Genomic DNA, 72,089 nt, shown 5'->3' on the forward strand with positions numbered 1-72,089 from the left:
TACTTATTTCTTTTAGTCCTGAGTATGGACAATGTGCTTCTCTAGATTGTACAGCATGGGAGAGAGGTCATATAATAGAGCAGTTAAGAACATAGAGGAGAGTCAGATTGCCAAGTTTAAAGCCTAGCTATGGGAGTTCCTGTCGTGGCGCAGTGGTTAACGAATCCGACTAGGAACCATGAGGTTGTGGGTTCGGTCCCTGGCCTTACTCAGTGGGTTAACGATCTGGCGTTGCCGTGAGCTGTGGTGTAGGTTGCAGACGCGGCTCGGATCCCGCGTTGCTGTGGCTCTGGCATAGGCCGGTGGCTGCAGCTCTGATTAGACCCCTAGCCTGGGAACATGCCATGGGAACGGCCCAAAGAAATAGCAAAAAGAAAAAAAAAAAAAAAAGCCTAGCTATGTCACATACTGATTGCACAAATCTGGACAAGTTACTTAACCTTTCTGTATTTCAGTCTCCCCATTTGCTAAATAGAGATAATAACTGTACCTAATTAATAAGATTGTGGTCAGGGTTACATGAATAATCATTTGTATATTCCTGGTGCATAGTAAGCATTGCATAGGCATTTTCTGTTGATACTATTAAACTTTCAGTTTTTGGGAAGAAGGATCCTGTAATTCCTCCTTTTGTCCCTATGAGAAGTTCTGGCTGCTGGCAGTTCTTTTTCCTCTCTACCTGATTTTATTCCCCCATAGAAGAGTCACAGATTAGGGATTAACATAGTGGAATGCAAGTAGCAATAAAAAGAACAACTCATTAAGATAGGTACAACTTGGATGGATCTGAAGGTTACTTTGCTGAGCGAAAACAGGTCATTCTCACAATGTTACATACTATATAAGCCCAATTATATAACCATCTGTATAACTGTTTTCATTTCAAGATTGAAAACAAATTAATAGTTGTCAGGGAGTTCCTGTGGTGGCGCAGTGGTTAACGAATCCGACTAGGAACCATGAGGTTGCGGGTTCGGTCCCTGCCCTTGCTCAGTGGGTTGGTGATCCGGCGTTGCCGTGAGCTGTGGTGTGGGTTGCGGACGCGGCTCAGATCCCGCGTTGCTCTGGCTCTGGCGTAGGCCAGGGGCTACAGCTCCGATTCGACCCCTAGCCTGGGAACCTCCATATGCTGCGGGAGCGGCCCAAAGAAATAGCAAAAAGACAAAAAAAAAAAATAGTTGTCAGAATTTAGGGACCCGAGAGGAAGTTAGAATGAGGGGGTTTCATTGTGGTAATGAAATAGTTTTGAATTGATTTTAGGGTAGTTTCATGAATCTATGCATGTGATAAAATGACATAGAACTACATACACACTCACACACACACATAGGAATGCATGGGAAATCTAGTAAAATCTGAATGAGATCTGTTGATTGTACCAATGTCAGCTTCTTGGTTTGGGTATTATACTATGGTCATATGTGTTACCATTAGAGGTGGCTGGGTAAAGGGTGCACAGTACTTTTCTGTACTATTTTTGCAGCTTTCTGTGAGTCTTTAATTTTCTCAAAATAAAATTGTTTAATGTTGATTAATGATCCTTTTACAAATCTGGGCAAGTTTACCTATTTGGTCAAGGCCAAAGTCACCAAACTGGTATTTCAGGAACACTAAAAGTTAAGGAGAATTGTTAATAGCTGTGCTGCAGAAAAATTTTCTGAAGTCAATGCATCCAGAGAACACGACACACTCTCTCCTCTTTTGGAGATTCCCCTCCCCAGTGCTCTGTGGTTTTCAATTCTGCCTGTGCATCAGAATTCCTTGAATAAAGATTAAAGGCAGAGATGACCTTCAAATCAAAGAAAGAGCCACAATCCCAAGCCACACACTGGAAAGGGCATCTTCCACTTAGAATGAAATTTGAACCAAAAAAGAAAAACGCAGGTCTCTGAGCTAATGCTTATTTTCCCTTAAGTGTACAAGCCGTTAATAGTTGATTTTAGGCCTGTAGCAGACACCAAAAGCAGCAGGAAATGACCCCTTCAAGAAACAGCCCCATAACACAGAACAAAAGGGGAGCTGAAGTTAAAGAGTAACTACCAGCATATCATCTCCATTTCCTGAGAGCCTCTAGAGACTGCTTCAACATGAGGAGAGGGATATGCCAAGGAGTAATTCCACAGATGATAGCCAGTCTGTTGAGCAGAAATTAAGTACAAGGATTGCCACAGAACACCTCTAACTCAAGACATTTCACTGAGTCATGCTAACCTGCTCATTCCAAAGCGGGCTCTGGTGAGGGCTGAGAAAGGAGAGAATATCATAAACTGAAGAGAAAAATGGCCTCTGGCAGATATATATAGCAATTTGGAGAGAGAATGATATGAGATAAACCTGAATTGAAGCTTCTGAGATGCTCAAGTTCATTTCCTCCCATCTCATCACACATCTCACTTCAGCAAAGAGTTGCTCCCATTCAAAGCTGAAAAAAGGGACAATGCCTAGCACAAATGATTTAAAAATAAGTAGAGGAGTTCCCTTGTTGCACAGTGGGTTAAGAATCCAGTGTTGTCACTTCTGTGGCTTGGATCACTGCTGGAGTGCAGGTTCATTCCCTGGCCTGGGAACTTCCCCTTGGCCTAGGAGTCGCCAAGAAATTTTTAAAAGAAAAAAAAAAAAAGAAGAAGAAGCAGAGAAGCATAAGCAAAAGGCGAAGGAAGAAGAAAGTGAAGAACTGGTTCTGAATATTTTTTAAAAGCATATTTCAACAGGTAAACTTTAAAAGTCTAAGGAAGGATATAAAAACATACTTGATTAAATGGAAAGACACTGCTTGTCCTTGGATAAAAAACTGAATAATAGGAAATTCTGATTCTCTATAAATGAATCTATAAATTGAAACAAACTTTAATCAAAATACCCATGGGCTTTAGGGAGGGAGCCGGAAAAAAAGGGATACTGCAGTTCATCTGGGAAAATGAACTGGTGAAAATACTTGACCCCCCCATCTTAAAAACAAAGTTTTGTGTTTTGTTTTTTTTCTTTTTTTCTTTTTAGGGCCACACGTTTGGCATATGGAAGTTCCCAGGCTAGGAGTCGAATCTGAGCCGGCCTACACCACAGGCAATGCAGGATCCAAACCACATCTTCAAACTACACCACAGCTGAGGCCAGGGATCGAACCCGGTCCTCCTGGATACCAGTCAGGTTCATTACTGCTGAGCCACGATGGGAACTCCCCAAAACAAAGTTTTATAAGTAACTATTTTTACCAGATAGTAAAATGTTTATGAGAAGTTTGTTTTAGAAGATTTCTGGCACAAGAAATAAAACTTCTGAACAAAACAGTTCAGAAATAGACACATAAGGGAATGGATTATATAATAAAGGCAGCAATTAATTATGTTAGATATTCAATATTCAATAAATGGTGTCCAAACAACTGATTCGTTGTGTTGAGAGAAAAAAGAGTATAGCTACCTCAGTCCTTATATAAAAATTATTCCAGAAAGACCAAAACTTTAAATGAAACAATAAGAGTATTCAAGGCGGAAAACATAAAGCAATCAAAAAAAAGAAATCTTGGTGTGGAAAGGTCTAAGCCAAATGCTCAAGATCCATAAGGGGGTTAAAAGATAAATATGACTTTATTAACATTAAAATGCTTCTGCAGAAAAAAAAATGAACAAAATCAAAAGGGAAAATATTTCATTATAAGCAACATTTTTAATTCAAAGGCAGTGCTTACAATTACCAATCCATTAGAAAAAGATGCTCCTGACTTAAATGTCCATAAGAAACTGATGAAATAAATTATGGTATATCCATGTAATGTTTGTTAAAAAAAATGAAGTTTACATGAACTGAGATAGAAAGGATTCCAAAATATATTAAATGCAAAGTGAAAGGGATGGAATAGTAGTTAATTAAGATAGATTTAGGTATTTCCTTTTCAGGTAAAATGTGGTCACGGAATTGTTTAAAAATACCTTTTATACTTTTCAGTATGTTTTCCACATTTTCTGTAAAGAACATTTTTATAATCAGATGTTGTAAAAATTATAATAAAGTGACAACTTTCAGTGAATCATACTACAAAGAAAACATTTACTTTAGTTTACATAACTCGAGTAAAAGTTGACAAAACCACTTGCAAACATTAACTTCTTCTAGCAACATAGTAGGAGATAAGAGCTTATGTTTATTTTCATATAAATCACTGTGTCATATAAAATTCAAAATCAATCTAGGAAACTTGTTACCCATGTGTCATTAAAAATTCTTTATGCTACTTTATCCAAGTGACAACATTTTGTAATGCACCATAGAATGATAAATAATACACAATTTATAGAACAGTAATGAAGGTACACCTGGTCCAAGTTAAAATTTAAGCCCTCCCTACTTCGGAGGTGGAGGCAAAACACACGCGAACGGGCTCTTCAAAGCACGTTTTTTCCCCCAAGTAACTATTAGCTTTATTGAAAAGTTCTGATAGTTTTTCCAGTTACTCTCTAAAGGTTATATGACAAAAATATCATAAGGACTAAACTACAAAGATGCTTTAGAGAATTTTTGTGTTTCCATCTTTTGAAAACTATACTTCTAAACGCTGTTTTGATACTTATATATTTCGTTTTTTAAATTTAAAAAATATACTCCACAAAAAATACAAAACATAATTTGAAGTAATGCACACGTTTGTTGAAGTTATTATACAGCAGGTTGTCCTAATCCTTGGGCTGGTGGGCACAAACACCTAAACAAGAGGATTTATCCTTTTTGCAAAAACCTGCAGTACCTTTTCAAATTCAGCATCTACCTTATCACTTGACCCCCTGAAGCTTTCGGAGGGCAAGGACGCCCTTCTCTTTAGGCCCTCAGAATGGGGGCATTTGCATCATCTGATTCATCCCGTTACCCTTTCTTCACTTTGCTCGACAAATCTCTTCCACGACCTCTATTGCAGCCACTGCTGCTGCTCAGGAAAAGCCCCTCCTTATTTGAGTCTGCCAGGTTAAAGGAAAACAACAACAGCAACAAAAAAAAGTTTACGAATAAAGGCCCCGGAGGCTCTGAGCCCAATTCAGGATGCGAAAAACTCACAAATGAGAAGGCGGGGATGCCCGCGGCGGCGGCGGAGGAGACGACCTCTTTGGTCCGGCTGGGGACTGGAGAAGGGATCCGCTGGCCTCAGCCCTGACTCAGCAAAAGTGCCTTCTAACACTGGTTAGAAGGCACGCGGGAAAGACCCCCTTAAAAGTCTTCTCACGCCCTCTCCCCCTGCCCCGGAGTTTGGTTCCAAGTCGGCTCTTCTTTCTGGCATCATTCATTGGCTGAGCGGGTGGGATGAACAAACCTGCAGCCCAACCAACGCGCAAGCCCATCGGTTTCCCGGCTCTATTCACCTTTGACTTAGCCTAGATGGTTGAAGCACCCACCACCCACAGCTTGCATTTCCGGAATCCTAGCTTACCTGATTCAAAAATCCTTGAAACTTGCCCGCTCCCCACCCCCTACCCACGACATAACCTGAAAAGGTAAAAATACCAATAAACTGCTTACCAATTAGCTTCTTACACCCGCCCAACCTGATTAGAGCCAAGAACTTGTGATAAAACCTAATCAAGTGAAGGACTGGGAGAAAATACACCAATCTATATACAAGACATATCTTCCGGTAGTGTGCTTCTGAATGACTGTTATTATCTGCATTTCTCTTCTATTTTGCAAAGATTCTATAATGACAAGAGTTCCTTTAGCAGTGGAAAATACAGAGCGCGAAGGGGCTAAATACTTCCTTAAGTGTTCTAGGATGCAATAAGGATGCTTAATTCCATGTAGAAATTTTAAGGGCTCTACTATTTGTGATGTCTGGTAAGCACAGTATATATCCAATTTGAGAACTTATGCAGCAGGTAGGTACATGCTATGTATGATAGTCTTCATTTTTATGTTGGCGTATGAGTAAATCTGCTGCCACACCCCTTCTAGATGGATGCAAAAATCTCAGAACTAAAAACAAAGACACTCTCAGAATTGAATGCTTTTGCTAAAAGCAGTAATTTGCTTCCTGGTTTTGTATAAATCCAAACCTAAATATCCAAACATGCATGATTAGTTAGATATATATTTCATGGGTTGGAATATTTTTATAATTATAGACATGGGGGTTTATTAAGCAGGGATAAATGAAAGATACTGTATACCATATATATGTATATATAGAGAGAGAATGAGAGAGAGAGAGATCTGGGAAGACTAGCAAGTAATTTTATTCCTAGAGACCCAGAAATCCCAAATCCTGTCTTCCTCCTACCACAGCCCTTTCATGTAAGGTCTTGAAGGGATATATATGCAGCTGGGGAAATGACCAATGTGAAATAAGCTATTTGTTGTGCTTTGTGACTTTGGGCCCAGTGCAAAACTTTCTGGTAAACTGAGTTTAAGCGGCCTCCTCCTCACACTAATCTCATACCAAAATCTCAGGTTGAAATTACCCTGTAAGCAGCTGCATGGTGCAGAAGGGATGAAAGCATAATGTCACCTACAAGGAAAAATAAACGACACTTGGGAGTGAGACATCCTCCCAAGTCATGGGGGAAGGTGGGCCTGGGTCATTTACCCATCCTACTCTTGGAAGTTAAAGCAACAGCTTATATAGATGTCCTTTCAGGGTGAGGCACACCTGCCTTACCCCCTTTCCTCATTCCAACTTCTTCTCTTCCTTTGCACATCCCATCCTCCTCCCTTTCCCCTCCTGCCCTCTCCCTCCCTTCCCTCCACCCTGCTCCCTTCCCTGTCTCTTCTCCTTTCCCATCATCCTCCCTCCCACCCTCTTATTTCACCTCCCTTTCACCCTCTTCGCCTCCCTCCCTCTTCTCCCTCCCCAACTTCCCTACTTCTACCCCCTCTCCATTCCTACTTCCCCTTCTCTTCCTCATTCCCTCATTTTAACCTCCTCCCTTGTCCCATTTCTCTCTGATCACTTGAATGTGTATCCTCCAAAAAAGAGCTAAGATCTGAGAAATGCATCAGAATGTTAATTATAGTTATATACTTCTAAATGTCCCTTTTCCTCAGGATTCTCTACTTTTTCTATAATAAGTATATTTTTATAATGAGGAGATAATGGTAGATTTTTATAGCATGATACACTTTATTTGATGTTTATTTATGTTATTTTATGTCGGAACAGAAGAACATGGAAAAAAATACCAAATGATGTAAGGTGATTCTTTCCAGCGGAAGGCAAAGTAGAACATATTACAAAGAAAATGTGGTTAGTACCTTCAGTTTACAGTTACACAGGATAAGATGAGCAAACTTTGTTTTAAATACTGTCATATTAACACCTCAGTGGTAAACAATAACTTCATTATGCTTAAATTTATAAAGCACTATGTCACATTAACAAGGTCAGTCATATCATATATGGTTTTGATGGACATTATTAAATGTATGCTATTTTTTTCAAGCAGTCAAATTTCACAATGCATTGTTCTAGTTAGTTTAATACTGTATTTCTATAGCAGAGTAATGAAGGCATAGCTAGTACAAACAGATTTAAACCCTTAGCCATCTGGGCTGAAAAAAAAAAAAAAAACTTGCATTGATACGCCAGGAATTTGTTTTTTTCAAGCAAGTATTTGTCTCAGTTAACAATTCTGACAGTTTTCACAGCCACATTCTAAGAGGAACATAACAAAAGTACTTCACAGAAATCAAAACTCTGTAGCACCAAACTAACATGCTTTAGATAATTGACAGCAGTTTACATATTTTGAAGAATATTATACTACAACAGACTAGATAGAATAAACTGATACTTAGACACTTTAGGACAATATTTTAGGCTACCAAGAAAATATGACAACACAAGACTGTGAGGAATTCTAGTGTTGAGGTTATATGGCAGTTTTTTTTTTCAAGGCTATATAAACCTGCTTCACTTTTGCTTGAAATTTGAGACTCTCGAAAATTCTTTCAGGCAGCCTCTTTTTTATTTTCGATATTTCCTGTTTCCATAATCTTTACCAACATCATAGGTATCTTTGACTTCTCCTGTGTAGTAATAGATAGATTTCAGGATGACATTATCATGTAAAATTTGACCAATTTCAAAGTCCTCATCAAGGATGGCATCTTCTCTGGGTTCAAGCTTCCCTATGGTAGGAATCTCAGGAGGGCTAAAGAAATTGAAGAATGATGCATTAGGAACCACTCTTGGCTGGGTTGCAACTTCACCAGTGGCAGTTGTGCGACTCCGGGTGGTTGTGACTGTAACATCCTTTCCTCTTCTCCAATCTATCTTACAGCCTTTGCAATCTTGGATTTCCCAGCCCCAGGAGAAGAAGGGATCATTGTGATCTGGCTTTGACTTTATTATATATGTCTTGGTCAGCACCTCATTTTTGAAGTATGGATTGGGTAGGAAGCAAAACTCAAATGTGTAACTTATAGGCCGGCCAGGTTTTGAGAACTTCAGGCTAACATCTGACAGGAACTTCAGAATGGGCTCATCATACTTTTGAATCATGGGTCCCAGCTTGTCAACATTCTTTAAGACAGTCAGCCAATAGTCGGGAATGCCTTTAGGATCTTCTCTTTTAGGCTTTCCTTTGCGAGCTCTTTTCAGAGCCCTTTCTTTAGGCCTGACCTCAGGAATTCTTTTAGGAGCTTCTTTTACAGCAACCCTGGCCTTAGTCGCCTCTGTTGCTTTAGGCTGCTCTCTATCTTCTGCCTTTGCTTGGGGGGCTTCTTTTGGATCTTCCTTTACTTCAGGCTTGGCCTCCAGAGCATCTTTAGACTCTGCTCTTTCTTCAGCCTTTGCCTCGGGATTTTCTTTAGGGGCTGCATTTTCTTCAGCCTTGACCTCAGGTTTTGGTTTTGGGTCCTCTTCTTCCTCACCCTCTAAGGCAGGCATTTCACTAGGGCCCTCTTCCTGCACTTCCTCATCACTGCTAAACACCTCATCCTCCGAATTCCATTCACATTCTTCCTCCGTGGGCTCATATTCTGCATTGATGATTTGGAATCGCCGATCATACAGAGGCCTATTGAGTTCGGCATATTTTCTTTCGAGCTCGTGAATTGCCTTTAAGAACAGGGCGTCTACCTTGTCACATTCATCTTGAATATTTCTGAGCGCCTGCACACGATTTCTAACTGCCCGAGGCAGCTGATCCACGAAACTCCTACCTGACGGAGCCCGCCGCGCCCTTCTGGAAGGCCCAGGTACCCTCTTCTTTCTATAGAAACGGCTGCGGCTATTGCTGCTGCTGCTGCTACTGCTGCTGCTGCAACTAGTGCTGCTGCTAGAGCTGCTGCTGCTGCTGCTGCTGCTGTCAGATTCTTCCCCAGAATCGCTAGACGAGCTAGCCACCATCTCTTCATCCACCCCCTGGGCCGCAGCTCCCGAGACCCTGTTAGGATCCGCTTCTGCCATTCTGCAAGCCTGCAAACGGCTTAGGGTGGTGACTACCGCGCGCACAGAGATGGGCCGAAAATGACTCACGGATGCTTGGGTGGCGGCGGTGGAGGTCGGGGCAGCGGCGAAGGCAGCAGGAGTGCAGGGCGGGGTGGGGCTGGGCTGAAGCCGCGGAGGCGGCAGCGACACTGGAGGCCTGAGCAAGAGCGGCAGAGGTAAGGCCTCTCCCGGCTGCAGCTGCTGCGTACCGAGGCGTGCCTCAGCCGAATGGCGCAGTGCGAGACCCCGAGATCTCTTCACTGCTAAGATATTGAACCCCCCCTCCCCTAGCAGTCAGACCTCCCGTCAATTTCGTTCCCAGTGTGCCCTTTAGCTCGCACCTCATTTGCTAGGAATGCTTGATTGACAAACCCTCAGGCCAATGAGTAGCCAAAAGCACCGCCCCCTCCAGACTCCGCCCACCTTCCCAGGCGCTCCTAGGTAGCTAAGGCTCATACCCCTGGAAGACGTTTTTTCCCTTCAAAATTTTATCCTTATAGTTTTATAATTCAAAAAAAAAAAAAAAAAAAAAGCTTAGCTATGAGGTAAAAATACTAGTCATGGTTTCTAACAAGGGAAGAGGAGTATCCTTCTCCCATCTGCCCTTCATTAATTCCCGTTTGGTTTGTCAGGGGCCTCGTGACAAAAATCTGTTTTTTAAAAATTGGATGAAAATACTCCAAATGGCATCTTTGGGTAGTGTGCTTGTGGATGATTTTTTAATTCTCTTTCTTCTATCTAGATGTTCTATGAGCATGTATTTTTACACTGGGGGGAAAAGAGGGAGTCGTTTATTGGCAAAGCGGGGAGGGGCTAGAAAGCAGGCATATTGCCTTCCACGTAACAGTTTTAATAAGTGCTGTCTGTGGTGTTTGGCAAGCCTGGTTTATATCCATCTACAAGGTTTGCGAACCCATGTTGCCGTGAGTCAGTTACACCATTTTTTACTATATTTCTCCTTTTAATTTGGCGTATAATAAACCCCAACCTTGCTGCTGATTTGCCACGTAGTCCTTCTCAATGCTTGTAACAACCTTGTAGATAAAATAAGAGGGCATTCAAATGTTAGGTAGTATTTTTTAAAAGCAGACGCTTTGTTCTATACTTTCGTGCAGCACTTTTCCATTCCAGGAATAGCAGGATGGGAGGGGGAGTCTGTGCTGATGAAACTGCATCCTCTGTCAGGGTATACTTTACAATGTCATCTGCCACCAGTTTCCTTCTAACATTGTAAAATGCTAGCCATACTAAAGTATGATTTACAAATCCAGTAATATGTGAATAAACTTGCAAAATGAAGTTTAAAAACAGCTGCTATTTTTATTTGCAGGATTCTTTTCTGCCACAGAACAACTCCCTTGGTACAACCAAAAAGACCCGTGTTTACTTTTCATTAAAAGGTAAGGAACATATTTAGCCCATTTTTATGAATGACAAGAATTACCTATATGTATTTGAATAAAAATTCACGACAGAGTCTTTTAAAGACTTAATTGGAAGATAGTTCTATGTAAGCAGAAAAATCCACAGAGGTGATTTAGAATATTAATGAGGAAAATAACCTAATTAATGACATTCACTTTCTAAACCTGCTCATAGAAAGCAAGTAGCAAATTAAAATATAACATCTGATGAATTATTCATTTCAAATGAGGAAAAATATTAAAGTAAGATTAATCTTTATGTTGCCTCTTTATTATAGGATTTGTGCTTAGTCATTTAGTCATGTATTTATAAGTTAGGAAACACTTTTATTTTCTATTTTGTAAATGAATTTAGTTGTATTGTTTATTCCTGATTGTCAAAGTATGTAAGCATTGTAAGGGAAAATACAATATAGAAAATTAAAATAATAATAGAAATACACAATCTTAATCAAATGATAACTATTGTTAGCATTTTGATGCATTTCCTTCTGGAATTTTCTTTGTACATGTACATGCCTGCCTATTTATATATACTGTTTCATCTTGTGAACTTATGTTTTGTAACCTGTGCATTTATCAGTTAATTGTGGCTATACTTTCATAGAAACCGATCAATATTTTATTTTAAAATAGATGCATATTCCATGGAAATATTTGCCATAATTTACTTAACCAGATTCCTCTTGTAGGGCAGCTACTCCCTGCACCATCTTTCCACTAACGTACATTTTCCTGTTATTAAAAAAGTTAACCCTGGATACCTGCTATATGAACTTGTAAAAATTAGTCATCTGATGAATTCCTAGAAATGGAAGTGCTAGAATGAGTCGTATTCTCATTTTACTCTTTGACACATATTGCCAAGCTTCTCTCCAGAAAAAATGATCACAATTTAAAATCCCAACAATAATGCATGAGTTTATTTAGCCTTTCAACTAACATATTTTGGTGCCTGCCACGTGCCAGGCACATGTGGTAGAGGATAATGATATAATGCTGAATATATCATTATCCTCTCATTCTATAATGGGTGCATATCCTCTCATTCTATAATTTTCATTAAAACATATACTATGGAAGGTATGATTTAAATCAATGAAATTATGCTATAAATATTGTTCTGCAAATTATTATTTTTTAAATGATGGACATATTTTGTTAATGCTTTATATTTTTATAGTACTTTAGTGATTTCATATATATGTTAAATTTTATACCATCAAGAATCAGCATTTTGGGGAGTTCCCTGGTGGCCTAGCAGTTAAGGATTCAGCCTTGCCACCACTGCTGTGGCTTGGGTTCAGTCTCAGGCTGGGGAACTTCCACATGCTGTGGGTATGGCCAGAAAAAAAAATAGCATTTGGGAATAAGCAATGAGTTAGAGGTCTGGACTTTTTTAGTGTATTTTTATTAGCTAATTTTCTTAGTACCGCTTATTTGATAATCTTTCTGTCTTACACTTATTTGAAATTCAACCTTTATTAGCTAAATTACTTGGAGAATTCTGTTTTATGATCCATTGTCCATAACTTTTCTGTACATCACTAATGAGGCAATTTTTTAAAAACTTTATATTTGGTGAAAATAATAGAGATTGAAAAATGTCAGTACGTTGAAACCCAAGTAAGAAATTTAAAATAACTCAAAATATGCTGGGATAATCAATATTCACATTTTAATGACCATCTCTAAATTAATTTCTTATTAATGTGTATTTGTATTTCTTAGCTTAGTGGTAAGATTGTCTTTTCATATGTTTATTGTCCATTTGGGAATTGCTTATTCATATTCTTTCTTGTTTTTCTGCTGAATTGAGGAAGAAACTAATCAGTGCTGAAATCCTAAGGGTAAAAAATTTTGGCCTTGGTTTAAGACAACCGTGACATTTTAGAGAATATCTCTCTTCTGAAGTTATGATATTGGACAAATGTGACTCAACTACAGTTTTCATTCTAAAATGATCTACTTAGAGAGTTGTTTAGATGCTTTTCAAGGATTAGTACTTAATCATTCACACTGATACAGAAAAGTCTGGGATGGAACATGGAGAATAGAAAGAGAATAAAAGCTTGTAAAAAACCTCATACAAAAATAATATATTAATGAGCTTTCTGATTTTTGATTGGAAATATTTTTCCCAAGCCACATATTTTAGGTGACTTCTCTTAACAACATTCTAATTTTGAAGTGTATGTGCTACCTTAGGTACCTCGTAGCACACTTTTATTTTTGTAGGTTTTTTTTGATCTATTAGTTAATTTTATAATGACAGGTCCCTAAAAAAAGTATTTTATTCATGTAATGAATTTAATTTATGTGTAATACTAATATTTTTTATGAATATTAGTACAAGCATATAATATGCTATTTTTCTTCATAAGGCTATCTATAAGTCTCTTGCATAGTATTCTCTAATCCATTATTTTATGATATTCTTTTGGGGGATCAAATGTTCATAGATAATTTTATGTGAGATGATGCTTAACCCAGAATCTATTGGTATATTTCAGACTGAACATGGCTCTTGGACATCTGTTTATACCTTCACTGTTATCAACATGTATGCAATCCCACCCACCACCCCTGCCACACAAACATATATAATACACAATGATAACTGCTATAGCAATATCTTTTGTTGTAGGTATTTAAGAAGGCAAGCATTGAAAATTCATTTTTTCGGATTTAATTTTGGTGTTTTTTTTTTTTTTAGTTCATCTAGATAGATTTTATATTTTCTTGTCTCTTTTTTTTGTTTTTTTTTTGGAGGGGGGTCATCCCTGCTACATGTAGAAGTTCAAGGCCAGGGATAGAACCTGTGCTGTAGTTGGAGACAGCACTGCAGCTGAGGCAATGCAGAATCCTTAACCTGCTGCACTACAATGGAACTTCCTAGACAGGTTTTGTCTTAATAAACAAGTTAATTCTTTTTTAAAACACTTTCATTGAAGTACAGTTGACCTTTGAACAATACAGGTTTGAGCTTCATGGATCTACTTATACAGAATTTTTTTCAATAAATGCTGTAGTACTACTACACAAGCCAGAGCTAGTCAAATCCCTGGATGTAAAATCATGGATACAGAGATTATAAAGTTATACAAGTATTTTCAACTATGCAGAGGATTGGCACCCTTAACCCCTGAGCTGTTTAAGGGTCAACTGTATAATAGATACAGTTGTACATAAAGTGTACAATCTGTTAAATTTTGATAAATCTATACACCTATGAAGTCATCACCACAGTCAAGATAATGAACATTTTCATCACTACCAAAAGTTTCATCATATCTCCCCCATCCCTAGGCAACCACTGATTAACTCTTTTGATTTTCATTTTCTAGTATATCATATAAATGGAATCATACAATATATCCCTCTTTTTTGCTTGTCTTCTTTCACTTAGCATAATTATGTTTAGATTTTTTCCATGTTGTTATGTGCATAAAGAGTAATTTTTCTATTTTGTTACTGAGTAGTTACCCATTGCTTGGATATATCACAGTTTGTTGATGAGCATTTGTGTTTTGAGTTTTGGGCTATTACAAATAAAAGCTACCATGTTTATTTGTGTATAAGTTTTTGTGTGGACTTATAGTTTCATTTCCTTTAGAAAAATACCTAGGCATGGAATGACTGGATCACATGGTATGTGTATGTTTAACTTTTAAGAAATTAGCTATTTTCCAAAGTGGTTGTACCATTTTGCATTCCCAATAGGAGTGCCAACACTTGGTATAGTTAGTCTTTTACAATTTAGGTATTCAAATAGGTATGTAAGAGTATCCCATGTGATTTTATTTTGTATTTCCCTAATGACTAATGATGCTGAACATCTTTTTGTGTACTGATTGACCATCTACTTAGCTTCTGTGTTGAAGTGTCTATTCATATTTTACCCATTTTTCTATTAAGTTGTTGTTTTACTATTAAGTTTTGAGAATTCTTTGTCTACTCTGGATACAAATCCTTTATCAAATGTAAGCTCTGCAGATATTTTCTCCCAATCCATGAATTTTTTTTCATCTTAACAATGCCTTTCACATTTTTTTAAAGAACGAAGTTTGTAATTTTGACGAAGTCCGACTTATCCTCTTTTTTTTTCCTTGTATGAGACATGCTTTTCTTTTCCTTTTATTTATTTATTTATTTATTTATTTATTTATTTATTTATTTATTGTCTTTTCTAAGGCCGCACCTGCGGCATATGGAGATTCCCAGGCTAGGGGCCTAATCAGACCTACAGCTGCCAGCCTATGCCACAGCCACAGCAACGCCGCCAGATCTGAGCCACATTTCCTTGGCCTTTCATTTCTGCTCTCTAATACCTGAGATAAAGGGGCAATTAAGAACAGTAATAACCTAGAAAACCAATCAAAACAAAAAACAACAAATGCTCTTCTATTTTGTGGAATTGCCAGTGTGTGGCTGTGTACAGCCTAGCCACAGAATGATAGATAGCATTATTCAGGAGCACAAATAATGCCTTTTTCTCATCTTTGTTAAGAGAGACCTGTTTGGTAAAATTAAATAATTTTTTTTTTTTTGTCTTTTTGCTATTTCTTTGGGCCGCTCCCGAGGCATATGGAGGTTCCCAGGCTAGGGGTCGAATCGAACCTGTAGCCACTGGCCTACGCCAGAGCCAGAGCAACGCGGGATCTGAGCCACGTCTGCAACCTACACCACAGCTCATGGCAACGCCGGATCGTTAACCCACTGAGCAAGGGCAGGGACCGAACCCGCAACCTCATGGTTCCTAGTTGGATTCTTAACCACTGCGCCACGACGGGAACTCCAATAAAAAGTATTTTTAAGCTGTTAATAAATTCTGGCTTTAAAGGAATAGTAATAAAAATTGGATATTATTTCACATTATGGCTTTCAGAGCAAAATTATATCATTCCATACTCATTCCTAAAATAAGAATACATACAAATAAATAGAATGTGGTATGTAGCTATAACATTTGATTTTTAAAAGGAAATATCTGTTAAATTTCTGGCATTAAAGCCTTAACTGCATGGAATTTAAAAGTACAATTAAAATTAATGCAATGGCAGAGAAGGAAAATTAGTTACTAATTTGGTTATTCTAATACTAGTTTTTTACTTTAAAATAGCGCGCATTATTCAAAAAATGTAAATCCATATCACAGATGAACAAGGGTACTCAAGAATCTTCTTTAGTATGAAGAGTTTTCATACTAAAACACAAATAATGTAAACTTTTTTAGCTGCAAGTTTGGAAGCATTTATCTCATTCTACTAAAATGGGAGGAAAAATTATTTGAATGGTGAGCAATGTCCATGCATGTATATATGACTGTAATAACTATTTCTAGATTTTGCATTAAATTTGGATGATGTAGAACAAGCCCAAATGTTACTTTCTCATTTTCATCCAGAATACCCAAATATATTTAATTAATTTGTTTAAGTACATCCTCTGAGGAAAAAAAAATGTCTTATGGAATTGCATATATTCCTGCTGGTGGGAACAAATACCTATTCCACAGCTCTACAGAGGTGATGGTCATTTTTGTATCAAATAAAATACATACATTAAAAAAAACTTTCTTAAAGTTTAAAAGAGTAGAATCTCAATAATAATCAGATTTCAGCATTTGATCTCCTTGGCGAGATACTATGACCTAAGTGATTTTAGTACAGGTTCTGGAGTCAGAATTGCTGAACTTGAATCCTGATTTTTCCTCTTACTAGTTGTATTAAATATTGAGCAGGCTACCTCACTTTTATTATCTCTATTCTTTCTCTCTCTAAAATAGGCTAATTATGGCACATAGAACTCAAACTCAAAATTGTTTCCTATTTTTTATAATATTATTGTTCATCAAGATTGTGTGTAAAGGAAGTTCCCTTCATGGCTCAGTGGATAATGAACCCAACTAGGAACCATGAGTTCGAACCCTGGCCTTGCTTAGTGGGTTAAGGATCCGGCATTGCCATGAGCTGTGGTGTAGGTCGCAGACGCGGATCAGGTCCCGCATTGCTGTGGCTGTAGTGTAGGCCGGCAGCTATACCTCTGACTTGATCCCTAGCCTGTTCCATATGTTGCAGGTGTGGCCCTAAAAAGCAAAAAAAGAAAAAAATTGTGTGTAAAGAAGCCTTTCTTATTATATAGTCTCATAGATTTCTTTTTGACTATGCTGTGACTTTTATTTTAGAAATAGCATAGAACTCTACAAATGGAGATTTTCCAAATCAATATGCATGAGGGTGGAAATTTCTTAGATTCTGGAAACTCCTTGATATTAATATTAGGTCTTGATAGTTCTAAAGACAGATAGCCACTCATCCTGCTCAGCATTATCTGCCCACAAAATGTCTCTGGTTATTTCAAAGTAGAAAAAAATCAACACAATTTTAAATAAAATTCAAACCAAGTGTTGTTTTAATAATTTACAGCACGCACAGCCCCCATTCTTTCATGTGAGATTTCAAACTTCCTGATAGTCTTAAATTATACATCTTTATTATTTAAACCTCAAACTCATATCTATTATTTATTTTTGATACCTTTTATTTTTTATTCCGTTAAGAAGGTTGAATATAAAAATTGCATACAATTAATTACAGATAATTTAAAATATAATAAAATAACTCCTAATATGTTAAATGACTTGTGTTATTGATAGTAATAACATTTTTAATGACTTTATTTATTTATTTATTTATTTATTTTTGGCTGCACCAAGAATCCAAACTGAGCCACAGCTGCGGTTGTAGGTTACAGCTGTGGTGTATGTGTTGGTTGATTTTTGAGTACTATGCACTGTTACCTACCTTTAAATATTCTGGTTGATTTTTGAGTACTATGCACTGTTACCTACCTTTAAATATTCTGGTTGATTTTTGAGTACTATGCACTGTTACCTACCTTTAAATATTCACATCATGCCTTAGATTTTCCTCTCTCATTTCCATTGCTTAGAATATTGGGGTCGAGCCTACCAATTGGGTGAAAATATTACCTTTGTTGGAGGCAGAAGGGATTTTAGAGATAATCTCATCTAGTCTCCTTATACAGACTGAGGAAAATGAAGCCTTTCTTTGTTGGATGGACATTCTAAGACTTTCCATATATTTGTCACTACAAACAATTCTGCAGTTAGCATACTTTTACATATATTATGTACTCAAAAAGTCATTTTCACAAATGTCAATGAACTTGGTTTAGGGGCAGATTAAGGAATAAATAAGGACTGTTCAGGTCCTCTAATAATGGATAATTACCCTAAGCATAAACCTTATGTAGTTAGTATACATCACTGTCACTAACAAATAATAACTAATTTTATTTATCACTTCCAACGTATCAGATGCTGGACCAAGTGCTCTACTTTTACTATTTAATTTTGATGAACCCATTGAAATGTTCATTATCATCCTAGTACTATCCTTATATGATATTATCCTCATATCATCCTTAGTATTGTATCCTCAGTGAGAATACTGAGACTAAGGGAATAACTTGTCCAAGGTCATATAGTTTATAATCAAAAGAGCCCAGATGTGAAACCAGATAGTTTAATTCCAGAGGTTGAGTTCTTAGCTACTCTATTATACCACCTTTAATGAACAAAAGTGAATGAACTCTGCCCAGAGGTGCTAGAACTAGGATTAAGTGACTGCCCTGGCCATTCTTCCATTTCTCTGTTAATTGCTATGTCCTCATGGTATTAACACCTTTAGGGGCATCAGTACTTATGTTCCTCTGACTTACACAGTCTTAGCTTAACCTGACAATGTATACTAGAACAAACTAATTTAATGAAAAAGATGATTTTCATTAAATTTATCATGCCTAATGACTTTATTTGGTTAACAGCCAAACACTAAGATGCCAGAGCTTAAAGTAAATGCCAATGTATTCAATTCACTGTTAAATGAAAAATATCCTAGTAATTTTTCCATTTAATATCCCCAGCAGCAGAGGAACCTGTACTTTGAGGAGGCTGAAGATATGACCTGAAGCTACTCATCAAAAGCAGGAAATCCTTGAAATCTATACATTTTATCTATACATTTCTTTTCAAATTATGACTTGTATTCCATAATTTTTTTGTTCCATAATTTACTCACATAGTTTTTATATAAGATTTTCTGTCCCTAAGTAAAACTGCCACCCAGGAAGATGGGCTGTGATAACCCAAACCATTTTCCTGTGAGTTTCAGGCAACAGAGCAAGCTCTGGGGTCAGACTGCCTGGATTTCAATCCTTCTCCTTAGAATTCCCATTGTGGCTCAATGGTAACAAACCCAACTAGTATCCATGAGGATCTGGGTTTGATCCCTGGCCCCACTCAGTGGGTTAAGGATCCAGGGTTGCCGTGAGCTGTAGAGTAGGTTGCAGGTGCAGCTTGGATCCCGTGGTGCTGTGGCTGTGGTGTAGGCCTGCAGCTGTAACTTCGATTTGACCCCTAGCCTGGGAACTTCCATATGCCACACTTGCAGCCCTAAAAAGCAAAAAATAATAAATAAATACATACATGCATGCATACATACATACATAAATAAATCTTTCTCCTTACTGTTTGTATGACCCTGGACAAGTCACACATTTCCAACCCTCAGTTTTTCTTATCTATAAAAAGAAGATGATGATAAGAAAAACCCAAATGGAGTTGTTATATGAGAATTAAGGGGCTAATCTGTGTAAATTACTTATCAGATGCATAAAAGTCAGGAACTGTTGTATATTATCATTATGCCACTCACAGGGCCACCTAGGAAGTCCTATCCCAGTTAAATAGGTATGATAAAGGACCAAAGCTACAAGTTTAATCAGTTTGAGTTGCTGTGCTTTATATGTGTACCATATCTTTCACCTTAGAAAATAAGTTGAATTTGCCTTGTGACCCAAAGTCACATTTTGTTGTTAAGGGAAGAACTAATATCCTTGGTTTAGTTATTCTCCACTGTGGCCGGCTTTTCAGTTAAATTACATGCTTAGCATGTAGTAAAGACTAATGCTCTTGCTGTATAGCACTGGAAACTATATATAGTCACTTATGATGGAGCATGATAATGCGAGAAAAAGGAATGTTTATGTGTATGTGTGACTGGGTCACCTTGCTGTACAGTAGAAAATTGTCAGAACACTGTAAACTAGCTATAATGGGAAAAAATAAAAATAAGTAAATAAAAATTAAAAAAAGTCTAATGCTTCAGCAAATCTAGTTAGTATTAATATTTTCAAAATGAAAATACCTAACACTTTACTCTTCTCTAATTCATCAGTGAAAGAGAAGAAGCAAGGAAATTGCATCATGACTAAATACAAGTGAATAAATGAACAGGATAGCTAATGAAGTCACTATTGTTTTAGTTATTGAAAATATATTTAATACACAGAAAAAAGTAAGAAATGGAGTCATAAACTCTCAAGATTCATCACTTTGTTTCAGTGACTCTTTTAAAACAGATGTAACCAAAATTTCAAAATTATATTGAGCAGTATTATCTGTCTTGTTTTATAACCAACATTTGTTTATCTAAAAGACTAAGCTTTTTTTGTTTAGATATAACCAAATGCTGTGAGCTGTGGTGTAGGTTGCATATGCGGTGTTGCTGTGGCTCTGGCGTAGGCTGGCAGCAACAGCTCCGATTAGACACCTATCCTGGGAACCTCCACATTCCACAGGTGCAGCTTAAAAAAATAAATAAATAAAAATGAAATAAAATTCACTTTTGTGTGTAATTCAATAATTTTAGTAAATTAATAGAGTTGTTCAACCATCACTATAATTCAGTTTTAAGATATTTTCATCATCCAAAAAGTTCTCTGGGGCCCATTAGCTGTTAATCTCTTCTCCCATGCCCAGGCTTAAACAAATACTCTTCTGTTTTCTTCCTCTATAAATTTGCCTTTTCTGTACATTTCATACAAATGGAATCTTGTAATATGTCATCCATTGTGTCTAGCCTAATGTTTGTAAGCCTATATGTTGTATGTAGTATGTATCAATAACTTGTTCCTTTTAATCAATAATAGTATTCCATTGTGTAAATATGTCATATTTTGTTCATCCATTTACTAGGTGATGGACATTTGGATTTTTTCTACTTTTTTCTTATTATGAGTAATGCTACTATGAATAGTTGCACACATGTCTCTGTGTGGACATATATTTTTATTTCTTATGGTTAGATTCCTAGGAGTAAAATTACAATTATATGATAAATTTGTGTTTAACTTGTCAAGAAACTGCCAAAATACTTTCCAAAGTGCCTGTACCATGTTATATTCCCACCAACAGTACACAAGTGGTCTGCTTTCTCTTCATCCTCCACACTTTGTAACATTTGTCTTTTTTATTATAGCCATTCTAGTGGATGTGTAGTAGTTTCAGAGTTTTTGATTGATTTCTCCCTAATGACAAATGATGTTGCATATCTTTTCATACCTTTTTTTTTTGGTCTTTTTACTATTTCCCTGGGTCGCTCCCGTGGCACATGGAGATTCCCAGGCTAGGGGTCGAATCAGAGCTGTAGCCACCAGACTACGCCAGAGCCACAGCAACGCTGGATCCGAGCCACATCTGCAACCTACACCACAGCTCACGGCAAGGCCAGATGGTTAACCCACTGAGCAAAGGCAGGGATCGAACCCACAACCTCATGGTTCCTAGTCGGATTCGTTAACCACTGTGCCACGATGGGAACTCCTTTTCATACCGTTTTTAGCCATTCATATCTTCTTTGATGAAATGTCTATTCAAATCACTTGCCTGTTTTTTAATTGGATTTTAGTCTTCCTAATCATCGAGTTGTAAGAATTATTCAGATATTCTGTATATAAGCTTTTTTATCAGATCTATGACTTGCAAATGCTTTCTGCTAGTCTGGCTTGCACTATTGTTTTATTTTTTTTCTTTTCTTTTTTATTTTTATTTTGTGTGTGTTTTTCTATGGCCACACCCGCGGCACATAGAGGTTCCCAGGCTAGGGGTCTGATTGGAGCTGTAGCTATGGCCTAGGCCAGAGCCACAGCAACGCAGGATCCAAGCTGCATCTGTGGCCTACACCACAGCTCACAGCAATGCCAGATCCTTAACCCACTGAGTGAACCCAGGGATCGAACCCACAACCTCATGGTTCCTAGTCAGATTCGTTAACCACTGAGCCATGATGGGAACACCTTTTTTTTTCCTTTTTTAAATTAAAGTATAGTTGATTTACAATGTTGCACCAGTTTCTGAGGTACAACAAAGTGACACAATCATATACATATACATTCTTTTTCTCATAATATCTTCCATTGTGTTCTAGCCCAAGAGATTGGATATAGTTCCCTGTGCTGTACAGTAGCTTCTCATTGCTTATCCATTCTAAATGTAGCACTATTATTTTCTTATTGGTGACTTTTGAGGAGAAAAAGTTTATAAATTCGAATTGATCAATTTTTCTTCTATGGATCATTGTATCTAAGAACTACCTGCCCTACTCAAGGTCATGAAATATTTCTCCTATATTTCTTCTATATTTCTCCTATATTTTCTTCTAGAAGCTAAATATTTTTGCTCTTATATTTCGGTCTGGATTGTATTTTGAATTAATTTTTTATATATGGTATGAAGTAAGGATCTAATTTCTTTCTCTGTTTTTTTTTTTTTTTTAATGTGGATATGCAGTTGTCCCAGATCCTTTGTTGAAAAAACAGACCTTTCCCTCATTGAATTGTCTTTTTACCTTTGTGGGAAATCAGTTGACCATAAATGCTAGAAATTATTTTTGAACTTTGAATTCTGTTCCACGTATCTATATGCCTATCTTTGGGCCAATACCACATTATCTGATTAACTGTGGCTTTATCTTAAGTTTTGGAATTGGTCAATGTGAGTCCTTCAATTCTGTTTCACATTTTCAAGTTTGTTTTGTCTAGTCTGGTCCCTAGTATTTCCGTATGAATTTTAAGATCATCTTGTCAATGTCAATGTCTGCAAAGCAGCCAGCTGGGTCTTTGATAGAGGTTGCATTTAGTCTCTCCACCAAATTGGGGAGAATTACTATCTTGCTAATATTGAGTTTTCCAATCTAAGAGCATGAAATATCTCATGAATTATTTAGATATGCTTATAATTTTTCTCAGCAATGTTTTGTGGTTTTCAGTGTATATGTCCTGACAGAACCTCTGTTTCAAATGAACTAGGGGGTTGGGGGGTATGGGAGCAACTCATTTTCCTGATTCCAACTATTTGTACCCCAGGGTCAGTGATGTTTTAAGAATAAGCACCCCTTGGATGAATGTACAGTTTTGGTCAATTTCCAGAGTGCTGAAATACTTACTGTTGTTAATTTTGTCCAGGTTTATAGTGCTTTGAGGAAAGATTTCTTGATCTCTCCTGTAGTCATAGCCAGAAGTTGTACCCTCTCTGTATTTTTATGAGAATTTCTGTTCCAAGCACTTCAAATTCCAAAATCCCAATGGTAAAATATCTATTGAGTATGCCAATTCATTCAAAAACCATGTTAAACTACCACTTATGTTATAAAGATGAAACATTTGGTTACTGAATACCTTTTTGTATAGCATTAATTATGTTTTTAGAGTTATGATGAAATAGTGACTCAAATAGACAAAATTTAATTCAAATAAACAGATAAATTGAGTACTTATGTATTTGATATCACAGGAAATAATATATGAATTATTGCTGCCATAAAAAAATTCTCCGTGTAGTGTCAGAGTCTACAAGTGTACTTCCACCAGTTTCTGCTGTACAACAAAGTAACCCAGTCATATACATTCTTTTTCTCATATTATCTTCCATTGTGTTCTTCAGAGTCTGAACTAGGCCAGGTGTGCATGCCTTTGTAGCCCCAGACTCTTAAAATCAACTGCCTATTCAAAATCTCTATTGGATGTCTAGCAGGAATCTCAAAATTAACATGTACAAAAACAAATTTACTCACTCATCCTTTACCGCTAAACTTTCTTTTTTTTTTTTCCAGTATAGTTTGTGGGTTGTTTGTTTGTTTGCCACACATGTGGCATGTGAAAGTTACAAGGCCAGGGATTGAAACTTTGCCTGAGCTATAACCAGAGCCACAGCAGTGACAACACTGGATCCTTGACCCATTGATCCAGAAAGGAACTCCACTAGTCTTCTTCAGTGACCCCATCTCAATAAATGGTACCTTTGTCTGCCAAGCTCTAGATACTTGGTAATTACCCTTGATTTTTTTTGTTGTCGCTTTTTTGTTTTTGTTTCTCATCTTTAAAATTTTTTGAAGTATAGTCGATTCACAATGTTGTGATAATTTCTGCTGTACAGAAAAGTGATTCAGTTATATATGTACACACATCTATTCTTTTTCAGATTCATCTTCTACATAGATTATCACTGAACATTGGTAGAGTTCCCTGTGCTATAGAGCAGGTCCCTGTTGGCTAATCATTCCATATATCACAGTGTGCATATGCCAATTCCAAGCCCCTCTAAGTTTGTTTTCAAAGTCTAGAGTTCCCTTGTGGTGCAGCAGGTTAAGGATCCTTCCATCGTTGCCACTGCTCTGGTGGAAGTTCAATCCCTGGCCTGGGAACTTCTATGTGCTGCAGTTGTGGCTAAAAATATACACTCACATCCTAGGTGTATTTTTCTCCCTTACCTTATATCTGATAAGAAACCAATTCCTCTTGGCTCTACCTTCAAAACAATATCTCATATCTGCTCATTTGCCTTCTACTCTAGTGCCGACACCCTAGTCCAGATGACCTTCATCTGCTGCCACCAGCCCATCTAAAATATCATACGATGGCTACCTTCTAATTCATCACCCTGTATTCCTTCTTAGACCACTAATATTATTTTTCCATATACGGGGTAAAGTGATCTTTAAAAAAATGAAAATACAATTATATCACTTCCCTGCTTAAACTTTTCAGTGATTCCACACTTGATGTACAGTATGGTAAGCAGTTATGGGTGTTATTCAAGTTCTGTGGCATTCTAGCCCCAATTTAGTCCAACTAACCATCATTTCTCACCTAGATTAACATTCCTTCTGTATCTAATCTTACTTATCTCCTATCTATTTTCCGCATAATAGGATGATTTTTCTAAAATACAAATATGAGCATGTCTTTCTCCTCTATTTAAAACTCTTCCTATGAGTTTTTGGGAAAAATTCAAAATCTTTATGATTGCCTATAAGGTCCTTCAATAATCATGTTCTTGTCCATTTCCTCAGCATAATCTCATGCCACCATCACCATTATTCATTGGCCTCCAGTCATGTTGGCCTATTGTTTCTTGAAGGACCTAAGCTCATTCCTGCCTCTGTACCTTCAAATGTGTTTTTCCTTCTGCTTTGATTTGGCCCTCATCTTCTTTACCTATTTAATGATTATTCATCTTTCAGGTCCTATTTTAAATCCCACTTTCAAAGAGAGGTCTTCCCTGATTCCATTGACTAAGTACTAGTTATGTGCTATCATCAAACCCTGTGCATTTTCTTTATAACACTGTCACAGTTTTAAATATAAAGTTATTTGTAGGTTATTTGTCTAACATGAGTATTCCTAAAATCCACGAGTTTAAGGACCATGATTGTACTGTAATGTCAACAACATTTTTTAGCACAGTTATGGGCACATAGTAAGCGGTCAGTAAATATTGGCTGAATGTATTAGAAAACATGCCATGGGAATCTAAGGGAGAAAGAAATTGTTTCCTGCTAAGGAGGAGCTGGAACATTGGTGATTAAAGGAAAGGTATTATAGGCAAAGGAAACAACATGTTTATACAAAGTCAAGGAGTTAGGAAGGATACTAGAATATTTGAGGAGTAGTAAGGTATTTTCTGTGGTTGAACCATAGGGATTTCAGGATATATGAAGGAAGAAGAGAGAATAAGATGAAGAGAGTTAAGGAGAGATGAGTTTGTAGAAGCAGGTCAAGACCAGGGTCATTCTACAAAACTAAGGAATCCAAATTTAACTAAATAAACATTAGGGAGTGACTGAATCAGATTTTTTAAAAGAAAGGTGACAAGAGTTGGCAGTATGGAAGATGGATGGGACAGAAAAAGGAATAAAGAATAATATGTGTGCAAGTAGGGCATACCTGATGTACAACATTTGCAAAGCAATCTATATTATTTATAGCACCTTCCTAAAACCTTATCATTTTCTTTATTTTTATTTTTTATTTTTTTAAATTTATTTTTTATTGTTATTTGCCACAACACACTTTTTTTCCCACTGTACAGCATGGGGACCAAGTTACACTTGAACGTATACATAATATTTTCTCCCATTGTACTGCTGCGTTGTACGTATCTAGACATAGTTCTCAGTGCTACACAGCAGGATATCATTGTTAGTCCATTTCAAAAGCAATAGTTTGCATCTGTTAACCCCAAGCTCCCAATCCATCCCACTCCCTCCCCCTCCCCCCTGGCAACCACAAGTCTATTCTCCAAGTCCATGATTTTCTTTTCTGTGAAAAGTTTCTTTTGTGCTATATATTAGGTACCAGATATGAGTGATATCCTATGTTATTTGTCTTTCTCTTTCTGACTTACTTCACTCAGGATGAGAGTCTCTAGTTCCATCCATGTGGCTGCAAATGGCATTATTTTGTTCTTTTTTTATGGCTGAGTAGTATTCCATTGTGTATATATACCACGTTTTCCTAATCCAATCGTCTGTCGATGGACATTTGGGTTGTTTCCATGTCTTGGCTATTGTGAATAGGGCTGCAATGAACATGTGGGTACAAGTGTCTTTTTTAAGGAAAGTTTTGTCCGGATATATGCCCAAGAGTGGGATTGCTAGATCATATGGTAGTTCTATGTGTACTTTTCTAAGGTACCTACCTACTGTTCTCCATAGTGGCTGTACCAGTTTACATACCCACCAACAGTGCAGGAGGGTTCCCTTTTTTCACACCCCCTCCAGCACTTGCTATTTGTGGACTTATTAATGATGGCCATTCTGACTTGTGTGAGGTGGTATCTCATGGTAATTTTGATTTGAATTTCTCTAATAATCAGGGATGTTGAGCATTTTTTCATGTATTTATTGGCCATCTGTACATCTTCCTTGGAGAAATGTCTTTTCAGGTCTTTTGCCCATTTTTCCATTGCGTTGTTGGCTTTTTTGCTGTTGAGTTGTATAAGTTGCTCATATATCCTAAAGATTAAGCCTTTGTCAGTTGCATCATTTGAAACTATTTTCTCCTATTCTGTAAGTTGTCATTTTGTTCTCTTTTTGGTTTCCTTTGCTGTGCTAAAGCTTGTCAGTTTGATTAGGTCCCATTGGTTTATTTTTGCTTTTATTTCTGTTGCTTTGGGAGACTGACCTGAGAAAATATTCATGAGGTTGATGTCAGAGAATGTTCTGCTTATGTTCTCTTCTAGGAGTTTGATGGTGTCTTGTTTTATATTTAAGTCTTTCAGCCATTTTGAGTTTATTTTTGTGCATGGTGTGAGGGTGTGTTCTAATTTCATTGCTTTGCATGCAGCTGTCCAGGTTTCCCAGCAGTGCTTGCTGAATAGACTTTCTTTTTCCCATTTGATGTTCTTGCCTCCTTTGTCAAAGATTAATTGACCATAGGTGTCTGGGTTTATTTCCGGGTTCTCTATTCTGTTCCATTGGTCTGTCTGTCTGTTTTGATACCAGTACCACACTGTTTTGATGACTGTGATTTTGTAATATTGCTTGAGGTCTGGGAGAGTTATGCTTCCTGCTTGGTTTTTCTTCCTCAGAATTGCTTTGGCAATTCTGGGTGTTTTGTTGTTCCATATAAATGTTTGGATTGCTTGTTCTAGTTCTGTGAAAAATGTTGTGGATAATTTGATAGGGATTGCTTTGAATATGTAGATTGCTTTGGGTAGTATGGCCATTTTTACAGTATTAGTTTTTCCAACCCATGAGCATGGAATATGTTTCCATTTCTTTACATCTTCTTTAATTTCCTAGATAATGTTTTATAGTGCTCGGCATATAGGTCCTTTGCCTCCTTGGTCAGGTGTATTCCCAGGTATTTGATTTTTTGGGGTGATATTTTAAAAGGTATTGCATTTTCCTATTTATTTTCTAATACTTCGCTTTTAGTATACAGAAATGCTACTGATTTCTGAATATTAATTTTATATCCTGCTAGTTTGCTGAATTTGTTGATCAGTTCAAGTAGTTTTTGTGTTGAGTCCTTAGGGTTTTCTATGTATAGTATCATGTCGTCTGCATATAGTGAAGGTTTTTTCTCTTCTCTTCCAATTTGAATGCCTTTCATTTCTTTTGTTTGTCTAATTGCTGTGGCTAAGACTTCCAAAACTATGTTTAATAGCAGTGGTGAGAGTGGGCATCCTTGTCTTTTTCCAGATTTTAGTGGGAAGTCTTTCAGTTTTTCTGCATTGAGTATTATATTTGCTGTGGGTTTGTCATAAATGGCTTTGATAATGTTAAGGAATGTTCCCTCCATATACACTTTGGTGAGAGTTTTTATCATGAATGGATGTTGGACTTTGTCAAATGCTTTTTCTGTATCTATTGAGATGCTCATATGGTTTTTGACTTTTCTTTCATTAATGTGGTGTATGACTTTGATTGATTTGCATATGTTGAACCATCCTTGTGAACCTGGGATGAATCCCACCTGGTCGTGTATGATCTTTTTTATATGTTGTTCAATTCGTTTGGCTAAAATTTTGTTGAGAATTTTTGTGTCTATATTCATCAAAGATATTGGCCTACAGTTTTCTTTTTTGGTGGTATCTTTGTCTGGTTTTGGAATGAGGGTGATGGTAGCGTCATAGAATGTCTTTGGGAGTGTTCCTTCTCCTTTAACCTTTTGAAAAATTTTAAGGAGGATGGGTATAAGTTCTTCTTTGTATGTTTGGTAGAATTTGCATGTGAAGCCATCTGGTCCTGGACTTTTATTTGTAGGGAGTGTTTTTATGACATAGTGAGTTTCATTTCTATTGATCGTTCTGTTCAGTTGGTCTATTTCTTCTTATCATTTTTTTTATGTATGTGTGTGACTCAGGTTTACTTTAATTTCAAAATTTGCCAGTTTTTGCCTTCATGATTTTGTTGTAATTCTTTACACTAACAATTCTAAAAATATGAAATTACATCAGCCTGTAGCATTTACCTTTTGAAGTATTTCCACATATATTACCTCATTTCATATTCTCCCAAACCCATTTTTATTTTTAGAGACAACTTTGCTTATTTTATCAATGTGAAAACTGGATTCACAGAGGCTAAAAGACCAGCCTAAGGTTATGTAACTATTATTAAAGATGCATCATAAGAACCCTTTTCTAAGTCCAAGGCCCTTCTCAATTTGGCACATATGCATTTTAGTACTAATTTTTACTGTTTTTGCTTTTTATAACTCATGCTTTTAAGATAAAATTTCATAATGATTTTTTATAACTTTTAAGTAATATGGTTAGCTTCCCTCAAGTTGCTCTTTTGAAATATTTCCACAAACCCTAAGTCCTGAACAAAGTCATCTCATTTCTTTAGAAGGTGAGGAAAAGATTAAAAGAAACTGCAGTAGAAATGTAAAAAGATGGAAATGCCAATATGGCTGAACATCATTTGGAGAAGATTATCCTGCTTGTGATTTATAGTAATTTCATTTGAAATGTCTTTTTTAAGACTCTATTTTTTAGAGCATGTTTACATTTACAGGAAAACTGAGAGAAAAGCACAGATATTTTCCATATACTCTCTGTCCTCCACACATGCATAGTGTCCCCCCATTATCAACATCACTCACCAGAATGGTGTAATTTTTTGTTTTTACCAAAGATGAACGAACCTATATAATCACCCAAATTCTACCTTAAGGTTCACTGTTGCTGGTGCACATTCTATGGGTTTAGACAAATGTATGATAATATATAATCACAATTGTTATATCATACAGCATATTTCACTGCCCTAAAAATCCTCTGTGCTCTGCCTCTTCATCTTCCTCTACTACAGCCCCACTTCAGACAACAACTATTTGTTTTTTATTGTCTCCATTGTTTGCCTTTTGAAGAATGTCAGACTTGTCAGAATGGTTTCTTTTCCTTAGTAATATTCATCTAAGTTTCCTTCATGTCTTTTCATAGCTTGACAGCTTATTTCTTTTTTGTTATAAATAGTATTCCAATGTCTGGATATGCAACAGTTATTTATCTGTTCACATACTGAAGGATATCTTGGTTACTTCTAAGATTTGGCAACTATGAATAAAGTTGCTATTAACATCCACATGAGGGGTTTTTGTGTGGACATAAGTTTTCACCTCCTTTTGATATATACTAAGGAGTGCAGTTGCTGGAGAGCATAGTAAGATTATGTTTAGTTTTGTAAGAAACTGTCAAAATATCTTCCAAAGTGGCTATACCATTTTGAATTTCCACCAGCAATGTATGAGTGTTCCTGTTGATCCACATCCTTGCCAACATTTGGTATTGTCATTGTTCTGGATTTTGGCCATTCTATGAGGTATATAGTGGTATTTGTTGCTGTATGGATTTGCATTGCTGTATGGATTTGCATTTCCCTGGTGACATAAGATACTGAGCATCTTTCATATGATTACTTGCCATTCTATGTAAAGTCTTTACCACAGGAAACTATTCTCAAATTACCATAATATAAGGCTGATAATGTAAAACTTATCAGAGAACTAGCTGTGAGTTTCCAGCAGAGTCTAGGAAAGATAATGCCCTGGTTATCAGATTGGAATACTCTAGTCCCCAACCCAATGGTGGAGATCGATAGGTAGATCAAATTAAATCTGGAGGCAGTAATCATTAAGAATATCTACTGACTGCTTTTTTTAATGATTCCAGGCTTACCATAGATATTTATGATTATAATTTGGTTTTGTAAGTGTATTTTCTAATAGATTCAGGATATGCTATTATCAAACTGAACACCCTTTGTTTATAATATTTCCTATTATAAACTAATGGATGGGAATCTGATTTATACATTGATATCATGTGACTTTATTTAGCCTGAATTAGCATACCTCATCCTGGTACTATTGGCACTGTCAGAATAGTATATAATTTTACATTCACAATCAATAAAAGAACCAAGTGGTGATATAGAATATGTTTATTTTTCCTTTGATTTTTAATAATTTCTTATTGAAATTTCTTCATGACAATGATTTTCAAACTTTTTACTATAATAACCTGAGAAAATTTATAAAATTACAAATTCATAGGTCTTACTCCCAAAAATTCTGACGTTTGGTCTAGGATGAAACATAGCAATCTGCATTTTTAAAATCAACAACCTACATGATTCTGATCTTGAGCATTAGTGGTCGATACCTTGAAAAACACTGTTCTACAGAAAACTTTGCTGTATTTAAATAAACCTGGAGTTCTTAAAGTGATCATTCACCGTTGGGCAGTTTCATGAATTTCTATTAGGTTTCTGTTAACTGGATAAATCAATGACATCATAACCAGCCTCAGATCCCTGATTGGTCAGAATTATGTATGCAAATCACAGCAAGCCTTGAGGAAGTGAACTACAGCTTTGTAAAGATAATCGATTTGGGGGTGGGGCTAAGGGACGACAAAATGACTGACCGCTTCAAGGTGAAGAGAGAATAAAATCCTCTGAGGTTTTCTCTGTTCAAGAGTAGAAGCAAATAGGTAAGTGGTGATGCCAAGGTGTAGCTGCCCCAAATGAAACAATCTATGTGAAAGCGGAATGCTACGAAAGTTCAACTTTAAGTCCCTAACTTTCTCTAAGAATTACTTCGCCTAAGCGCCTCTTAACATAGAAAATTTTGAGCTTCCTCTGGAAATTAGGACCTATTTAATTGAGGATGTGCACTTGGAAGAGGATTCAGAGGAAAGCGAGAGCAGAAAATTGGTTGGTCAAGGGTGGTATAGGCTAGGGTTATAAATAGGAAATGGCTGAACTAGAATTTGAATCTATCAGACCCCAAAGTCTATATACCTGTTAAATTTTTTCTAACGTTAGTGTGCAAAAGAGTCACCCGAGGGCTGTGTTAAAAATATAAGTTCGTTTTTATTTATTTATTTATTTATTTATTATAATTTTTTTATTTTCCCACTGTACAGCAAGGGGGTCAGGTTATCCTTACATGTATACATTACAATTACATTTTTTCCCCCACCCTTTGTTCTGTTGCAACATGAGTATCTACAAAAAAAAAAAAGTTCATGACCCTAGAAGTTATGATTTAGTAGGTATCATATAGAGTCTAGAAATCTATACTTTTAACAAACATCCCAGATAGCTCTGGTGCATATGGTCAGCGCATATACTTGGAGAAACATTATCCCAGAGGAATAGTTCTCAAACCGTTTGGTTTCAGGATTCTTTTACACTATTATAAATCACTGAGGATCCCAAAGAATGTGGTAAATAATATCTAACAAATAATAACTATTGATATTTATGGTATTAAAAACTAAAAACTGAGAAATTGTAAAAGTACTTATTAATCCATTTGAAAATACAAATAAGACCATTAAATTTTAACCAAATATTTTATGAAAATTATATTTTCAAAATTAAAATAATAACAGAGCTGTATTATTTTACATTTTAAATCTCTTTAATTCTGACTTAGTAATTCTTAAAACTGTACATTCAATTTGTAGTGATATGATGTTTTGGTTGAGGTATATGAAAAAAAAATCAGGATTCACACAAATGACATAGTTAGAGAAAAGAGAACCTTGCAGACCCCCTGAAAGGATCTAGGAGACTCCCATGGGTCATGGGACCACACTTTTAGTTAGTGTCTTAGAGTAATATCTGTTACTGCTCTCAGAAATGGTTATGTTGTTCAGTTTGTGTTTGGTCATCAGAGTTTAGGGACATCAAGGAAGGTAGAAAATTAATTTATTCCTTAGATTGTTTTGGGTTGTTAAATTGTTTTATAAAATTTATGCCAATATTGCTCTTTTATTAATTTCCTTTGTAAATTTGAAAGTACTATAGAAACATAAAATAGGAGACTAGGTGTGAGGCAGAATCTTCTTTAAAGAAGGTGGGTTTCAGAACACAGATTCCTTTGAGAGTAGTGGAGTTTCAGTAGGCAAGGAGAAAGGAATACATTAGGTGACCAATATTTGGTAGGAAAAGTGTGAAAGCAGAGAATAATCTGTTGTTACTTACAGTAGATATTTACAGTTGAATAAATAGCTATAATGGTGAGATAATGCCAATTGTAGCCTTTTAAGGAGGGTTATTATTTTGCCTGAATAAAAGAACCTTCTTGTCATCATACCTTTTCAAATTTGGTTAAATTTGTTGTTGTTGTTGTTGTTACTTTTAATTCTATAACCTAAAACTTACTGCCAGCTTATGCAAGGATTTTAACAAATATTATCTCATTTCTCAACTTTGGTCAAAGTGGAAGAACCTGGAAAAGTCCAAGAAAAGAAGCAGCTGGGAAAGTGAGAGGAAAACGGAATGTTTATATCCTTGGAAGCTATTTGAGGTAAGTGTTTCAAGGAGGAAGGAGTAACCATTCTGTCAACTGATGCTCATTGATGCAGAGTAAAATGAGAATTGATCATTAAATTTAGTGACGTGGAGGTCATTAGTTACCTGGACAACAAATGTTCCCATGGATTGGTTGAGGTAAAAGCTCCATGGGTGTGGGTTCAAAACAGAATGGGAAGAGTTGAGAACTACACAAAGAGCTTTTTCCAGATGTTTTCGTAAAAAAGAAAAACAGAGAAGTGGAACAGCAGAAAACAAGACAAATGGGGAGTTCCCGTTGTGGCGCAGTGGTTAATGAATCCAACTAGGAACCATGAGGTTGCGGGTCTGGTTCCTGGCCTCACTCAGTGGGTTAAGGATCCAGCATTGCTGTGAGCTGTGGTGTATGTTGCAGACGCGGCTCAGGTCCTGCATTATTGTGGCTGTGGCATAGGCCAGCGGCTACAGCTCCGATTAGAGCAGCCCCAGAAGAGTCAAAAAGACAAAAAGACAAAAAAAAAAAAAAAAAGAAAACAAGACATGGAGTTAAGAGAGGTGGATATTTTTGGGTTTTAAATGAAACAATAACATGTTTATATGATAATGTTTTTTTTGAGAGCTTCAGTAGTGAGCAAAATACACATTGATCTTTTCCTTATAGAACTCATAATCTAGTGGGCAGAAATGGCATTAAACATTACACAGAAAATTAGATAATTTTCATTGCAATGAATATTAAAAGAAAAATTACAAGTTTCTATAAGAGCATAATTATCAGACCAAACTTTTTCAAGGACATCAGAAAAGGCTTCTAAAAATAAATGATATTCAAGTTGCACTTAGGGAGAGAGAATAGTACATGCAAAGGCCCTAGGTAGAGAGAATTATGGCATATCAGTGATACTGAAAGAAGGCCATTGAGTTTGAAGTGAGGAGACAGGGGAGGATGAGTGGGACAAAAGGTAAGGTTGAAGGAGTAAGATGTGACCAGGATTATTTAGGTTGGAGCCCTTAGACTCAGTTAATATCTTTGGATTTTATGCTAAGAGCGTAGCAACCCTTGACTTTTTGTGTTGGCCACAATAAAAGTAAACCAGTGAAAACTGGAATGTAAAAGGTGGAACACACTGTTTATACCGCTGCAGACAGGACATTAGGCCAAGTCTGTTTGTCATTTCATAGTCAATTATTCTCCAGTTCACTCAGTTTATTCAGGCTCAGCAACTGAAAGATTTCCGCCTAACTGATCAAATCATATACTAAGCAGGTCCTACTTGTTTGTTAAGATGGACAAAAATGGAGTTCCCGTCATGCTCATTGGTTAACGAATCCAACTAGGAACCAAAAGGTTGCGGGTTCAATCCCTGGCCTTGCTCAGTGGGTTAAGGATCCGGTTGCCCCAAGCTGTGGTGTAGATCACAGATGCTGCTCGGATCTGGCATTGCTGTGGCTCTGGTGTAGGCCGGCAGCTACAGCTCCGATTAGACCCATAGCCTGGGAACCTCCATATGCCGCAGGAGTGGCCCTAGAAAAGGCAAAAAGACAAAAAAAAAAAAAAAAGAAGATGGATGAAAACAACAGATCATATCACTTAATGTTCTCCAGTGGCTCTCTTTCTTTCTCTTTAATATATTTTCCAACTTTTATTATGAAATTTTCAAGCATATAGAAAACTTGAAAGACTTTTGTGGTAAACGCCTATATGCCTATAACCTAGAGCCCAGAACTTTTATCATTTTCTTTTCTTTGCTTTCTTTGTTTTGCTGTACAATTTAAAAGTAAGTAACAGACCTCATGATGTTTCATATGCATTGTTTTCAGCTTGCATCTCCTAAAAAGAAGGACATTCTCGGAGTTCCCATCATGGCGCAGTGGTTAACGAATCCGACTAGGAACCATGAGGTTGCGGGTTCGGTCCCTGGCCTTACTCAGTGGGTTAACGATCTGGCGTTGCCGTGAGCTGTGGTGTAGGTTGCAGACGCGGCTCGGATCCCACGTTGCTGTGGTTCTGGCATAGGCCGGTGGCTGCAGCTCCGATTAGACCCCTAGCCTGGGAACCTCCAAGAAATAGCAAAAAGACAAAAAAAAAAAAAAAAGGACATTCTCTTTCATACTCTCAATATTATAACATTTAAGTTAATTAAAAATAATTCCCTCCAAGAAATAGCAAAAAGACAAAAAAAAAAGGACATTCTCTTTCATACTCTCAATATTATAACATTTAAGGTAATTAAAAATAATTCCCTGGTATCATCTAACACCTATCGATGTTAGATATCCATAAATGTCTCCTCAAAATCATTTTTAACAGCTTTATCGTGTTGTAGTTTTAACACTATGAAAAGTATTCATTTTAAGATTCAAAGGTTTACTACAAATTTATAAAAGTTGTGCAGCCATAACCACAATGTTATTTTGGTACATTTCCATCACTCCAGAAAAAAACCTCATACAACTGTATTTTATTGAACTAGAATAAAATCAAGTTCATGCATGGCATTTAATTATGTTTCTTTAAATATTTTGTTCTAGAGCAATCTTTATCTTTTTCCTCATGATTTTTAGAAAAGACCAGATGTTTGTTTTATAGAAGGTCCCACATTCTGGATTTATCTGTGTTTCCTTCTGTCATTTAACTTATTCCTCTATTTCTCCCACCCTCAACCACCACCCAATATTTTCTGTTAAATTCTTAATTAGATTCATTCTGACATATTTGGAATAAAGCCCAAATTTGTTTGTTTTCTCCTTCCTCTAACATGTCAACATGTTAATCCCATGAAGTTATAGGCTTTATCTGTCTTGTTTAACACTAGTACCTGGTTCATAGTAGGATCACAGTAAACATTTGTTGAGTGAATAACTGAAACACCTACATTCAGATTATGTATTTTTGCTATGTAGAGTCAACATTATTTTAAGGTATTTTTCCTTCTGTTCATTTTTTGGAAAATGTATTAAATGTATTAAAAATACATTTTTAAATTGTATTATGGTCAAAATAAATTTATGGAACCATGATTTATTTTCTAAACTGGTAGTTCAGGCTGATGAAAAGTAGGATTTCTTCCATTTCAGCATGCCATAAACATTTTAGGTGTTCCTCTAATTTCTAGGACATCAAATTTATTTTCAAGATGAGGAATTTAATGCTCAAACATTTTGGAACAGATAAGCCAAATAGATTGCATAGTTTTGATAGAGCTGCTTATCAAAAGATTTAAGGAATTGCATAAGTACTCTGTATGCTCTCATTCCAAGCTATTGAGGGATATGAGTTTAGATTTAACTTCTTCCATAGAGAAAAACAGTTATCTAGAGTTACTGAGTTTGGAGTAAATCAAGAAAGGTTGCCAAGTGGAAGGGGGAGGGAGTTGGATGGACTGGGAGTTTGGAGTTAATAGATGGAAACTATTGCATTTGAAGTGGATAAGCAATGAGATCCTGTTGTGTGGCACAGGGAACTATATCTAGTCACTTGTGACTGAACATAATGGAGGATAATGTGAGAAAAAGAATATGTGTGTTTATGTGTGTGTATGACGGGGTCACTGCTGTACAGTAGAAATTGACAGAACACCATAAATCCACTATAATGGAAAACATTAAAATCTTAAAAAAAAAGAAAATGTACTGGGATCTTCAGGTTCCTTATTCAGGCAATTATATAGGCATATTATTTCAGTATCAGTCAAAAAGTGAAAAAGATTCAGGGGAGTCTGAGTAAAAACAGTTGACTTCCTAGCATGGAACTTTTCTGTATTCCCAAGTACTGCATGACAACTGCTGCTGGCAATGAAATAATAAATAGATAAAAATAACTGATGTGACATGTTAAGTTTCAGGTTAGCAAATTCTGTGACTCAGGATATCTGCCAAAGCAATGGGTAGAGAGAAAAATTCATGTTACAAGACATCTGTTAAATAGAAATTGGGAAATGGGAAGAAGAGATGTGGCAAACCTTACTTGGGTGGTGTATTTTCATGGGAGTCATGTTACACAGATGTAAAGAAACTAGTATTCAGTTAGCATCGGTTCCATAAGGTGAACCCTTGAATAAAGAAACTGGAATTTTCAGAACTCCTAAGACATTTTGGTTACATCATGTATTTCCATGACTTACCACATATAAATACACATTGTAAGGCAAAATCTGTTGTCAAGGAAGACTCAAGAAACTCGCTAATGAGTATCCAAAACTTATCAAATGCACTGACAAAATAAATACCTTCTTGGCAAATAGTTGAGTTCAATATGTATGTAATGATTTTCTACAGAGGTTTTCTTAAAACATTGACACTGGCGCTACAAACCGTACCATTATTTTTTTCATGGTTTCTTGAGTAGGGCAAAGTGCTAAAGGAGCAAAGCTAGTTCTTCTGAGGGCCTTGCTCTTCTTAATAGTCTTAGACTTTTCAAACAATTTCTAAAATGTATACAGGACAGATCCATTCCTACTAATTGGGAAGTAACTATAACATGGACTCTGTTGATGATGAGTCTGTCATGTCACTTAGATGCCACATTATAGTCAACACAGTGTTCTGCATTCTATTTCTAAATATTTCATGTTTGTCATCCAAGTGCCAGGTACTTAGTTCAAACTTAATATGTGACTGACTGTATTAAAATCATTTCATGTATTTCCTAGCTCTGTCTGCTGAGAGGGCCTAGAAGCAACAATACTCAAACAGGATTCTACAGCTATTTAGAACTTCTACCCTCTTATGACCATTATTTTCTATTTTATCTCTTGCACCTGCAACGTGTTGTTGCTGCTATAAGCTTTCTGGCATCATTCTTAAGATATTAGAGACTGATCCCTTGTCATTTGACAGTTCTGTAGACAGAAAAAGAGGAGGCTGTATTTCAAACTCTACACCTTTTCCCTAGAATGACAAATGCTCCATGACACAGCTATGCTAGAGGGAATTCACCTGAGGTGAATGCTTTTAACAAAGCACAGCTTTCTATCATGTTGATCCTAGTCAAAGTAAAAGGGATAATTTTTCCCTCAAAACAGCCACGTTAACAACTAGAATAGAATGTTTCGTTGCTTGAGTCTTATTTAGAAGAAATGATATCATACACACTTGGTAGAGCTAGCTAGATATTTTCAAGAAATTGTCAAGTATCATTAAATGTCTCCATAAACGTTCTTTGTCTCTTATTTGGCCTGAGAATTAGATGATGCTGCGACCGTTCTCTATATTATCCATCAATGTGAAATTGCAGAATGTAGCGTGATAATTAAAGGTATTGTTAGTATATATGTGCAGATTATTATTATTTTATAATATAGTAGACTCATTTCTGTCTTAAAGCCTTTAAATACCTTTAAAAGAGGCATTTATTTCAGTAGAATGGTACTTAAACTTACATTAGCTAGTAGGAACAAAGAACATTAAGGAACATTAAGTTTTTTTTTTTTTTTTTAATAAGAGCCTCATCCAAATGTCCAGACATTTACAAAAGACTTAGGTGTTTCAGTTAAGTCTCAGAGCAATTGCCAACTATTTTGGAAAGGATTTCCAGCTGAAGTGCATATGTCTATGAGACACAGTATGATGCCTACATTTAGACATGTCACTAAAAATTAAATGATTTGTAAAATAGAGCAGGTTTTTAAAATAACTAGGCTTGGGGGAGTTCTCTTGTGACACAGTGGGTTGAGGATCTAGCGTTGTCACTGCAGTGGCTTAGGTTGCTGCTGTGGTGCAGGTTTGATCCCTGGCCTGGGAACTTCCACATGTTGCAGGCATAGACAAAAATTTTTAAAAATGAGATAAAATAAAAACAAGTCCTTGGCAACCTCCAAATTATTCTTTAAAAAACTAGCCTGGAGTTCCCATCATGGCGCAGTGGTTAATGAATCCAACTAGGAACCATGAGGTTGCGGGTTCGATCCCTGCCCTTGCTCAGTGGGTTAACGATCCGGCGTTGCTGTGAGCTGTGGTGTAGGTCGCAGACGCAGCTCAGATCCAGTGTTGCTGTGTCTCTGGCGTAGGCTGGCAGCTACAGCTCTGATTAGACCCCTAGCCTGGGAACCTCCATATGCTGTGGGAGCGGCCCAAGAAATGACAAAAAGACAAAATAAATAAATAAATAAATAAATAGCCTTAGCAATAGATACAATTGAAATTACACTATGAAATATTAAAATATGCTTTTAATTAAATTAATAATGACTTTTACCTAAGCATGTTCAATGAAAAATGGTATAGATACAATCACCTTTAAGAAGAAGTTGTTATGATGACTGGTTTACAACAGTGTAATAATGTGAATACTTGCATTGTATTTGGCTTTTTTTTTTTTTTTTCACCTCAGGGCCTTAGCATCTGGTGTTGCTTTTGCTTGGAGTATTCAATCAACTTTGGTTCTTTTATTACACCTATCCTGTTTGATGCCTTCATCTAGCTAGCTCTGATTTATCCATCAGGTCTCAGAATATACGTTAATTATATGTTAGTATCTCAGAGTTGACCTTCCACTCTATATTAGGTCACTCACACTTTTCATAACATCCTATACTTTTCCTTCATCATTCTAATCATGATTATAATTATATACTCATTTGTTTGATATTTGTGTAGTGACTTTTACTTTTATTAGACCATAATCTCCATGGCATATAACATGTCGGTGCATAATAGATGATTGACAGGGAAGTGTAAAAATGAATGAACAAATAACTGTTCTAACACCTAGACTACCATGCAGGGCTGTTACAATTTGAATATGATCTTTATACAAAATTAGCATACTTCATACAAATAAACAGAGATAAATAGAATCAAGTTTCTCTTTTAAAATGGAAACAGACAGTAAGCCACCACACTTTTAAAATAAATACATTTGAGGAAGAGTCTTTGTTGGTGTTACTTTCTTTTGTCTCAATGTGCTTTATCTTTTGAGAAAAGAGCACACAGATTCCACAGTTCCGAAGGGCCTCCCACAACATTTGTCTGGTGTCAGTATTCTCTCCCATTACCCTCTGCAGTTATTCCAAATTCTAATTATTGTTCTCAAAACTCTTATGCTACCTCAAAGTGTTTTAATCTTAGCAGATCACCTTGGCATCTATCCGCTGAGTGAAAATGAAGGCTGTTATGTGAGAAATACTTCAACTTTCTCCCTTTGATTTCCTCCCGACCAAACTGCCCCTCCCGCCCCCACACTCAAAAGCTTTATTCTTTGCCTCTGCTCTTTCAAGAAGAGACATCTTCTAACTGTGACTTTGATTTCTCTCTATTTCCTCTTTGGTTTTGCTACAAAGAATTATTCCTTCTGTTTCCTATCTTCTTAAAAGTCTTTCTACTTAAACCTTGTCACCCTGTGAACATATTCAAGTTTCTTCTACAATAAAAACAAACAATAAAAAATCATTTTCTTTAATTCTTCATTCCTCATTATAGTTACTGTCTTATCTCTTTACTTTCCTTCTCAAATGAGTCTGTGTACTCTGTGTCTCTAATTTTTCAACTCTCATTTAGTTTTTAACTCACTGACATCTGGCTTCTTCCCTAATTAATTGAAATTTCATTAGCAGAGGTGCTTAAATGATTTCTTCATTGCCAAATATAATGAACATTTTAAGATTTTATCTTACTTGACCAATCTGATGCATTTAATATTGTTGTCCATAACATCTTTTTCTCCTCGATTTTTTTAGTCTTTAAGATAATACCTGCTCATTGTAAAAAATATAAACATTGTATGACAACTTATAAAAGAAAATAATGTCTCTTCATATACAGAGAAAACCAGTGTTTACATTTGGTGAAATTTTCAGTGAACAATAAGTTGCAGATATAGTATTCCATTGGATACATATACTATAATTCATATAACCTGTTCATTATTGATGGACATTTAGGTTTTTTCCCCCAGATTTAATATTTAAAAATTGCTCAAATGAAATTCATGAACATTGGCCTTTGAGGAATATTGCCCTCATCTTGCAACTTTATTCGCCCCATTGTGTTTCTGTGACGCCAACTTTTTGTTTTCTTTTTTTTTTGGTCTTTTTGTCTTTTTAGGGCCACACCCATGGCCTATGGAGATTCCCAGGCCAGGGGTCCAATTGGAGCTGTAGCTGCCAGCCTACACCACAGTCACAGCAACACAGGAACTGAGCCACATCTGAGACCTACACCACAGCTCACAGCAACGCCAGATCCTTAACCCACTGAGCGAGGCCAGGGATCAAACTCATGTCCTCATGGTTGCTAGTCAGGTTCCTCAACCACTGAGCCAAGACGGGAACTCCCCAACTTTTTGTTTACTGATACTCATCTAGCTCTTACCACTCTGGTTCATTTTCTGAAGTGTTCTTTGTAAGCTTTTCTTTCTCTCCCAACCCCTTGTGTGTTGTTTTTTAATTGGATACAGTGCTTAAACCTTTTTTCATTTGAAATCTTCCCCAAAGTGATTTAATTTTCTCTCATGACTTTAGATGTCATTCAGTGACTGCCAATCCTATATCTCTAACTCAGGGCGCATTTCAGAGTACTAACACCCATACATCCAATTTCCAACATGTAGATCTATTTACACATTTCACAAACACCTCAAACTTTATGAATCCAATATTGAACTAGACCTTTTCTCAAAGTCTATGCCATGTCCTTTATTACCCAGTCATTGGCCTTGCCTTTTATCTGATCTCACAAGCCAGAATTGTGAGATTCCTTTGTCTTCCTCACCCTTTTTATCTAATTGATCATTAATTTCAGTAGAGTCTCCTCGTCTCATATATTTCCCCCTCTTTTCATTTATAATACCACTATTTTAGTTCACACTCTTTAATTTCTTATCTGTATGAATACTTGAATGAATCTCATTGTCTTCATTCTTACCTACCTCCATTTCATCTTTCATGCTGTAAGAAATTCTCTTAAATTTTCAGATGTGACCATATCACTCTCCTGCTTAAAATAGTCAATATTTCCCCATTAGCTTCACTCTAAGTCCCTTAGAATAAATTCCAACCTCAATATCACATCCAAATCCTTTGTGAACTGGTCTTTGCTTCTTTCTAGATGATATCAGGACTAGGTCTCAAGGAGCTGAAATTAGAATGGATTATGCTATTCTAAATGTGCAGTTGCAGAAACTACCAGCAAGTTTAATGTGAACTATGTCCTTAAGGGCTTTTGATGTTCAAGTCTTGGAAACAATGATATTTGACAGATCTTTAGAGTAGCATTAAAAATGAAAATGACAAAAAGACCCAAGAGGAGCTGGGCAGAATTGAAGAGGAAGGAAAATAAGATAATACAAAAAATCAAACACAGAAAACTATTACCAAGAATCAGGGTAAAATCTGTGGCATTAAGCTTATGATGAGTAAGTATGTTAGGTTGACTTAAAGGGTCAGAGTCAAGATGGAGACTGACAGAAAAATCTGTGATATGTCCTATCATCTTTCTCTTCAAACTTTGATAGCTTCCTAACAACTATAAGACAAAATCCAAAATGTTAAAATAACCTAAGAAGGCCTGATGGTCAAGCTACTTACTTCATATGCAGCCTCACCTCCTACCAGTTCCCTCTTAACACTTTAGGCTCCGTCAACACTAAATACATAGTGCTCCTTCAGATCTCTCAGGTTTTTTACATACTGTTTCCTCTGCCTAGAATGTCCTTCATTTCCCCATTTCCTGGGTGAACTCCTATTTATCCTTCAAAACCCTATACTGACGTCACAAACCCCAAGAGGCTTCTCTGGATGTCCCTCTCTCACAGAGTTATCAATACAGTCATTTATTTGTTTATTATTTTGCACATATTTATTGAGTGTGGGACATATGCCATGTTAGGCCCTGAGAAAACCATGGTGTTGTAAGACAAATCAAATATGACCTTTACCCTCTTGGCCCTTATATTTAGTGATGGATACATACACACAGACATGTACACACACAAATACACACATATCCACATAGATAAATAAAATAATTATTGATTTTCTAAGTGCTGTGAATAAAAGAAACAAGGAACTATGGTACAAAATAATGAGTATGAGAGGTAGCTACAGAGGTAACATACTTTGATATAAGGTTGAACCATATGAAATTGCTGGTATTTGACTCTTTTTGTCCTATATAATTGGTGATTTTATATAGTTTGACCTAATAGTTACCTTTCAGAAAAACTGGCATTTAAAATGAGACCTGGAAATGAGGTGAAACTGGCCTGGAGCTTACACATTCCCGAATCAAAGAGAAGATCAGAAAAGATAGAGTTGAGAAAAGGGGTAAATAACTCTAGATGAAAGTAAGAGGATCCACCAAAAAGGATCTTTATAGGAGTTTGTATTTGATTCTCATTAAAATGTAAAGCTACTGGAATATTTTAAGATCCTTCTGATTTCAATGTGGGACTGGAATGGAAGACAGAATGGGTAAAATAGGGCTATCAATTAAGAAGTTGATGTAAGGAGGCAATAGAGCGTTGTGTTAGGTGTGTAGTTTTGACATTAGGCTGCCTTGATTTGAGCCTGGTTTTGCCATATGCCATTTATTATGTTACACAAGTTATTCAAATCTCTAAGCCTCTGTTTCTTCATCTGTGTAATAGGGGTAATAATAGGACCAACCTCAAAGAATAAGTCTTGGGGCTGAATCACATAATCCACTGCACAACACTAAGGACTCACTGGCATATAATAAACCCTTAATAGATACTAGAGATTAATAGGCCAAATGAGAGATGACAGTACCTGGACTATGTTGATGACAACATATATGGATAGAAATGAACAGACATGAGATCTATTATTGTGGTGAGTTTAAACAGCAGGATTTAGTAATGAATTGGATGTGAGAGTTGAGGGTGAAGGATTGTTCAGGTATTACTCCTAGGTTACTATCAAAGAGTGGAATGCTTTATGATGCACTTTCCTAAGATGGAAAAGGTCTGCTTGCTACAGAATTTAGCTATAGAAATTTTTCTCTCTTTATACCATATTAGGCAGAATGAAAGAAAGAAAAAAAAAGGTAAATATCATACAATGCAAAAGGAAGTAGTTATTTAAATATTTAGATAACAGAACCTCACATGAGGTATAAAAAACACTTTATATTATATTCATACCACAATGTCTAAAATAGGCAAAAATTGTATATTATCTTTTCTCTAAGATTTTGGAAATCTTTCTACTATACTGTGTGATAGACAGTGAACAATTAAACTTATGTGCTTACTTTGTCTTATATTAAAGATGTTTTTTAATCATTCCATCTGCTTCTCTCACAGAATGGAGCCTATTTGTTATACCAGCAGATGAAGAATTTAAGGAGGGTGTCTATCTTTATTCTCTTTAACAACTGAGAGTCTGCTCTGGGAACCATCAGGCACCATGGGGAAGCGGGATAATCGTGTAGCTTATATGAATCCTATAGCAATGGCCAGATGGCGGGGCCCCTCGCAATCTGCAGGCCCAACAATACAAGATTATCTGAATCGACCGAGGCCGACCTGGGAAGAAGTGAAGAAACAATTAGAAAATAAAAAGAAAGGCTCCAAGGCATTAGCTGAATTTGAAGAAAAAATGAATGAGAATTGGAAGAAAGAACTAGAAAAAAGCAGAGAGAAGTTATTAAGTGGAAATGAGAGCTCATCCAAGAAAAGGGAAAGAAAGAAAAAGAAAAAGAAGAAATCTTGTCAGTCTTCGTCGTCTTCTTCATCAAGCTCTGATTCTTCAAGCAGTTCTTCAGATTCTGAGGATGAGGAGAAGAAACAAGGAAAAAAGAGAAAGAAAAAAAAGAACCGTGCATACAAATCATCTGAAGGCTCTACATGTGAATCTGAATCAGAGAGCAAGGAATCTGTAAAAAAGAAGAAGTCAAAGGATGAAACAGAGAAAGAAAAGTATATTAAAAGTCTCAGCAAAAAAAGAAAGAAGACTTATCCTGAAGATAAACCTTTATCATCAGAGCTCTCATCAGAATCAGATTATGAAGAGGAGATGCAAGCAAAGAAGAAAAGGAAACGTGACGATCGAGAAAAGGCAACAGAAAAGGCAAAGAAGAAGAAGAAGAAACAGCACAAAAAACATAGTAAGAAGAAGAAAAAGAAGTCAGGTTCAAGTCACAAGTCAGGATAATATCAAGAAAAAAAAAAATAAAGCAAGATGTCCCTATTGAAAAAAAGCAAGGTCTAAAGGAAACTTCAACTGTGAATGTTAGGGCATATTTACCAAAATGCATGAATTTCCCTGTGTTAGTAGAATTATTCCCAGACTTTTGAGTTGCCAGTCAAATGCTACTGTGCCAGAAAGGGCCATAATTGTTGCCTGCAGCTTAAATGTAGGATTTTGTTTCATTTGTGTGTTTTTCCTTCCACTGGCTAATTCCTCAGAGAACTAAAACCCTGTTGTCATACTAGTGGTTAAAATGTTTGGAATTAAAGTAAAATGTTTTAGGTGATAAATAATTTTGACCCAAAAATGTCCCTAATAGTCAAGAGATCTAATTTGGATACATCTTAAAAATATAATCAGAACTATCCAGATGACAATAGTTGACATTTTTGAAGCAACTATTGATGCTCAAAAATGACTATTTGATGTCTCCAAATACTTACTTTTGAAGATTAAAAATTTAGTTTATTTTTCTTTTCTCCTTAATAAACTTTTGTTCATATGGGGAAAGGGCTTGCGGGGGAAAAAAGAGTTTGCTCTCACTTTGGCTAGCTGAATAGTGTGCCTTTGGTCCTTACACATCCTATTTTTGCCTGTGCGGCAGCCATTCTTTTCTTATTTGGTGATGTTGTATGCTACTTTAATGAACAAGAAAGACAGCAATTTACAGTATAAATAAGACCCCAATTTTATGAAATTTACCTCCACTTCCACAGTACTGAATAATATTTAGTGTTACAGTGTTACATGATTTGAATTAACGTTGATACCCTTTGCAGGGGAATCGTTTTAAATAGACCCTGGTATTTTTTGATTAATAAAGATTCTGAAATATTTTGCATGTTTTATACTATTAAGTTATAATTATCCAGGGATATTCTATATAACCAGTAATCATTTTTATATGATTTATGCTTAAAATTCAAGTTTCAAGTTTGTAATTTCTTAATCTTACTATATTAATTTCATTACTCTGTTTAATTGCACACTTGGTAAAATATTTAGCATGCAAAAAGAAGGTTTTTAAAAAATATTTGATGCCTTCATATTGAAGCTAGTTTACTGTAAGCAAGTTGAGTGCCAGACCTCTAGTACGCTATATGTCTTGTTACATAAAACTACTGTCAAAATCTTAGTAAGTACGCTGTTTAAAAATTTGTTGTCTTAAGCATTAATATTGAATTAAATAGGAGTTAAATTAAGGAGATTATAGTTTTTCTGTTTCATACTTTTCTAAGATTTGGTGTTTGTTGCCTCGTGTTTGTTGCTGATTCATGTTCACCACTGTGTTAAAATAAGTTGAAATTTATTTTTACTTTACATTTTTTATATCAGAGTAATATGAATTATAAATTGATGTCTAAAAAACACCTGTTACAGAGGATGTGCTAATTGTAATGTCATACGTACAAAATATTTTGGCATGAGGAGAGAATCAATAGCTATTTTTTTAATAGCTGATTTCATGTCAGCTCCCTTGAACCACAAGTAAAATTGTAAAGAAAAAAAATCTGGTAAATAACATATTGGCTCCCCAAATTTTTGCAGTGCGTATACCAGAATCTCCAGTAACATTCTTAGAACATTATAGATGTAATACCTTATTAGGTTACATTGAAGCTTCATAACTTTAGCTGTTTCCTAAACTATGTCTATATATGCTGATTAAAACTATTATATTTAAGGGATATTTTGTATCCATATAGAGTTTTTCAAAAATTGTTTTTCCTTAAAATATGAAAAAAGCTTATATTATTTGTAGAATGTGGCAATGACATTAACAGCTTATCAGATATCTATGTGCTCCCATTCACTTCCCAGCCCCTTGTAGTTAGGCAATGCCATTTGACTACTTCTAGCAGAGGAATTGCAGAGAAATTGTAAGTGGAAGTGATGTGTCGTTTCAATACTGGAGCAGTAAAAAGTCCAGTGTGACTCTCCAGCTCTCTTTATCTGTCATGATGACCTGAAAGTAATGTACTACAAATGTTGTAGTAACAGTATGAATGCAATCTGGATCTTTAACTCACTGTTTATAAGAGACCTGCCCAGGAGAGCTGATGGACTTGTAGTGAGTGTTTTGAGTGAGAAATAAACTGTTACGTGTTAAGCCACCGAGATTTGGAGTCTTTTTTTACTGCCATAGCAATCACCTATCCTACTCTAAGTAGTAACATGGAACCCTAGAATGTCTATTTCAAATAACTCACTTACTCTCTGTCACATTTTCCTGTAGTCTTCGGAATGATTCAGAGGTGATCATTTATGCCACAGAAGGAAATATTATTTTATTTGCACTGGCTTTTATGTAATGACTGAGAAAGAGGGTGGTCTAGCATATTTCGCACTTAGCAGCAATGCTTACTGTCTAGGAAGTAAAACCCTCATTTTTCCTCTGAGTATGGCCAAAACAATCTTCCAGTAAAGATTTGAGGAAGGAAATATTAAAAGCACTCATGGGTGGAGTTCCCATTGTGGCTCAGCCAGTTATGAAACAGAACCCCATGAGGATGTGGGTTCAGTCCCTGGCTTCAATCAGTGGGTTAAGGGTCTGGCTTTGTAGCAAGCTGCAGCATAGGTCACAGATGTGGCTTGGATCCCTCACTGGTGTGGTCGTGGTGTAGGCTGTGGTGGCAGCTGCAGCTTCAATGGGACTCCATATGCTACAGGTGGAAAAAAAAAAACACTCATGGGGAGTCAATAAAAAACAAGGAATGCTGTTTTATATATATACGTGTGTGTGTGTGTGAATATAGGAAATGGTAGAAAAAAGTGGTATGGAAATATGTAAATTCTACTAAATACTAAATAGATTTAGGTAAACATATAATATACAGCCTTCAAAATGAAAGCAAAATAATTTATCCCTTATGTGGGAAGCACTAAAGTTATTAATGATGTGCTTTATATGATTCATAAGAATAGCTTTAGCCATAATATTCAACTAACTTTGTGGGAAGGGAAAAAGTGGGAAAGTCAGTAAGAAAGACAGGAAACGGGGAGAAATAAGTTGGAATCTAGATTAGGAATGTAATTGCAAGCACAAAATGAAGAATTTGAAAGATCTCAGGCTGAAAATAAAGGATTAGATTAGTGATGAGAATGAATAGAACTGGGGGTGCTGGTTTTATATCTTGTATTGGTTTATTATAAATTTATCTTGAGAAAGTTTTATGTTTGATATTGTGATTCTGTAGTCATTTTCCACTTGACCATATTTTTTACTAAAAAAATTTAATCTGTGATGTAGGTTTGAAGCTACTTTATGACTCATGGAAATGATAGCCAAACATTCAAACATACCTATGTACTTTTTTTTTTCCATTTTTATTTTTTTTATTTTCCCACTGTACTATGTACTTTTGAGCTGAACTAACTTTCTAGTCCTCCTTGAGCTGCAAACAAGATGTGTTCTTTCTTCAAATGAATCTATCAGTTTTTCTTGACTCTTTCATGACACTTACCTCAATCTACGTTAAGAGTGCCCTGGCTCTTGCACTAAACACTAGGTTAAAATTCTCATTCTGCAGTTTCTTGATATGTGACCCCAAGTAAGTTAATTCACCTCTCTGTATCTGTTTCCTCAGATAAAAAATCAGAAAAATAACTATCTGTCTGTCTGTCTGTCTATCTATCTATCTCTACCGTGGTTATTAGAATAAGACCAAATAACATTTAAACCATTTAACAAAGCTCTTGGAACATAGCAAATGCTCAGTAAATGCTATATCTTCTTTTCCTCCTCCTCTTATCATCATCATCATCACCATTATTATTGTATCATCATCCCCCCTACTGCATTGTAACTTCCTGAAAAGTAGGGGCTGTTTGATCTTTTATCTCATGCAATGACAGTAAACAGTGTGCATATGATAGGTGTCATGATTTTCATTGAGTTAGTTGGTCAGGCCCTGGGAGAAAGGAGAATCTGAATGAATGCAATGTGCCAATGCTATGTGTAAGCTCCCTACCTCACTTTTAAAACAATTGATTGAGATATAATTCATATGCCATACAATTCACATTTTAAAAACATGTAGTTCAGTGTTTTTTAGTTACAGGTAAATGCAAGCATAACCACAACCAGTATTAGGACCTTTTAATCACCTCAAAAAAGAAACTCCAGGAGCTCCCTCTGTGGCACAGTGGATAAATGATCCAGCTTTTCTCTGTGGCATTGCTGGCTCAATCCTCAGTGAGCAGGGTGTTAAGGATCCAATGTTGCCACAGCTGTGGCATAGGTGTGGCTTGCTATGAGTGTGGCCGAAAAAGGAAAAAAAAACCTCCAAATCCTATTCTTCCCATCCCACTCCCAGCCTCCACATACTTTCTGTCTCTATAGATTTCATGCAAATGAAACTACGCAGCATGTGGTCTTTCATATAAAATGAAATTATACAATATAAAGGTAGCTGGCTTTTTCCCTTAGCATATTTTCAAGGTTCATGCCTTTTGTAGCATGCACCAAGATAAAATGAAAGAAAATCTACTCAGCCATCAAAAAAGAACAAAATAATGCCATTTGCAGCAACATGGTTGGAACTAGAGACTCTCATTCTGAGTGAAATCAGTCAGAAAGAGAAAGACAAATACCATATTATATCACTTATATCTGGAATCTAATATATGGCACAAAGGAAACTTTCGACAGGAAAGAAAATTATGGACTTGGAGAATAGACTTGTGGTTGCCAAGGGGAATGGGGAAGGAGTGGGAGGGACTGGGAGCTTGGGGTAAATAGATGCGGAATGTTGCCTTCAGGGTGGATTAGCAATGGGATCCTGCTGTATAGCATTGGGAACTCTGTCTAGTCAATTATGATGGAACACATAATGTGAGAAAAAAGAATGTATACATGTATGTGTAATGGGGTCACCATGCTGTGCAGTAGAAAAAAAATATATATGTAAAGAAATAAAATTAAAAAAAAATCCATTTCACCTTACCAAATTTCTGCTATAACCAGAAGAAATTCCACCTTCCATACGTATATATGCTGGGCATCATTAATCTGACTTGTACTTCCTTTAGAAATCCTGATTATACAGCAAGCCATTTGAGGGATTATATTTTCTACATGTAAAAATATTCAAATATTCATTAGAAGAAATCAGATCAATTTTTATTTTGGAGGCATACATGAGTGTGATTTTGTGCTCAGAAACTTGGCAAGAGCAGAACTGTTTTAAGGACAGCTCTGATATGCTAATATTCACTCCAATAAGCTACTACTTTGAATAGTAAAATCAAGAACTCTATATATCGTGTTTTCAGATGACTTTTCTCAGCTGTTTACAAAATAATTATCATTAATAGTGTTGCCATGAGAAATCATCTTATTGCTATTTATTTTTGGCATCTAGTTTCCCATGTGGGGAAAATAAACCTTTTATTTTTTGCTTGAATTTAAGCTGAAATGAAGTTTATAGAATTATTTTATATACTGAAAAATGATCACTATTTTGCTATCTTACTGAGAACTCAAAATGCTATAGCTCTATGGAAACTTAAATTTAAGTGGAAACCAACTTATTAACCATTAAAATAACCATTTGTATCACTTAGAGTGATTATTGTTATCAAATATTTGTATGAACTTTATTTTTCAAAAAATATTGATCAAATATTTTTAGTAATGGCACTAAGAATAACCAGTGAAAATATGATCTTATAAAATCCAGATTATTCTCCACGCAATAAGGAAAACCTGGGTGGTTTGAGAGTCTCTGCATTTGGTTTGTACATCCTGTTCTGTAACAGGCCTGTGGACTATGAGGTTACTGTTCCCACCACTCAGACTATTCCCCAATATTTTTAGACTTAATGGAATTGTATAAAAGAACTTTAGATAATAATGCTGCCTGACGACTCAGGAAAGCATTCATTCATTCATTCATTACTTTGGTTAAGGAGTCTGACTATGTAGTACTTTCATGAAAAGCCAGCACAGAAATAATTCTCAAGGTTACCTTCAAAAACTTTTTGTTTATACTAAAAAGTAAAGGTTTTGAACCTGTTGCCCATTTCTTTTCCTCTGACGGCATTGTATTAACCTCTTACAGGATTCAAATACATAGTGTGGCCAATGGACCCCCACCCTATACATACACACATTCTCTGAAGGACTAGTGTAGGCACAAAGGAAACGTTGTATTATCTCCTCCCCAGCCTCATGGCAGGATTGTTGAGGTACATATTTAAAATAAGTACATAAGAGTTCTCATTGTGGCTCGGCAGGTTAAGAACCCAACATAGTCTCTGTGAGGATGCAGGTTTGATCCCTGCCCTTGCTCAGTGGGTTGAGGATCCAGCATTGCTGGAGTTCCCTTCATGGCACAGTGGAAACAAATCTGACCAGGAACAATGAGGTTGCGGTTTTAATCTATCGCCTCTGTCAGTGGGTTAAGGATCTGGCGTTGCGGTGAGCTGTGGTGTAGGTCACTGATGTGGCTCGGATCCCATCCCACATTGCTGTAGCTGTGGTGTAGGCTGGTAGCTGTAGCTCAGATTGGACCCCTAGCCTGGGAACCTCCATATGCCATGGATGTGGCACTAAAAAGAAAAAGAAAAAAGGATCCAAAGCTGACATGTGGATCGCAGATGTGGCTCAGAAACCACATTGCTGTGGCTGTGTTGTAGGCTGGCAGACGTAGCTCCTGTTTGACCCCTGGCCTGGAAATTCCATATGCTGCAGGTATAGCCCTAAAAGGCAAAATAATAATAATAAAATAAGTACTTATATACTTCTTTGTTTCTGGACTTCAAAACTCCTAATATGAATATTATGAAGTCTTTTCTATACATATGTGACAACCTTCCTCCCATTCCAATTCAGAAACTAGGCTACACCTCAGCTATACTCAGCTGCCAATCATTTTACCTAAGTACATTATTATATAGTTGACATTAAAAACTATGAAAAAAGGCTTGGTATAAATTATTTGGTTTTGATTAATCCATGTTGCAGCTTTACTATAAACGTAATGACAAATTTAGAGTCAGTACAGTGTGAAGATTAAGCGTGCAGGACTTGGAGACAGACTGCCTCACAACAGCCCTACAATTAAATGAGTTAATCAATGAAAAATATTTAGTCTTTAAAACTCTCTTCAACCACTCCCATCCACTCCATTTTAAAATCCACAGATATCCCTTGCATCCCAATATAGCACCCCTCTGCCTCCCCCAATTCTTAATACTCCCTTGCCTTAAGTATGTGTGTATGTATCTACATCAATATACCATCAAAGTGCAAATAATCAAATATACTCCATGAATTTTTTAAGATCTCATTTTCTCCTGTTTTCTCTTTATGAGACATATTGTCTTCTTTCAAAGATAATTGTAATCCTCTGTCTTTAGTCCCCCCCAAACAAATTAATTTAATTATTTTGTTATCAGTATATCTCATTCTCAAAATCCTCACCACTTTTTTTTTTTCTTTTTAGGGCTGCACCTGTGGCATATGGAAGTTTCCGATCTAGGGGTCTAGCTCTGAATTGGAACTATAGCTGCTGGCCTATGCCACAGCCACAGCAACATGGGATCCAAGCCACCTCTGCAACCTACACCACAGCTGGTGGAAAAGCCAGATCCTTAACCCACTGAGCAAGGCCAGGGATCCAACCCACATCCTCATGAATACTAGTTGGGTTTGTAACCTGCTGAGCCACAAGGGAACTCCCTAAAAATCTTTAAAGCTGTATCCTATTACTTCAACTTTCGCAGGATTAACTTATCTAGACCTTCTTCAGATTTAATCCACAAGAAGATGTTTTATTCTTTAGCTTCTTTACTCAGATAAAGATTTTACCAATACGACAAACTTAATAGAAAGTGGAAAACCATATTAAATCCCCATTACATCTATCACAGATGAACAGGAGGGAAACCAGTGAATAAAATCTGTGGCCTAGGATAACTCAAAACAATATCAATATTATGTCAGTACATAAAACAAAATAAAATAGAAAAATGAGTATCAACCCTCCCCCCCAAATTTGAAACTTTAAAAGGACATCATTGCCATTAAGCAGTCACTTAATGACAGCTCAAGCCTAATGGCCATATATTTCTAGACCTAGTCAAGAATCGCATATGAGTGATTTCTATAAGCCCAGTAGTCCTTGCACAAATCTTTAACAATCAAATTCTAAAAGTCAATTGCAATTAAGTAACAGGACAAAAATGATTACCCCCAGTATATATCTATATATGAGCATGAAAACTTTAGAAACTGCCTATAGCCATGTGGCACATACACACCCAACCATATATAGTGGGCCAAGAGGATTGCCCAAGGGATTGTATCAATGAGAGATCCAATCATTTAACATAATGTACACCCAAATTAGGACAATTTGAAAGGGTTTATTTATAAAAGGGTTATTTACAAATGTGTTGACAGAAGGTAGGAGAAACATAGGAGATAGTGCAGTAACCTGGGGTTGGTAATAATTAGCTGTTCCAACTTCTAGGCCTGAAGAGATGAGAGCTGTGTATAGAAGACCATTTTGAGCTGAGCATGGTCACAGTTGGTCTGAGCTGACATTTTAGAGAACAAATACCCTGACCTCACTTTGCTCTTTCTTTCTGATTTCCTATCTTGTTCCCCATTAGCTGTACCCAACTGGAAATTGGAAGTCATGGGATCTTATCAATATAGTCCAACATAGGTCAGCCTCTTGGGGCACCAAACCAGTTGAAAAAGGGTGGAGAGTATATCTTCAAGGACAAATGAAATATAAGCAGCACTGCATGCCCTCTTTTCACCTCAGCATTCATTCTTGTACTTCTGAGTGAAAATTTAATGTCTCCACCCAAGGGGTTGCATGAAGGCATACAAGTTTCCATATCATTGCATGATGTAATTTTGATCATGCTTCATGAAAAATATTAGCCACTACTGAAATTATGCATTAAAATAATGGTGGAGAGGAGGAGAGGAGATAAAAGGAATGAAAAGCATAGTGCTATGTTTTTCTCTCTCGTGAGTATACATGAGGCTATATTGGTAACAACTTATTGCCTTCTCTCTCCAATTCCATGCTCCCCTGACCCTCTGTGGGCACCTGGATGGATGAGGTTCTTCACTTGGTTGGGTATAATAAGCCTTCATTTTTGAGGGATATTAGTTTTTTGGTCTTGCCTTGGTTGGGTTGTTGCAGTTTTAAGTTGATGAGGACAGTTGGACAACAGAGTAACAAGGACAAGAGAGGGTGGTGCCTCTTCTTACTCCCTTCCCCAGCTATCAAGCCCATGGATTCCAAACATAATCCTCTTTGTCCCACTATGTAGCAACAACTCAATTTCCCCATAAAATTAGAATCAATTACATAGTCCAATACAGTGACTCCCTTCTTTGCATATTGGTTTAGTGGCATGAAGAGCTACATAAAAGTCCACGAAGTAGTCCCAGCTTCCCATGCATCAGACCCATGACCTTGTTTTCTGGTGGAATTATTCCTCCCTTGTATACTAGGATTTCCAAACCCACAAAGCCTAAGTTTGTGGGCATGGAAGCAAAAATTCTTTGAGTATATCATGAGCTGTAATTGTAGGAAAGACAACACCCATTCACCACTTAGTTCCTGGCTTTGAAAGAAATTGCACAGTTTATTGGCTACTGGTTTAAGTCATACACTGCATCCTTTAGGACATCATCTTAAACTTGCATGTTGCTTTCTCTTATTTGTCAAAACAAATCATCAGCAGATCACATAAGACACATAACAAAACCAGTGAATTCTGTGTGAGATTATCACTTTAAAAATGTATCCCCCAGTTAGAGATAATATTGCATGGGATACCATGGCAATTGATAAAGGCATTCTGTAAGTCCATAAATAGTGATGCTGGCACAATCTTTCCAGGCAGAGAAGGGAAATCCATATCCAGAATACATATTTATCCCATCAAGGACACAATGTTGCCTCTTCCATAAGAATATGTGTCCACTGTAATCAATCTGACATCAAATAGCCTGCTGGTTGATTAGAAATTATACCATATTTAAGGCTCAACATTGGCATCTGCTGTGAGCATGTTGGTTACTCAAAAGTGATGGTAGCCAAGTCAGCTCTGGCAATGGAAAGACCCTGTTGTTGAACCCATGCATAGTTCTCTTCCTGCCACAATGTATATTTTGTACATGGCCTATTGAATAAGCATCAGGGTGACTGGGGAAAGAAGTCGACTAACTGCAAGATCCAGTCATCTTGTCCACATGATTATTGAGAGTTTGGGCAATATTTGCATAGGGTATTAATATCTTCACACTCAGTTCATTTGAAGAAGTCAATTCAAATACCTCCCCATTCACTGTGACTTGTCACTGATTTCCAATTCTGATCAGTCCAAATTCCTAACCAATTTTTTGCTCATGAATTGATATAGAGCCATACTTCAGGCCATCTCTCCTCTGACTGATGTGCAAAGTCATATATACTGCAGAATATTCTGACCACTAGAAGGATTCCTCTTCACCAGTGACTTCCAAAGCCATTCCTTCTAGGTATTATTGGCATATACTTTTGCAGTTTCATCTCTAAATTGGGCTCATGCTTTTTCTTCCTCATTAAATACTCTTAAGGAACTCCTCAAAATGTCACAGGTGTGTTTGAGGGAGGGGTGTGAAAGCCGTATAACCAGATGTCATGAGAATCTAAGATATCTGCTCATAAATTTTAAACTTTATTTGTAGAGCAGTATTAGGTTCACAGCAATACTGAGTAGAAAGAATGAAGATTTCACATACACCCCCTTTCTTCACACACACATAGCCTTCCCCATATCAACATCCAGCACCAGAGAGATACCTTTGTTATAATTAATGAACCTACATTGATACATTATTACCTGTAGTTTACATTAGAGTACTCTCTTGGTGTTGTAGAGTCTTTGGGTTTGGAAAAGCATATAATAACATGAATCCATCATCATAGCATTGCATAGAATAATTTCACTGCCTTAAAAATCTTCTATGCTCTGCCTATTTATTCCTTCTCTCCAACCACTGGCAACCACTAATCTTTTTACTGTCTCCATAGTTTTTGCCTTTTTCAGAATGCCATATAGTTGGAATCATATATGTAGACTTTCTAGATTGGCTTCTTTCACTTAGTAATAATATGCATTTTCAGTTTCCTCCTTGCCTTTTTACGGTTTGACAGCTCATTTCTTTACAGTGCTAAATAATAATCCATTGCCTGGATATACCACAGTTTATCCATTCACCTACTGAAGGACATCTTGGTTGCTTTCAAATTTTACCAATTATAAATAAAGCTGCATGTGTAGTTTTTTATGTGGACTTAGGTTTTCAATTCATTTGGTTAAGTACCAAGGAGCACGATTTCTGGATCATCTCCTTGTAAATTTTACATCTCCTTCCAGATCTATTTAGGCCAAGTATATACCACATCCATTTTATAATGAAATACTGCTGTGCAAATCCAAATTCATTGTTGTGTGAATCAGATATCACCAATACATGATGAAAAATAATCTCTTTTGGGGCCCATTTTTAAGGAATTGGGTTTTTTTTTAAATGTAAAATAGAGTAGGGTAAGACTTTTCTCCTAAACCAAAGGGTTCTGTGCTATTATCTTTTCATTAAGGGTTTCCAGAGGTTCCACATAACATATCTTTCTGCCACAGAAACTTCCCATATCTTTGACATTTCTGGTTTATAAAGCCTTAGTAGTGAAACATGTTACCATACAGCCTGGAACTCATGGAAAGCCCATTCTTTTCTAGAACCCACTTAAAGTTAGAAGATTTACAGACTACTAATGAATCTGTTAAAGAAGCACAAATGTGTTCTATGTTGCCTCCTAAATCCACAGAGGACCACCAAGCATTATGCCTATTTTGGAGGGTGTGGAGTATGTTAAAACGTGAGGCAACTTGTCTTATTATGGAAGGAAATATCCCAATATATTCAAGAACAATGGACTCCTAGAAGCCTCACTGATATAGCAGGTCTTGAATTTTTGCCTAGTTCATCTCCCACTCTCTGGCGTTCATATGTCTTACAAAGATACCTATGGCAATGCTACTGAAAGTATGTTTCCTAGACTCATGTCATTTCCTAAACTGTTTATCATTAGCCTACAACAAGATACATATAGAAAATGATATGGGAGTTCCTGTTGTGGCTCAGTGGTAATGAACCTGACTAGTATCCATGAGGAAGTGGGATCAATTTCTGGCCTCACTCAGTGGGATAAAGGATCCGGTGTTGCTGTGAGCCATGGTATAGGTTGCAGATGCAGCTTGGATTCCGTGTTGCTGTTGCTGTGGCTGTGGCTGTGGCTGTGGCCAGCAGCTGCAGCTCTGATTAGACCCCTACCCTGGGAACTTCCATATGCCACAGATGTAGCCCTAAAAAGAGAGAGAGAAAAAAAGAAAGAAATTGATATGAAGTTCCCTATTGACACAGTGGGTTAAGGATCCAGCATTGTCACTGCTGTGGCTCAGGTCGCTGCTGTGATGCAGGTTTGATCCCTGGCCTGGTAAAAAAAAAAAAAGAAAGAAAAAAAGAAATTCACTAAGAAATTGATAGAAATGTAGCAATTTGACATACGATATCCAATCACATACTTTTCTAGTAAATTGTGTTTATCATTTTTGCAAAAGTATGTCTTTGATGAAAACATTAATTAAACCTTTTTTTAAAAAAAATGGAAATTAAAAATGATCCTTTACCAATGAAGTTTGATAAGGACTGATCCAGAGTGCTTGCTCCCTCCTAGTCATTAGGTCCAATTAGCATGGTATCATCAACCTAAAGGCCAACATGATAGTCTTAAAGATGTCAAGATGATCGAAGTCCCACTGGACTCTATTATGATTGACAGCAGGAGAGTTCACAGCTCAGAAACAATATAGTAAATAATATATCACTGTCCATGCCATGCAAATGTAAATTGTTTCTGATGTCCCTTACTGATTAGAAGGTACAGGAAAGCATTTTACAAGTCAGTAGCTGCATACTAGATTCCAGGGACAGTGTTGATTTACTCCAGTAAATATTCTACATTTGAAACCACAGATGCGCTTGGCATCACTTCCTGATTATTTGCAATAATCTGCTGTCATTTTCCATGATCCATCTGGCTTTTTCACCAGCTGAACAAGTGTGATAAATGGGAGGGTTATAAGAATAATTTCTCCTGCATCTCTGAAGTCTTTGATATTTGCAATAATCTCCACAAATTCTCCAAGGGCTTTTGGTTTGTTATCTTGGAAGAGGCCCTCACTTCACTTTTCCCACCGTAATAGTCCTCTATGAAACTATCTTTCTACCATTATAGCCTTCCCACTCGACATATCATCACTTCACAACACGATCAATTCTATAAAAAATTTCAACTTAACTGCATGAGACAAGGAGAGATTGTGAAATTCTGCCAGTTACTTAATATATCTATTCCCACTGTATACTATGGAACCAGAGAAATAACAGAAAGGTCTACGTTCTAAATGGATGTATTGTGAAATGTATGTGGACCAAGATTCCATCTCTCACCTGATTTCACTAAGCCCCTACTTTGACAAGTGGACCACAGTGGCATTTTTGTCTCTAGTAGTCATCAACCTAAAGTCCAGGTAAGTCACCATTAATCCCCAGAAGGTCAGGGTATTTTCCTTCCGCCAGTGCATAGTTACTGGGTTAATGGCTGAAGGTCTCACTGGAGAAGGATTGAGGGAGAGTTCATGGTGTCAGCCTGTGGCCACATTGCAGTGTCCTCAAAATGTCACAATTTGCACATCAGTTGAAGGACTTTGACTTGATGAAATTTGAGGATTTAGAGAAGAGTGCATGGATTCCCATGACAGTGACTGAAGTGAGGCTTCTAACTTGATTTGGGATTTTTCAATTGGTCATTGCCACAGTTTGCTTTAGGTCAAAATCTTCTGATTATCATTACATTCCTTATGTGTTGATTATTGGGAAATTGCACACACCTTGTCTCTGATAGTTAAATATTGCTACAGTAACCTCTATCACACCAGGATCCCATTGTTCCCATTGATATCAGGGAAACCAAATCCACGACACCCTCTATGTTTATCTCTGACTTACAATGTTCAGCTGTACCAGAGAAGAATGAATATGACTCCATATTGGATCTATTCCTTTATCTGTAATCTTTATGCTCTGTTGCCTGTGCCTGGTCATTGGCTCTGCACCTTTGAAAAAAGAAATTTGCTTATAGCTTGAAATATATGTAATAGCCCTTTCTCAAGGCTCTGCCTACCAGGCTTGACCTTTAAAAGTATAAGGCTTTTCATTCATATAGAGATTAAAAAGTGGCAGAACAGAGAATAGCATTTGTCTTATTGGAGGGTTACAGTAATATTGTGACCAGACCAATGTGGACAACTGCAAGAGCAAAGGGTCACCACATCTCCTATAAGGTCTGGCCGGCACCAAGAAGTTTGCAACACCAGCCACACCCCAATCCCCATTTATTTATTTATTTATTTTATTTTTATTTTTTATTGTTTTTCCATGTGTTTTTCTTTTTTAAATATTTTATTTATGTGTATATTTTTTTCTACTGTGCAGCATGGTGACTTAGTTACAGTTACATGTATACATTCTTTTTTCTTATATGACATGTTTAATCATAAATGACTAGACAGAGTTCCCAGTGCTACACAGCTGTATTCCATTGCTAGTCCATCCTGAAGGTAATATTCTGCATCTATCTACCCTAAGCTCCCAGTCCCCACCACTCCCTCCCTTCCCTCTTGGCAACCACAAGTCTATTCTCCAAGTCCATGATTTTCTTTTCTGTGGAAAGGTTCCTTTGTGTCGTATATTAGATTCCACATATAAATGATATAATATGGTATTTGTCTTTCTCTTTCTGACTTACTTCACTCAGTATGAGAGTCTCTAGTTCCATCCATGTTGCTCCACTTTTAAAATAAATGAAGCCTGAATTCTAACTCAGGTAAGGTGGTTCTTTGGGACACTAGTTCACCATCTGGCTTCTGAATAAAGTCATTATTCCTTGCACCAAAATCTCATCTCTTGATTTATTGGCCTGTTGTGCAGTGAGAAGTACAAGCTCAGACTTGGTAATATAGCCACTACAGAGTTCAGAAGATTACATATAATGAATCCATTCTAACATTCCCATTTCCCTGGGCCTTTGGCCTCTTTCCCTTAGTGCAGCAGTTCTCAAACATCAATGTGCATCAGAATCATCAGGAGGGTTTGTTAAACTACACATTAATGCTTCCTATGCCAAGAGTGTCTCATTAAGTAATTCTGGTTTGTTACTCAAGAACTTGCAATCAAACAAGTTCCCAGGTTAGGCTGATGATGCTGGACTAGGGACTACTGAACCATTGCTCCAGTGTATGCCAAGAAAATACTAGCATTTCTATCTCATTAACTGTAGGCCATCACTGAGTTCAGAATTAAATTAGCTAATCGAACAGAGCTATTGCCAGGTTCTTGAGCCAGTGTATTAAATGCTGAATCCTAAGTGAATACACCCATGTCATTGTATTCAGTCATTTATGTCTTAAATCTCATCCAACTTGGTTTAGCATCCTTATAATCTACTCCCATGCATGTTCTCCACGTCATCCTGAAGTCCTGAAGACACTGATAGGTAGTGATTCACGAGGAAGAATAACTCCAGTTTGTGAGGCAACCATTCCTGGTGCTACTACTGGAAGGGTTTGATTCAGAGATATTACTTCTGCTGGCAAGAGAGATTAAGAGATACAGGAGCCTGAACTGACCTCACAGAATAAACAGAGGAATAAACACTGGGAACTCACTCAGCTCTCTCTCTGCTATCTCCTTCCAGGGCTCCCTTTGGGCCAAACCCACTGAATGCCAGAGAGCATGAGAGATTATTGATGTAATCTGAAATGGTTAGCAAAGGATGGGGAAGAGTAGAGTGGAGCTGGAAGGGCAAATAGATATTGAGCACAGGGATCCATTTGTTGATGATCAGTATGCTCCCATGGATACCTGAGCCCTAACTGACCCTCTTTCCAGTCTCTTCTCAAATCTTGTCTGCCTTATTGCCTAGGTCCTGAATCCTTCTTAACATATCATCACTTCACAACTTGATCAATTTTATAAAGTATTTCAACCTATTGTCCAATGAGCTTTTCTTGGTGTTGATAGTCATTAGTGCTGTTCAACAGATATTTATGGTTCTCCTTCCAAACATATGATAATATTTCACTTGTTTACCTCCTTGCAGTGCAGAGTCACTATGTCTACATATCAACACTGATGCTCGCTTATGCCAACTGTATTAAAAAAGTTTCCATAAACAAAAATTAGGAATAATATCAACTTTCCATGTGTAGAAAAATCAGTTACTTGTCTACATTGAATACTCAGTTATCAAAAAAGTCTTCAGATACATGAAGATTAGAAGAAGCTAATAGAAATTGATGGCGGCAATGAAGAGTGGGCAGAATTTGAGCCTCTCAAGTTTGTCAAAAGGCAACTAGACAAATTAGGAGCATTAAAAATACATTGGAGGTTTTCCCTTGTGGTGCATCAGGTTAAGGATCTGGTGTTTGTCACTGCAATGGCTTGGTTCACTGCTGTGGGATGGCTTTGATCCCTGGCCCAGGAATTTCCACATGCCACAGGCATAGCCAAAAATACCCCTCAAATGATCAAAACCAAACAAAAACCTAAAACTCTAAGTGGAAATTTAAAAAATACAATGTTAACAGGAAAAAAGGGAAAATGAATTTTAGTATAGGCATATAATAAAATAGTGCAAACATTTTCATTCTTTGTTTATGGGTAAATATATTTCTGATAATAGTAGAAAGTTATGCATGGGAATGATAACTAAAGACAACTAATTCAAGATATTGACAAATCAAGATATTGGCAAAGTAGAGATATTGACTTCTGAGTGTGAGGAGGGAAATTTGATTGGACAATAGTATCCTAGAGTACAACTATATTTGTAATGGTGATATAGGGGTATATGTGTATTGTTTTCCTTATCTTTTTATTTATCAAGCATATAATAATAATAAAAGGGAACTGAAATCATGAAAATTTATTTATTTGCTTTATTTAATCAAATAATTTCCTTTATGAATTAGTGAACAGAATATCATCTATTTCACTTATTAGTAACGTAACTGTTTCCACTATTAATGCTTGGAAAGCTCTTGAAAAAAATTAAAATCCATGGATTTCCTGTCATGGCTTAGCAGAAACGAATCCAACTAGGAACAATGAGGTGTGGGTTCAATCCCTGGCCTAGCTTAGTGGGTTAAGGATCCAACGCTGCCATGAGCTGCAATGTAGGTTGCAGATGCAGCTTGGATCTGGTGTTGATGTGGCTGTGGTGTAGGCCAGCAGCTGTAGTTCTGTTGCCACCCCTAGCCTGGGAACCTCCATATGTCTTGGGTGCGACCCTAAAAAGACAAAATGACAAAAAAAAAAATCCAGTCACATTGGGTTTCTGTTAAGAATTACAGCTACAACTATCTTTTCATCTTGTGTATGACACTCTGTGCTATCACCCACCCAACTCATATTTAGAGGTTATTATAAACATTCTTGTAAAACTAACTTTGACCTGAGTGGATGACATTTCATTGTGATAGAACCTATGTCAAAAATTAAAAATGCTAAAACAGTCATACCAAATATGTCTTTTGTGACATTCTTTATACATTGTTAACCTACCCTTATCTCAAATATTTCATATAAGGAACGTTTTTATTAAGATGTTGTGCTCAGATTACATGTATCAGAATCAAACGAGGAACTTGTTAAAAATAGAATTCTGAGCCCTATGCTAGACCATCTTGATCAAATTTTCTAGCTGTAGGGAGTTCCCATTGTTTCGCAGTGGAAACGAATCTGACTAGTATCTATGAGGATGCAGGTTCAATGCAGGCCTTGCTCAGTGGGTTAAGGATCTGGCATTGCTGTGAGCTGTGGTATAGGTTGCAGACATGACTTGGATCCCACCCTGCTGTGGCTGTGATGTAGGCCAGCAGCTGTAGCTCTGATTTGACCCCTAGCCTGGAAACTTCCATATGCCTTGGGTGTGGCCATAAAAAGTAAAAATAAACAAATAAAATAAAGCTTTCTAGGTGTAGACCTGAAATTCTTCATTTTTTTTTCTTTTTCATCTACACTATCCCAAACTTTGTTTTCTTTTCTTTTTTTTTAATTATTGGAGGAGTTCCTGTCATTCATGGCTCAGTGATTAATGAATCCGACTAGGAGCCATGAGATTATGGGTTCGATCCCTAGCCTTGCTCAGTGGGTTGAGGATACAGCGTTGTGGTGAGCTGTGGTGTAGGTCGAAGACGCAGCTCAGATCCCACGTTGCTGTGTCTCTGGCGTAGGCTGGCAGCTACAGCTCCAATTAGACCCCTAGTCTGGGTGTGGCCCTAAAAGGACAAAAACAAAAAAATAAAAAATAAAATAAATAAAAAAATAAAAATTATTGGAGTATTTGACTTACAATATTATGTTTCAGGTGTACAGCAAAGTGAATCAGTTATATATATATACACATATCCATTCTTTCTCAGATTCTTTTCCATATAGGTTATTACAGAGTATTGAGTAGATTTCCTTGTGCTATACCACAGGTCCTTGTTACTTATCTATTTTATACATAGTAGTGTGTATGTGTTAATCACAACCTAACTTTTTCTTTCCCCCAACATATCCCCTTTGGTAAGCATAAATTTGGTTTTGAAATCTTTGAGTCTGTTTCTGTTTTGTGAATGAGTTCTTTTGTATCATTTTTTATTATATTCCACATATTGGTGATCTCATATAATATTTGACTCTGTCTGACTTACTTCATTTAGTATGATAATTTCTAAGTCCATCCATGTTGTTGAAAATGGCATTATTTCATTCATTTTTAAGGCTGAGTAATATTCCACTGTATATACGTACCACATCTTCTTTATCCATTCCTCTGTTGATGGAAACCTAGGTTGTGTACATGTCTTAGCTGTTGTAAATAGTGCTGCAATGAATATTGGTGTGCATGTATCTTTTCAAATTATGGTTTTCTCTGGATATATGCTCAGTTGTGGGATTGCTGGATTATATAGTAGTTCTATATTTAGTTTTTGAAGGAACCCCCATACTGTTTTCAACAGTGTTTGCACCAGTTTACATTTCCACAAACAGTGTAGGAGGGTTCCTTTTTATCCATACTCTCTCCAGCATTTCTTATTTGTAGACATTTAGATAGTGCCATTCTGACTGGTATGAGGTAATATGTCATTTTAGTTTTGATTCCCATTTCTCTAATAATTAATTATGTTGAACATGAGATTATTCATTTTTAACAAACTTCTAAGGCAAAACTTCAACACTAAATTCTTAAAGGTAGTTTATGAAATAAAAAGGAAATTAGTGGTAATGTTTGCTGTAAGTAGGTTTTTTTACTTGAGAGTTAGTGACGTGAAACCTTAATACAATTGAACTTGACTAGGTAGAATATTCACTCAACACATATTTAAAGAGTGCCTACTTTGTGTCAGACACTGCTAGAACTAGGTATAGAGCATTTATTATAACATTGTGAAGAGGATAGACATGCATAATAATCATAATTCATAACTAATTGTAATCTCCATAATTAATTGTAATTAGTGAATTATAGTGATAGGCACAGAAGACTGATTCCTAACCCAGACTGAGAAAGTCAACAGGGTCTTTTTGGAGATCGTGACACATGAGATGAATCATAAAAAAGTAAGTAGAAGGTGACTCAGTGAAGGGAGAGATGTTTGAGGTACATGCATTCCAAATCAAAGGGATGGATGGAACATATTGGGGGATATTTGACTTGTAGAAGAGAGAAGCTGAAAGCCTTATAAATTAAAGATAATTTTCCTACAGCATTTGCTCCCTAACCTCTCTTCTTTGAAGCTGCCGCTTTTTGCCCACGCTTTTCCTAGACTCATTTTTTTAAACTAATATCTTGGGCACTTCCCATCTCCAGAGAAGGATTTGGTGCTTCACACAGTTTCCTATTCATGTATTCTCTTGTCATCCTGAGTAAAGATGTTCCCAGTAAATTCAAAAGCATGGTAAGAACTCACCTAAAAACAGAGTTTCACAATGCTGATATCTCTCTTTTAGTTCATCAAAGATTCTCACCAACATCCCTGTCATTTGCTCTCATGGTCACACCCTAGGGATTGTAAACATCCAGAAGAGTACAAACTCTGAATTCTTGAATTTTGAAACTATTCTCTCTTCTCACATTCTCATATTTTTCCATTTCTTCCACTTTCTCATTTACCACTCTTCAAACTTCTTTTTGAAAAAATTTTTATCATAGTTGATTTACAATGTTCTATCAATATCTGCTGTAAAGTGACCCATATATATTTTTTTTTCTCACATTACCCTTCATCATGTTCCATCACAAGTGATTAGATATAGTTCCCTGAGCTATACAGCAGGTTCTCATTGCTTATCCAAACTTTTATACAGACCTTTGATACCTCTCAGTTCTCCCAATCTGTCAGGCCCCTCTAGGTTTCACTACCTGCCCATTCTAGTCTAGATAGCTTGTCAACTACAACTTTAGGCATTACAGCTCCTCAACTTATCTTGTTATTCACCTTAAAACTTTACCTTCAAAGAGTCTTATTTTTTTCTTTTTAGAGCCACACCTGTGGCTTATGGAAGTTACCAAGTTAGGGGTTCAATCTGAACTGCAGCTACAGGACTAAACCACAGCCACAGCAATGCTGAATTGGAGCTTCATCTGTGACCTACATCACAGCTTGCGGCAACTTCAGGTCCTTAACCCACTGAGCAAGGCCAGGGAGAGAACCCACATTGTCAAGGATATTAGTTGGGTTCTTAACCCTCTAAGCACACAATAGGAACTCCCCAAATAGTCTTGATTGTCATTTCTCATTCTTTACTCTCTACCTGAGGAATCATATCTATTGATGAACATGAAACAGTCTTTACCCTGAAGCGTCTCAGAGTCTAGTTTTTTTTTTTTTCCCCACTGTACAGCAAGGGGGTCAGGTTATCCTTACATGTATACATTACAATTATATTTTTTCCCCCACCCTTTCTTCTGTTGCAACATGAATATCTAGACAAAGTTCTCAATGCTATTCAGCAGGATCTCCTTGTAAATCTATTCTAAGTTGTGTCTGATAAGCCCAAGCTCCCGATCCCTCCCACTCCCTCCCCCTCCCATCAGGCAGCCACAAGTCTCTTCTCCAAGTCCATGATTTTCTTTTCTGAGGAGATGTTCATTTGTGCTGGATATTAGATTCCAGTTATAAGTGAGATCATATGGTATTTGTCTTTGTCTTTCTGGCTCATTTCACTCAGTATGAGATTCTCTAGCTCCATCCATGTTGCTGCAAATGGCATTATGTCATTCTTTTTTACGGCTGAGTAGTATTCCATTGTGTATATATACCACCTCTTCGGAATCCAATCCTCTGTCGATGGACATTTGGGTTTTTTCCATGTCCTGGCTATTGTGAATAGTGCTGCAATGAACATGCAGGTGCACGTGTCTCTTGTAAGTAGAGTTTTGTCTGGATAGATGCCCAAGAGTGGGATTGCGGGGTCATATGGAAGTTCTATGGATAGATTGCTAAGGTATCTCCAAACTGTTCTCCATAGTGGCTGTACCAGTTTACATTCCCACCAACAGTGCAGGAGGGTTCCCTTTTCTCCACAGCCCCTCCAGCACTTGTTATTTGTGGATTTATTAATGATGGCCATTCTGACTGGTGTGAGGTGATATCTCATGGTAGTTTGGATTTGCATTTCTCTTATAACCAGCGATGTTGAGCATTTTTTCATGTGTTTGTTGGTCATCTGTATATCTTCTTTGGAGAAATGTCTATTCAGGTCTTTTGCCCATTTTCCCATTGATTGATTGGCTTTTTTGCTGTTGGGTTGTCTAAGTTGTTTATATATTCTAGAGATTAAGCCCTTGTCTGTTGCATCATTTGAAACTATTTTCTCCCAATCTGTCAGTTGTCTTTTTGGTTTCTTTTGGGTTTCCTTTGCTGTGCAAAAGCTTTCCAGTTTGATGAAGTCCCATGGGTTTATTTTTGCTCTAATTTCTATTGCTTTGGGAGACTGACCTGAGAAAATATTCATGAGGTTGATGTCAGAGAGTGTTTTGCCTATGTTTGCTTCTCGGAGTTTGATGGTATCCTGTCGTATATTTAAGTCTTTCAGCCATTTGGAGTTTATTTTTGTGCATGGTGTGAGGGTGTGTTCTAGTTTCATTGCTTTGCATGCAGCTGTCCAGGTTTCCCAGCAATGCTTGCTGAATAGACTTTCTTGTTCCCATTTGATGTTCTTGCCTCCCTTGTCAAACATAGATTAATTGACCATAGGTGTCAGGGTTTATGTCCGGGTTCTCTATTCTGTTCCATTGGTCTGTCTGTCTGTTTTGATACCAGTACCACACTGTTTTGATGACTGTGGCTTTGTAGTATTTCTTGAAGTCTGGGAGAGTTATGCCTCCTGCTTGGCTTTTGTTTCTCAGGATTGCTTTGGCGATACTGGGTCTTTTGTGGTTCCACATAAATGTTTGGATTGTTTGTTCTAGTTCTGTGAAAAATGTCCTGGGTAATTTGATAGGGATTGCATTGAATCTGTCGATTGCTTTGGGTAGGATGGCCATTTTTCCAATATTGATTTTCCCAATCCAGGAACATGGAATATCTTTCCATTTCTTTACATCTTCTTTGATTTCTTTGATGAAAGTTTTATAGTTCTCGGCATATAGGTCCTTTACCTCCTTGGTCAGGTGTATTCTGAGGTATTTGATTTTGTGAGGTGCAATTTTAAAAGGTATCGTATTTTTGTATTCCTTTTCTAATATTTCATTGCTGGTATACAGAAATGCAACTGACTTCTGAATGTTAATCTTATATCCTGCTACTTTGCTCAATTTATGAGTCAGTTCAAGTAGTTTTGGGGTTGAGTCCTTAGGGTTTTCTATGTATAGTATCATGTCATCTGCATACAGTGACAGTTTTATCTCTTCTCAGAGTCTAGTTTTAAGATTGATTTAATTTAGCAAGGTAAATTGCTTCAGCTATTAATTAGAGGCTGATGTTCCACAGCTTTATAATTCCAGCCATGATCTCGTCCTCCTAAGCCTTAGACTATATATCCAAACTCTGCTGGATAACTCCATTTCCATATTCTCAGACACTTCTAACTCAAAATGCACCAAATGAACTTGTTACATCCCTACACAATTGTTTTGATTGTCTCAACTTGATGAGTTTTATGTAAACAGTCAATAGTTGCCTTATCTTCACTGTAAAAGAAGCCCCTGAAGTTAATTTACTTTTGAATGTTTCTTTGCCTGCAAAATTCCCTATAAAATGAGAATAATAATAATAATAATAATGATAATAATAATAATAATAAATATAAGAGTTCCCATCGTGGCTCAGTGGTTAACGAATTCGACTAGGAACCATGAGGTTGCAGGTTCCATCACTGGCCTCGCTCAGTGGGTTAAGGATCCAGCATTGCCGTGAGCTGTGGTGTAGGTTGCAGACATGGCTCAGATCCCAAGTTGCTGTGGCTGTGGTATATGCCGGCGGCTACAGCTCCGATTGGACCCCTAGCCTGGGAATCTCCATATGCTGCAGTTGTGGCCCTAGAAAAGACAAATAATAATAATAATAATATACACATATATCACACAGAGTCATGGAGAAGAACAAAAAGGTTAGTATATATGTAAAGATCTTGGAACAATATCATGTATAGTAAGGGCTATATCCATATTATTATTTTCTAAATATTACTTTAAGACAATCAGTTGTTTTCAATATAGTGTATAGCCAAATTGTTATTTAGAATTGCACAATTTTTGTTTCTAAGCATTTGAACTTTTTCAATATTACTTATATTAGATTGTTTTGTTATCAAATGTTAGCCTGTGATATTTCTGCAAAATTGATTTTAAATGTTTTGGTAGCTTGATATATTGTAAATTTTTATATACTGAGAAACATTTTGCAAATAAGGTATAATCTCAGTCAATGAGTTATAGACTTCAAAGCATGTTTGCTAATTCTGAATTTTTGTTTTATTTACTCTATGCTATTTAATTTTTGTTTTGTGTTATCTGCTGTAGATTGATAAGTTGAACATGTCACATTACAATTTTGTTTCCCTCAATTTTTCTTTGTTTCTAGTATTTTTTAAACTATTTTTGCTTCATATACTTTAGTCTTTCTTCATCTTTTTGCTCAAAGCAGGTCTCTTTATGCAACATATTATTGAGTTTTATTTTTAACTCACTCTGAGGTGAAATATGATTTGATGGGTGAATCTAAGACACTTATATTCCTTGTGATAATTATACTTTACTGCCAGTTTAGATCACAGTTTGTTTGCTTACTTACTTATTTGCATATGGACAGGCTATTGCTGTTGTTGTGCTGAGCCCCCACCCCCCACACCCTTTTCATTGCTGATTGACAGCTGGGGTGGGTCTTTGCTCCTAAACGACACTTGTGTTACTTCTCATGCTTTCCACTTCTGCAACAGTGAGTCAAGTCCCTCTCATGCTTTAAATCTTTCTGACATTCCCTGATGCCACCTCTCTTTGACTTCAGATGAAAAAAAAAAAAAAAAAAACTTCTGTGCATTAAAGGGCTCATATAATTGCATTGGGTATTCTTAAGCAAGGATAATCTTTTCATCTTAATGTTGGTGACATTAATCAATCTGCAAATTCCTTTTTGCCACATAATGTAACATATTAATAAGTTCCTCATGTTAGGGTTGTGGATATTTGGGGATATTCTACCTACTACAATACTTCTGTCCCAGTAAGATTCACATCCCTTCCAAATGAAAAATATATTCACTTCATCCAAAGGTCCTTAAAGTTCTCATCCCATTACAGCATCAGCTCCAAATCCAAAACCCTCATATCAATCTCATCAGCTCAATAATCCCAAGTCCCACCATCTAAACCAGATGTGGATGAAGCTCTGGCTATAATCCATTAAATTCAACTTTTAGGGCATAGTTTCTTTCCATCTGTGGAACTATGAAACTAAAGAAACAAATCTTCTCCCAACATACATGTGTGGCACAGCCATGTAGAGCAGATTATAGATATTTCATTTCCAAAAGAGGATATTGGATAGTAAAAAAGAATCCCCAGTCCATAAGAGTTTTACACTCCAGTCGTTCACACTTCCTTATAATTTAATACCTGGAAATAATTTTCTGTAGCTCTCAGCTTTGCCCTCTATGCTCTAAGCTCTTCTCTTTTGGCTATTGGCTCTGCCCTCTGCATCTTCTTTCATATTTCATGAGAGGTGGCACATGTTTGCTGCTGAGTAGTTTTTATCAGCCAGTAGCCTTTTGGAGGTTCAGCTGCCTTTTTTCATTCTGTACTCTCTCTATCCTTTTCAATCCAAGCTGGCAGTGTTTCTGCTGATATAAAATTTCATAAAATTTATGGGTCTCCTGTGGATGTCACAAAGATTCAGCTTATTAGAGACAAAAGTTAGGTCTACAAATCTTTCTGAGATGACCTCTCTCTATTTTTGGCTTCTGCTGAGATATCTAAGGAATAATGCCATTACAAATCCTAGAGGCTCCCTGATTTGTTTGAGAGGATCTGAGTCACACCCTTAACCTCTTCAAAGAGTATTTTGTTTGACTGAATATTCTGATCTTTTGGCATCTGAATACACTAAGAATTTCCCAAATCATTAAGTCCTGATTCTTTTTTGTTTCACACTACTCCCCTTAATTTAATGCTCTCTTCTTGCATTCCGTTATAAACATAAAAAAAAAAAAACAGTCTACACCATCAGCACTTTGCTTGGAAATCTCAACTAAATGACCAGACTTTTATTCACAAATTCTGCTTTCCATATAACTGCAGGATACAATTCCACTAAACTGGTGGCCATCGCATGACAAGGGTTCCCTATCCTCCAGTTTCTAAAAATATGTTCCTTACTTCTTTTTTTTTGTTGTTGTTGTTGTCTTTTTGCTATTTCTTTGGGCCGCTCCCGCAGCACATGGAGGTTCCCAGGCTAGGGGTTGAATCGGAGCTGTAGCCGCCGGCCTACACCAGAGCCACAGCAATGCGGGATCCGAGCCGCGTCTGCAACCTACATACACCACAGCTCACGGCAACGCCGGATCCTTAATCCACTGAGTAAGGCCAGGGATGGAACCTGCAACCTCATGGTTCCTAGTCGGATTCGTTAACCACTGCGCTACGACGGGAACTCCTGTTCCTTACTTCTTTCTGAGACTTCACTATTAGTATACTCCAAGTCCAGATTTGATGGTGATAAAGGTTTTCTCTAAAGTGTTTAGGATTTCTTTTAAATTTCCTCTCTTCTTTCTGAGCCCTCCCAAGCAGCAACCATATTTCTACTGACAGTGTATTCAAGGCAATATAAGCTTTTCTTATCATGTTTTTGAAAATTCTTCTATCTACCACTTACTACACAATTGCAAACCCATTTGCACATTCTTTTGGTATTTGTTATATAACCATCCCACTTCTGATATGAAAATATGCATTCTTTTTACAATGCTGCCTTAACAAATTCTCACAAATTTAACATCTTAAAACAGCACTCATTTGTT

At 36.7% G+C, this 72,089-nt stretch overlaps 2 protein-coding genes across 3 annotated transcripts; one reads left to right on the plus strand and one right to left on the minus strand.

Moving 5' to 3' along the window:
- Positions 1-7,075: 7,075 nt before the first annotated feature.
- NAP1L3 (nucleosome assembly protein 1 like 3) lies at positions 7,076-9,727 on the minus strand. Its single transcript, XM_047765542.1, has one exon. It carries the CDS (start codon positions 9,386-9,388, stop codon positions 7,943-7,945), a length of 1,446 nt encoding a protein of 481 aa, XP_047621498.1. The 5' UTR covers positions 9,389-9,727; the 3' UTR covers positions 7,076-7,942.
- On the plus strand, positions 9,116-46,294 carry FAM133A (family with sequence similarity 133 member A). 2 transcript variants are annotated; one of them, XM_047765543.1, is made up of 4 exons: positions 9,116-9,177; positions 10,740-10,809; positions 33,223-33,309; positions 44,557-46,294. In XM_047765543.1, exon 4 carries the CDS (start codon positions 44,660-44,662, stop codon positions 45,404-45,406), a length of 747 nt encoding a protein of 248 aa, XP_047621499.1. In that variant the 5' UTR covers positions 9,116-9,177; positions 10,740-10,809; positions 33,223-33,309; positions 44,557-44,659; the 3' UTR covers positions 45,407-46,294. The 2 variants fall into 2 exon arrangements, with proteins under 2 accessions (XP_047621499.1, XP_047621501.1); XM_047765545.1 differs by lacking the exon at positions 9,116-9,177 and adding an exon at positions 10,257-10,332.
- The last annotated feature ends 25,795 nt before the right edge of the window (positions 46,295-72,089 follow it).

The sequence above is a fragment of the Phacochoerus africanus genome, chromosome X (genome assembly GCF_016906955.1).
Source record: "Phacochoerus africanus isolate WHEZ1 chromosome X, ROS_Pafr_v1, whole genome shotgun sequence".
NCBI classification, from domain to species: Eukaryota; Metazoa; Chordata; class Mammalia; order Artiodactyla; family Suidae; genus Phacochoerus; species Phacochoerus africanus.

What these genes read in the sequence shown, in the direction of transcription:
- NAP1L3 (XM_047765542.1), bottom strand. Translation starts at nt 9,388, where the DNA reads ATGGCAGAAGCGGATCCTAACAGGGTCTCGGGAGCTGCGGCCCAGGGG.
- FAM133A (XM_047765543.1), top strand. Translation starts at nt 44,660, where the DNA reads ATGGGGAAGCGGGATAATCGTGTAGCTTATATGAATCCTATAGCAATG.